The sequence below is a fragment of the Anomaloglossus baeobatrachus genome, chromosome 6, assembly GCF_048569485.1.
Source record: "Anomaloglossus baeobatrachus isolate aAnoBae1 chromosome 6, aAnoBae1.hap1, whole genome shotgun sequence".
NCBI lineage: Eukaryota > Metazoa > Chordata > Amphibia > Anura > Aromobatidae > Anomaloglossus > Anomaloglossus baeobatrachus.
In genome coordinates, this window is record NC_134358.1 from 448,247,954 (window position 1) to 448,320,042 (window position 72,089).

Here is a 72,089-nt window from a genome sequence, read left to right on the forward strand (position 1 = left end):
GATTTCTTCTTTCATTAGTTTTTTGACTATTTGTTACTTCTTTCATTAGTTTTTTGACTGTTTGTTACTAAAGACTTTTCCAATCTGGGCATTATATCAGACTTTGCCCTGAGCGATTCTTGTCGTTCTTTATAATACCTAGACATTTTATGTAATGGCTAACTTTTCCAATCTGGGCACCTAGACATTTTATGCAATGGCTACTTTTCCAATCTGGGCATTATATCAGACTTTGTCCTGAGCAATTCTTGTCATTCTTTATAATACCTAGACATTTTATGTAATGCCTAGGGAAAGTATAGAACAACGCAGAAATTTCATACCTTGCCTGAAAACGACAGGGATTGTATACATTGCTTAGGTATTGTATAGAATGCCAGGTTTTCATACATTGCCTGTAACATATATATTTCTTACGTTACTATTGACATGAATTTCTCAACATATGTCGGTAACAACTCATCCAACCCACACAGGCCAAGAAATTAAACCATAGTTGTGCACAAAGTAAGTTATATGTAATAATTAGAAATGATACATTGAAAAAGTATTGAACAGCTGAAGAAAAAGAACTGCAAAAAGCCATGGAAAGTCAATACACCAGCTGAAATCTATCTGTAATTGGAAAACAATCTTGCCACTTAGTGAAAAATAATATCAGGTGGTTCAACTGATGACTTATAAAAAGGTGTCTCATTATCAAGGTGCTACATAATAAATATCGCATGATGGGTAAAACCAATGAGCTGTCCCAAGACCTTCACAACCATATTATTGCAAAACTTACTGAAAACTTTGGTTACAGAAGTCACTTTACTGAAGCTTCCAATGAGCAATGTTGGGGACATAATGCATAAGTGGAAAGAACATTACTTCTTTAGAAACCGGTCTTGACCAGATTCTTCGAGCAAGAATTCAGACAAAAAAGTGAAAAGAATTATAATAAAAATTGTACAAGAGCCATTAGTCATATGTGCAAAGCTACAGAAAGACATGGAATCAGCAGGGACAATTTTTTTAAAAAAATAAGTAATGCAGTTTAGTTGTATGTCCTGTATGCACACGCATCATGCAAGACTCCATTGCTGAACAAAATAATGTTGAAGCACATTTAAAGTCTGAATTAAGCAGAAAATGTCCAGCACCAGAATCCACACATGCAGATCCGCTATACACGCCACAATATGCAGCACAGCAGGGAAGCCAATAAGGAGACAAATCAAACACAGCGGTGCAACACCTCCAGGAAAATATGAATGAACGACCTAGAGCAGCAAAGAAGAAATAAAAGGTGGCACTCACCAAATGGTAATCTTTGTTTATTTAGACAAAAGGAACATCAAAAATAGTAAAGGGATGTGGGAGCGTCAGAGACGACGGAGGCCATTTTGCGCTCATGGGTGCTTTGTCGGATGTAGACTCACTAAGCAACACCGCCTCACTTCCTTTTCAGGTGAGACAAGGTATATGTGATAATGACATTGTATAAAAACTGTGTAGAAGGGTAAAATATAGTGGAAAAACATGCAATACAAAAATACATGCATAAATCAATATAAGTATATCAGAATTAACATTACAAGCAAACAAATACATATTGAAAATTATAAAAAGACCGAAAGGTCATTTCTATCAATTGAGACCCAGCACACCAACTGCTCTGGTCTCAACGATCCACATGGCCCGTCCTCAAAAGATCTTTCCGTGATCACCACCCTGTATGGGGTAAGTAACACTTTTAATAACTGCAAATCTAAAAATCTCAGGGTTACCACTGTGACAGTCTCTGACATGCTTGATCACACGTGGGACACCTTTTCAAGAGATTATACTATTGAAGTGCTCCCTGAATTTCACAAATAAGGGTCTATTATCTTGCCAATATAAAAATAGCTGCAAGGACAAAAGATTATGTATACAACATAATTGGTCTTACAAGAAATACATTTTTTTACTTGATGAATTTTATTTTCTATTTTTAAGGGGTTAATTGTTGAATGAAATTAACAAAATGGACAATTAACGCATTTTAAGCATTTGAAGCTTGAGGTAGTAGTTTGCAATTCCAAAGATGAGACAGAGGTCATGGGTAATAAATCCCTTGAATACAAAATTAATTCTCTGGCTGAGAATGAAATGAAACTATTCTGGACTGAGCAATCCCTGAGGTCTTACTTGGAATATAACAGAGAGAGGACTGAGAATCATCAAAAATATAGCATTTTCTCAAGATGATCCCATATTCATGGCTGAATGGGAGAAAATTCAAATGGAGTGTTCTTTGAGTTTACTAAAATTGGTCTTAAAACAAAATGAAAATGATCATGAGTTACTAGACGCTAATCTGGATAAAGTTAAATATGAATTGAAATCTCGGTTACCTGCTGAACAATGGACTCTATTCAACGAGAAATTGGAAAGAAAATTAATATCTGTGCAGGCGGAAATTAAGCAAATAAAAAAAAGTTTATCAGGGATAAAAAAGATTATGAATCTGGGCAAGTTTTTTCTTGGAGTAAGAACAGGGTCCCTTTTTCTGGTGGGTTTGGTAAAATATAAATCAGAGACTATTGGACCATGGATTCGGATTTGAGTGAATCTGAAGAACATGCTCAGAAACAAACAGATGTTAATTCCCGTAATAATGTAATAATGGTTGTCAGTCATTCCCTTTAGAAGGCACATCAGGAGGGGGAGGGGGAGCAGAAAGAACAGGTAGACAACCAAGCTTCAAGCACAAACAGTTGTCTTGGAGATAGATAATGTGAATGATAATAATAAAGTGATCAATCTGTCTCCCCATGTATTGGATATTCACATGTATTCCATGTTAGCCAAGGGGTTAAATTTTTGCTTGCCAGAAAAATTCGATTCGGTCAATTTTAAGGTCAATTTGTATAAAGCTACTCGAAAATTACATCTGTGTAAATACAAGGTAACCATAAAATAACCTAAGGTGTTTGGAGCTGTGTGAAGAATAACCGAGTGGACAGAATTGGCTGAAAATTGGTATGTATGCTATTCAAGGCATGGGGAAACAGAAGGAATCTTAAAAAAATGTTATACCAAAACTCCCACCAGGTGAAAAAGTGTCACTGTACAGTGAGCCCGCCTTGCAACTTTTATGAGAATGCCAGGAATGCTACAGCTGTGGCGACAATGAATGTCAAGTGCCACAGGGTACTACATCTAACCCCAGATTCCTGGAAGACCAGTGCCAGTAAATAACAAACACACACATACACACCATTTTCCCCAGACTTGGTAACAGGCTAGAGATGGAACTGATGGATGGCCACCTATTGGTAAGGACTCATCCAATCCATTAGTCTGAAACCTGGGAGGAGGAGGGGCTAGTCAGTGGAGTGATGGTAGACGGACATCTTGTCAAACAGAAGTCAGTTAGACATCAAGTCAGCAAAACGTGAAGTCAGACATCAGTACACAGATGGAAAATGTAAAGTGACTGAATGAGTAAAAGGGAGTACTATTGCCAGGAAGAGTACGGCGTGAGTACTCACTGGACCAAGCACCAACGGGGTACAGAGCCCTAGTTCAGGAAGATGCTTCAAGCTCACCTGCTAACAATCTGCCCGGTGAGGGGACCATCAAGGACCTTACCAACGTTAGTGTCCAGGGCACAGAAGCAAAGGGGGAACCTGGAAACGGGGACAGAGGTCCGACTCAAGAGAGGTTCAAGCTGCCTGCTATACAGGCCAGGACAGTGACAACAGGAGGGGACCCCCAAACACACTCCAGGCCACGGGGACCCACCAACTACAGATGGGCGCAAGGAAGTAAGGCTCACCAGGTCACTACACCGGCACTGGGACCAAAGGAATACCGGATTGGTAGAAACCAGCACTAGCCGGGTTGCAGCAACTCCAAATCAGTGATTAAAGCACAAGTTAAACCGCAGCTCCTGTATTGTCTGAATTCTTCCTACACATCTGCATCCATATCCTACAGCCACCATCATCCACCCCTGGGGCCTAACTCTGAGGAGAGCCATAACATCTAAGCTGCCTAATACCACCAGCTCCAGCAGTGAGAGACTTTTCAGCGTCGGCTTTCCCTATATAGCAGCATACCGCAAGTGGAGTCATGAAAAACACTTTACTTTTATTTTTCCCTTGTACAAAATCTCCTTTTTAAGTGACCCCCAGAGTCACGGAACCGGGCAACGGCCACCTGTGATATGTCCCAGTGAATACAAGGCCCGGACTAAGTACCTTAAAGCCCTGGCGTGCGTGACAGCTGCACTGAGAGCCTTTCATTGTTTAAAAGAGCTTCACACATAGCGGTCCAATGGCTGTCAATTCACTGAGACAGATAATGACACATACTGGGTGTTCAGTCAGGGCGTGGGTGACGACCAGTAAGCAGAGAAGTTGTGGATGACATTGCCACTACCGTCGTGGAACAGGGCATGAACAACCCTGCCGGGAACAGCAATGTAGACAGTGTTTCTAGGCAATTGGGGCTCCCATGAAGCACAGTGTGGAATGTTCTCCAAAAGGTCTGGCTGGCATACCCATAGAAAATTAGCCATCTTCAACAACTTTTTCCTCGTGACAATGATACCTGCATGACATTTGCATTCATATTTCTGGTGAGAGTGGAAGTGGATAGCAATTGGCCATGGAATATTCTATGGTAGGACGAAGCACATTTTTACCTGAATGGAATGGTGAACACACAAAACTGTCGCATATGGGCTACTGAAAATCCGCATGCGGTCAAGGGGGTTCCGCTGGATTCACCGAAGGTAATCGTTTAGTGTGGCGTCACCTCATCATTCATCCTTTGACCATTATTTTACAAAGAAATGAGGCCAACTGGGATTGCTACCTGTTCTGTGACAACAGTGAGATACCAGACAAATTTGAAACAGTGGTCATTTTGCAACTCCAACAGTGGCAGTGTCTTCAGATGATCACCTTCATGCATGATGGAGCACCTGCTCACATCGCAAATCATGTGAAGAACATTCTGCGTGCACATTTTCTTGATGACAGTTTTGAGCCGTTCCTTCCTTAATGCATGGCCACCGCATTTTCCTGACCTCACTTCTTGTGATTTTTGGTTGTGGGGACACTTGAAAGAGCGTGTTTATCGGGGAAATGTCGACACCCTGGCTGACCTCAAAGACCGCATCATTTTGGAAGTGCGCAGCATACCACCAGACATGTTCTGCATAGGATGAACATGATCACCATGCAGGATGGTGGCCATATTGAACAGTTATGCTAGTTTGTGGAACAATTGTGACATCTCCAATTATCAGCACATGGTTTTTGGGCTGCTCGTTCACTGTACAGCACCACTTTTTTCACCTGGTGTGGATTTTTGGTATAATTTTTTTTTTAAGATGCCTTCCATTTCCCTATGCCTTGAATAGCATACATACCAATTTTCAGCCAATTTTATCCACTGGGTCAGTCTGCACACATCTCCAAACACCATAGGTTATTTTATGGCCACCTTGTACTATGGTAAAAGTGAAACGAAAAATAGTGACCCTATTCCACTCGGAGAAGTTCCCTGTACCATTGGCCTGCTTGTTTTTTTAGGAATAGCCTCTGCTATTGAGCCTGTGAAAAATGATGCCATGTTTCTGTGCAGTTTGACATCTTATCTTGCCCCGGAGCCTGTTTCCGTGAGAGATCCTAATGTAATTGCAAGTAAACCCTTCATGGGCGATTTAAAATTTTCCTTTTTTTTCCCCTGTTAGTCCAGGGAATGTAATAGATCTCTTTCATGAGCAGGTGGCCAGGGAGATAGAGGTGGTGTTTTATTTTGAATTTCCTAATAATTTAACATCAGAAGAAATGTCCGCCATTAGAAGATTGAAGGAAATAGATGATGTTATTATTCGGAAAGCTAATAAAGGAGGCAACATAGTGTTACTATCTAGAGATTACTATGTAGCTGAGGCAGAATGTCAACTGAAAGACATCACCACCTATGTATCCCTGATTTTTGACCACACTAATAAAATTTTAAATAAATTACGCACCTTTTTAAATAAAAGTGTAGTTGAGGGCATTCTATCTAAAAAATCAAGCAGAAAGGCTGACTTTCCCAATAAACCACACTGGTATTTCTTGCCAAAAATTCACAAATGTCTGGAGCGACCACCCGGACGCCCCATAGTGTCTGGGGTAGGTTCAGTGATCGAACCTTTATCTAAATATGTGCATTGGTTGCTGTGTCCCATTCTTCGATTAATCCCTTCGTATGTAAAAAACACTAAGAATTTTTTGTCTTCTCTCAACACTATTGACTGGCAGGATGGTTGTCATCTAATGTCAATAGATGTAGAAAAACTATATATACGTATTCCCCATTATTTGGGGATTAAAGCCATCAGGGAAAACTTAATGCTGAAACGCTTCTTTCTTTGATTACATTCATTTGCGAAGCCTTGGATCTCATTCTCAGAAATAACGCATTCAAATTCCTTGATAAATGGTATAGGCAAAGCCACGGAACAGCGATGGGGACTCCCGTAGCTGGCTCATTAGCTAATATTTTTTTTAAATGTTTTTGAGAACAAATATGTTTTAATTTACAAAATCCTTTTTTGAAAAATATAAGATATTATATCAGGTATGTAGATGATATTTTTATCATCTGGGATGGTTCTGAGGCTCAGTTCCAAGTCTTTGTTGATTTTCTTAATAATCATAATTCCATGAACATAAAATGTACTTTGGTTTTCTGCGAACAGCAAATTGAATTTTCTTGATGTGAGATTGACTGTGAGGGAGGGCCGGATTAATAGAGAGGTGTACAGAAAACCTACTTCCACTAATATGTTATTGCACTATGACAGAGCTCATCCCGCACATGTTAAGAAGTCCCTCCCTTTCAGTCAATTTTTACGCTTGGAATGTTTGTTGCTAGGTTTTACCCAGGACTTGTCATACACCAGGCTTTTAAAAAAGCCTATTCCATTCCACGGGATAAGTTACTTGGTAACAAAAGAAAAAATCCGGTCCCTAATGATTAGAGATGAGCGAACCGGTCGCGGTTCGGCTCGAGGTTGGTTCGCCGAACGGACCTCCCGTTCGAGTTCGGTTCGTCGAACGTTCGACGAACCGAACTCGAACTGCATAGGAAACAATGGCAGGCAATCACAAACACAGAAAAACACCTAGAAAACACCCTCAAAGGTGTCCTAAAGGTGACAAACAACTCAAACACATTGGAAAGTGACAAGGACATATACTCATGCGAAAACAAAACAGCTGGACAAGGAAAAAGAGGAGGACACACAGATATAGGCATGGCACGCCCTTCTAAAATCATGTAAAACACCGCAAGGTGACTCCAAGCGGAGTCTCCCTTTTTTCCAAAAATTGGGCCACACACACACCCACCCCTTCAGTGGTAGCACTTGTGCCCCAGTTGCACACTTCACAGCTAGATTTGCATCAAGCACATTCAAAAATACGCCATAATTAACCGTCCCCAGGATGACACCAGGGTAGGTAGCTAAGTCTTTCCTGATCCCAGCTCTGTGCAGCTTGGATCATTTATAAAAAACACAGCAATCAAGGGTTACTCCAAGCGGAGTCTCCCTTTTTTCCAAAAATTGGGCCCCACACACACCCACCCCTTCAGTGGCAGCAGTTGTGCCCTAGTTGTACACTTCACAGCTACATTTGCATCAAGCACATTCAAAAATACGCCATTCTTATCCGTCCCCAGGATGACACCGGGGTAGGTAGCAAAGTCTTTCCTGATCCCAGCTCTGTTCATCTTGGCTTCTTTTAAAAACAATGTAACCAAGGGTTACTCCAAGCGGAGTCTCCCTTTTTTCCAAAAATTGGGCCCCACACACACCCACCCCTTCAGTGGCAGCAGTTGTGCCCTAGTTGTACACTTCACAGCTAGATTTGCATCAAGCACATTCAAAAATACGTCATTCTTATCCGTCCCCAGGATGACACCGGGGTAGGTAGCAAAGTCTTTCCTGATCCCAGCTCTGTTCATCTTGGCTTCTTTTAAAAACACATCAAGCAAGGGTTACTCCAAGCGGAGTCTCCCTTTTTTCCAAAAATTGGGCCCCACACACACCCACCCCTTCAGTGGCAGCAGTTGTGCCCTAGTTGTACACTTCACAGCTACATTTGCATCAAGCACATTCAAAAATACGCCATTCTTATCCGTCCCCAGGATGACACCGGGGTAGGTAGCAAAGTCTTTCCTGATCCCAGCTCTGTTCATCTTGGCTTCTTTTAAAAACACATCAAGCAAGGGTTACTCCAAGCGGAGTCTCCCTTTTTTTCCAAAAATTGGGCCCCACACACCCACCCATTCAGTGGCAGCAGTTGTGCCCCAGTTGTACACTTCACAGCTAGATTTGCATCAAGCACATTCAAAAATACGTCATTCTTATCCGTCCCCAGGATGACACCGGGGTAGGTAGCAAAGTCTTTCCTGATCCCAGCTCTGTTCATCTTGGCTTCTTTTAAAAACACATCAAGCAAGGGTTACTCCAAGCGGAGTCTCCCTTTTTTCCAAAAATTGGGCCCCACACACACCCACCCCTTCAGTGGCAGCAGTTGTGCCCTAGTTGTACACTTCACAGCTACATTTGCATCAAGCACATTCAAAAATACGCCATTCTTATCCATCCCCAGGATGACACCGGGGTAGGTAGCAAAGTCTTTGCTGACCCATGACTTGTTCATCTTGGCTTCTTTTAAAAACAATGTAAGCAAGGGTTACTCCAAGCGGAGTCTCCCTTTTTTCCAAAAATTGGGCCCCACACACACCCACCCCTTCAGTGGCAGCAGTTGTGCCCTAGTTGTACACTTCACAGCTACATTTGCATCAAGCACATTCAAAAATACGCCATTCTTATCCGTCCCCAGGATGACACCGGGGTAGGTAGCAAAGTCTTTCCTGATCCCAGCTCTGTTCATCTTGGCTTCTTTTAAAAACAATGTAAGCAAGGGTTACTCCAAGCGGAGTCTCCCTTTTTTTCCAAAAATTGGGCCCCACACACCCACCCATTCAGTGGCAGCACTTGTGCCCTAGTTGCAAACAGGATGTTTTGATTTGCATCAAGCACATTCCAAATCAACAAGCATTTACTCTCCCCAGGATGACACAGGGGTAGTAAATTCCTTCTGGATCCATGACTTGTTCATTTTGATGAACGTCAGTCTGTCCACATTGTCACTGGACAGACGCGTGCGCTTATCTGTCAGCACACACCCAGCAGCACTGAATACACGTTCAGAGACAACGCTGGCAGCTGGACACGACAAAATCTCCAAGGCGTAAGTTGCGAGCTCTGGCCATTTTTCTAGGTTTGAAGCCCAAAAGGAGCAAGGCTCCAGTTGCACAGTCATGGCATCGATGTTCATTTGGAGATACTCCTGTATCATCCTCTCCAGCCGTTGACTATGTGTCAGACTTGTTGTCTCTGGTGGCCTTGCAAAAGAGGGTCTAAAAAAATTATGAAAAGATTCCATAAAATTGCTGTTACCGGCACCAGATACGGTCCTACTGGTACGGGTAGACTGTTGAAGATGACGAGACCGTCCCATGTTTGTCAAGTTACAACTGGGAGATTCACTCCCTGCACCTGCACGGTTGTTTGGTGGAAAAGCCGAGCTAAGATCTAGTAACAGCTTCTGCTGATACTCCTGCATACGTGCGTCCCTTTCTATGGCTGGAATTATGTCACAAAATTTGGACTTGTACCGGGGATCTAATAGTGTGGCAATCCAGTAGTCATCATCACTTCTAATTTTGACAATACGACTGTCATGTTGGAGGTAGTGCAACAAAAAGGCACTCATGTGTCTTGCGCAGCCATGCGGACCAAGTCCACGCTGTGTTTGTGGCATAGAGGTGCTACCCGTTCTTTCTTCCTCTGACATCTGACCCCAACCTCTTTCAACTGAAATTTGACCAAGGTCTCCCTCATCCGCTGAGTCTTCCATGTCCATGGACAGTTCGTCCTCCATTTCTTCATGTTCTCCTGCACCTTGCTCAACATTTCGCCTGCTACTATGCGCCCTTGTTGATCCCTGTCCCCCTTGGTCCCATGCCTGCTGCGTTGGTGATGATGAACGTCTGGACCTTGGTGATGTTGTTGTCCCTTGCGCATATGAATCCTCCTGTAGTTCCTCCCCTTCCTGTTGTCCCACCCCCTGACTCCGAATAGTGTTTAGCGTGTGCTCCAGCATGTAAATGACTGGAATCGTCATGCTGATAATGGCATTGTCAGCGCTAAACATATTCGTCGCCATGTCGAAACTGTGCAGAAGGGTGCATAGGTCCTTGATCTGAGACCACTCCATCAGGGTGATCTGCCCCACCTCTGCATCTCGTTGGCCCAGGCTATACGTCATGACGTATTGCACCAGGGCTCTGCGGTGCTGCCACAGTCGCTGTAACATGTGGAGAGTTGAATTCCAGCGTGTCGCCACATCGCATTTCAGGCGATGAACCGGCAGGCCGAAAGACTTCTGGAGCGATGCAAGTCGCTCAGCTGCGGCGCTTGAACGGCGGAAGTGAGCAGACAGTTTTCGTGCCCTGTTCAGAAGGCCATCTAGGCCGGGATAGTGTGTTAAAAATTGCTGCACGACAAGGTTCAACACGTGAGCCATACAAGGTACATGTGTCACCTTGCCCAGGCGAAGGGCCGCACCCAGGTTTGCAGCATTGTCGCACACGGCCTTACCAGGCTGCAGGTTGAGTGGAGACAACCATTTATTAAACTCGGACCGCAGAGCTGACCACAACTCCTCAGCTGTGTGACTCTTATTACCAAGACATGTCAAGCTAAAGACCGCCTGATGCCGTTGCGCTCTGCTGCCAGCATAGTAATGAGGGGTGCGTGATTCCTTCTGCGCAGTGAGAACGCTGGTGACCTGACCAGGCAGGCTTGGGGCGGAGGACCCAGATGAGGTGGAGGATGCAGAAGCAGTGGCGGAACTTGGACAGACAGAGGATTGACACACAAGTCGTGGGGACGGCAAGACTTGTGCAGCAGACCCTTCACCATCTATCACCATAGTTACCCAGTGCCCAGTCAGCGACATGTAACGTCCCTGTCCATGCTTACTGGTCCAAGTATCGGTGGTGAAATGCACCCGTTCACACACAGAGTTTCTCAAGGAAGCGGTGATGTTGTGTGCGACATGCTGGTGTAGCGCGGGCACACCTTTCTTAGAGAAGTAGTGGCGACTAGGCATCTGGTACTGGGGCACAGCGACAGACATAAGGTCTCTAAAATCCTGTGTGTCCACTAGGCGGAAAGGCAGCATTTCGGTAGCCAACAGCTTACAGAGGGATAGAGTCAACCTCTTAGCTTTGTCATGGGTCGGAGGAAGTGGCCTTTTATTTGACCACATCTGAGGGACAGAGATCTGGCTGCTGTGTGTAGACGGTGTTGAGTAGGGTGTCCCTGGAAAAATGCAGGTTTGTGAGGAAAGTGCAGGCGGAGACATGATGTTGCCTTCATCCAACGTTGGTGCTATCGATGTCTGAGAGAGCTGTACACACTCACTTGTTTCCCCTTCCAAACCAACTGACGACCTTACAAGCAAACTGCCTGTTGCGGTTACAGTGGTGGAAGTTTTGCGTGGAAAAACAGGTGTGACAGCTGTCCCCACAGTCCTAGAAGATGAAGAGCGCGCGGATGCACTGGAAGGGGCGGGCGGTGGATGGTTCGCTCCGCTAGGCCGCATTGCAGCACGGTGAGCTTCCCACCGGGACTTATGATATTTAGTCATGTGACGATTCATGGAAGAAGTTGTCAAACTGCTGAGGTTTTGACCTCTACTAACAGAATCATGACAAATGTTACATATCACATGAGTTGGGCGATCTTTTTCGATGTGAAAAAAGGACCAGGCTAGGCAAGGCTTAGAGGCCATGCGACCTGTTGATCCACCCCGAATAATGCTCATAGGCAGAGTGGTGGCTGAGGATGCAGTTGTAGACGTGCTACCAGTGCTCCGACTCTGTCCAGGAAGGCGCAAGGTAACTTCGTCGTCGGTTGCATCCTCCTCCACCGCCTCTGTTGACCTCCTCGAGTGCCTGACTGGGGGTTGACAGTAGGTGGGATCTAGAACGTCATCATCAATTGTTGTGTTTGCACTCCCCTCCCCCTCAGACCGAGCCTCTTCTTGCCCTGACCGAATATTTAAGTTGTCATCCCAATCGGGTATCTGCGTCTCATCTTCATCAGTATGTTCCTCATTGTCTATAACCACAGGTGTTACAGTTTGTGACAAAGGGTCAACATTATGCTCAGAAACTTGGTCCTCACGGCCTGAATCAGAGTCACAAAGGTTCTGGGCATCACTGCAGACCATTTCCTGTTCTGTACTCACTGTAGCTTGGGAGCAGACCTCTGATTCCCAGGCTATAGTGTGACTGAACAGCTCTGCAGACTCAGCCATCTCAGTTCCACCATACTGTGCAGGGCTGATGGAGACTTCAGAGCTGGGAGAAATCAAGTGTGATTGGGATGACAACTCAGAGGACTGGTGTTTTTTGGATGCGGTACTTGAAGTGGCTGAGAGGGCACTTGTTGGACCACTTGAGATCCATTCAAGCATTTTCCTTTTTTGCCCATCATCTACCTTTGTTCCTCTTGTTCGTGTCCGTAAAAAAGGGAGCACATCGGATTGTCCACAATAAGTAGTAGACATCTTACTTTTGCTAGTAGATGGTCTATCTGCAGCAGATGATAATGGAGCTTTGCCACCTTCCCCACTGACAAAACCTTTTTTGCCTTTTCCACCACGCCTCTTCCCCTTTCCACCAGCATCTGTCATTTTGCCACTCATGTTGATTGCGACAAGATTGGGGACTGAAAATGTGGTAGTAAAAATTGAGAGGTGGTGAAGATTGCAGTGGTGGTCTAGCTTTATTAACAGCAGAATAATAAAGAATAAATATCCCTGACAATGTAACTTAGTTATAATTAGTTGGAGTGTGCAACGCAGGCAGACGTGCTGCAAATGTCTTGGCACTAGTGGGACTAAAGCAAAGTCCAATAGCCACGTATAGGATGCCACTAGGTACACTGAGTGTTTGCTAGTATAATGGCTTAGTTATAATTAGTTGGAGTGTGCAACGCAGGCAGATGCGCTCTGCAAATGTCTTGGCACTAGTGGGACTATAGCAAAGTCCAATAGCCACGTATAGGATGCCACTAGGTACACTAAGTGTTTGCTAGTATAATGGCTTAGTTATAATTAGTTGGAGTGTGCAACGCAGGCAGATGCGCTCTGCAAATGTCTTGGCACTAGTGGGACTATAGCAAAGTCCAATAGCCACGTATAGGATGCCACTAGGTACACTGAGTGTGTGCTAGTATAATGGCTTAGTTATAATTAGTTGGAGTGTGCAACGCAGGCAGATGCGCTCTGCAAATGTCTTGGCACTAGTGGGACTATAGCAAAGTCCAATAGCCACGTATAGGATGCCACTAGGTACACTGAGTGTGTGCTAGTATAATGGCTTAGTTATAATTAGTTGGAGTGTGCAACGCAGGCAGATGTGCTCTGCAAATGTCTTGGCACTAGTGGGACTATAGCAAAGTCCAATAGCCACGTATAGGATGCCACTAGGTACACTGAGTGTGTGCTAGTATAATGGCTTAGTTATAATTAGTTGGAGTGTGCAACGCAGGCAGATGCGCTCTGCAAATGTCTTTGCACTAGTGGGACTATAGCAAAGTCCAATAGCCACGTATAGGATGCCACTAGGTACACTAAGTGTTTGCTAGTATAATGGCTTAGTTATAATTAGTTGGAGTGTGCAACGCAGGCAGATGCGCTCTGCAAATGTCTTGGCACTAGTGGGACTATAGCAAAGTCCAATAGCCACGTATAGGATGCCACTAGGTACACTGAGTGTTTGCTAGTATAATGGCTTAGTTATAATTAGTTGTAGTGTGCAATGCAGGCAGACGTGCTCTGCAAATGTCTTTGCACTAGTGGGACTATAGCAAAGTCCAATAGCCACAGATAGGATGCCACTAGGTACACTGAGTGTTTGCTAGTATAATGGCTTAGTTATGAGTTGGAGTGTGCAGAGGACAAGAGGGTACAGTGGCAGGATTGTGGTGCTCTGGGTAGAGGAATGGAAGCCTGCCTTTCTATTCCCTCCTAATGGTGAAATGCAGGGAGGAAATCCCTGACCTTGGCTGCACAGACGCTGGCGCTGTTTTCAGGACCTGTCACCTTAACTCTGACCCTGCCGGTTTGAGCCCTTAAAAGGCCTGCTATAAAGTGCTCTCCCTATGCTGTCTAACGCTGTGTATGCAGCGCATACAGCTGTATCAGCGATAGGACTCAAGACGGAGCTGCGACAGTGATGTCTGACACCAAAGACGCAGAAGGCAGATAATGGCGTCCGTGAAGAAAATGTCCGGTTTTATAATGCAGGGACATGTGACATGCAGATCCTATCACACATGCCGTTGCTTCTCTGGCTCAAAGTCCACTTAGCTGTGTGTGTGTCTGTGATTGGCTGACATGCTGGCCTGCCCCACAAGACGCGCGCGCTTAGGGAAGGAAGACAAGAAAAAAAAAAAAAAAAAATGGCGATCGCCATTATAGAAACAGCAGTGATCTGAAGGCGTTGTTCACGCACACTATACACTGAAATGTGATAATAGTTTGATTCACAGAGTGACTTACACTATTACAGCAGAAACCAAGCTATGATTTAGCTGTTTTTTGGCTGCTAGAACCGTTCTCGAACGTTTCTAGAACTATCGAGCTTTTGCAAAAAGCTCGAGTTCTAGTTCGATCTAGAACATGCCCCAAAATCACTCGAGCCTAGAACTGGAGAACCACGAACCACGAACCGCGCTCAACTCTACTAATGATAACAACATTGATAAAAAAAGATGATAAATGGTTTGTGTTTAACTTTAAATATGGTCCCCTTGGCAAAGTGATACCGTGGGCAATTAATAAGAACTGGCACATTTTCGAATCTGACACAGATTTAAAGGATTTGGTGACACAGAAACCTTTGATTTCTTATAGAAGTCACAATTTGAGAGATATCTTGATACGCAATTGTTTAACCCCTAAAAATTCATGGCTTCAGAAAACTAACCCAAAGGGCAACTTTAAATGTGGTAATTGTCCGTTTTGCTCATTTCATTTAACAATTAATCCCTTAAACATAGGAGATAAAATTCATCAAGTAAAAAAATTTATTTCTTATAAGACCAATTATGTTGTATACGTAATCTTTTGTCCTTGCGATTATTTTTATATTGGCAAGACAATAGACCCTTATTTGTGTGATTCAGGGAGCACTTCAATAGTATAATCTCCGGAAAAGGTGTCCTACGTGTGATCAGGCATGTCAGAGACTGTCACGGTGGTAACCCTGAGGTTTTATAATTTGCAGGTATTGAAAGGATTACTTACCCCATACAGGGTGGCAATCATTTTAAGATCCTTTTGAGGACAGAGGCCAGGTGGATCATTGAGACCAGAGCACTTGGTGCGCTGAGTCTCAATGATTGAAATGACCTTTCAGTCTTTTTGTAATTTTCTATATGTATTTGTTGACTTGTAATGTCAATTCTGATATATTTATATTGATTTTTGTATGTATTTTTGCATTACATGTTTTCCCCTTCTACACATTTCTTCTTTGCTGCTGAAGAGCATTTAAAGTTTGCTCAACAACATTTAAAGGGAACCTGTCAGCAGAAATTTCGACTAAAACCTAACAGATTCCCCCTCTGCAGCTCCTGGGCTGCATTCTAGAAAGGTCCCTGTTATTATAGTGCCCCCTTTCTGACCCAAAAAAAGAGTTTATATCGAGGTACCTTTTTGGCTTCTGATTCTCTAAATGTGTCACGGGGGCGGGCTGCCTGATGGCCGTTATTCTGCCCCCTGTTCCTGTATGCCGCCCCCATCGCCGATTTCTATACTTCTGGACGCCGCCCACTGCTCCAGCCATCCCCGCGCATGCCCAGTGCTCATCTCTCGTGGATGAGCACTGTGCCCAGTGTCACCGGTGGTGACGTGCGCGCAGGGTTTAGATTATGGGCGGTGCTGTGATGTTAATTACCAAGCAACCGCCCATAATCGCGGGACCGCGCAGTCCCCCTCGGCCTGCTTCTTTCTGCGCAAGCGCGCTGCAGCTGAACTCACGTCACCTCCTTCCCATCTTGCCCTGAGGCAGGAAATAGATGGGAGGAGCGCGGAGCAGTGACTACACCGATCAGGAGGAGTTCAGCTGCAGCGCGCTTGCGCAAAAAGAAGCAGGCCGAGGGGGAATGCGCGGTCCCGCGATTATGGGCGGTTGCTTGGTAATTAACATCACAGCACCGCCCATAATCTAAACCCTGCGCGCACGTCACCACCGGTGACACTGGGCACAGTGCTCATCCACGAGAGATGAGCACTGGGCATGCGCGGGGATGGCTGGAGCAGTGGGCGGCGTCCAGAAGTATAGAAATCAGCGATGGGGGCGGCATACAGGAACAGGGGGCAGAATAACGGCCATCAGGCAGCCCGCCCCCGTGACACATTTAGAGAATCAGAAGCCAAAAAGGTACCTCGATATAAACTCTTTTTTTGGGTCAGAAAGGGGGCACTATAATAACAGGGACCTTTCTAGAATGCAGCCCAGGAGCTGCAGAGGGGGAATCTGTTAGGTTTTAGTCGAAATTTCTGCTGACAGGTTCCCTTTAAGACAAGCCTCAAGCCTGAAGTACTGTGAGAACATAGTGTGGTCAGATGAGTCCAAAATTTAGCTCTTTGGATACCATAATGCATACCTTGTTTGGAGGCTAAAAGCCATTACATATCACCCCAAAAAACACATACCAACAGGGAAATGAGGAGGTGGGAACATCTTGCTGTGGGGATGTTTTTCAGCATATAGCACTGACAAACTTCATGTAATTGAAGGAAAGACAAATGGACAAATTGGGAAAAAAGCTCAGAATTCAAAAATAGAGCCCATGGAATGTTCAGGATTTGAAGATTGTTTTTAAAAATAGGACAAAATCACACCTGAGCAATGCATGAGACTATTTTCTCCATACAGGAGGCAAAGCTATTATCACTAACAAAGGCTTTTGTGTGAAGTATTAAATAAAATTCATTAAGCATGTTTAATAGCTTTTCCGTGTGTAATATCTCATTATTACACATCACTAAATTCATGAGCATGTATGATTTGATTTATTTGCCTATGTGAATTGGATGGGTTGCTGCTGACATCTGGTGAGAAATTCATGTCACCTTTAGAAATAAATTTACACTGATTAGCAAAAGAGTAATAATGTTTTGAACTTTTGACTTGCAGGCTCTGTATTTTACCATTCACTACAGGTTTGAACATGAGAATGCCATCATTTTATAGACAATCATCTTGGCTCTCTCATACATAAATTTGACTTGCACAACTATTTAGCATATGATAAGTTATGTAGATTCTTTTCACCTCATTGCATTGTTACTGTTTTTCTTCTGGTAGTGAGAAAAAGTTTTATTAAAAATTACAATCTGTTCTCAGATTTGCTAATAGCTCAGTGAGTTATTAAGTTGACTCTCAAATGAAAGGTCACTAGTTTGAATTGAGGACCAGCCATGAAGAAGATGCCCCCCAAAAAACAGAAACATCATCCAGCTCATCAATACTGGTTTCTCGGCCAAGAAAATTGCCAAACTGCATCATGTGAGTTCCATGATAGTTGAAAGAATACAAAATGAAGCCATCCATTCAAAAGCCAAGAGGTGGATTTCCAGGCAAAATATCGGCATCAACAATTTAGCTCATCACAATGTCTATCAATACAGGTGAATCATATGCTTTGTAATAATGAGAAACCATATGTCCATGTAAGCACCATAAGACACACATTACATAAATGGTAGCCCAAAAAAAAGTTGAAGAAGCTATAACTTCAATATCATAACAAGAAGCGTCTGCTTGAGTTTGCAAAAAAGTATGAAAAGTGGAGAGTGGAATAATGCAAATGGATGATTTGGAGGGACGAGATGAAAGTCAGTAGTCTAGGCGCTGAGCATACAAATGAGTCTCGAAGAAAAACAGGAAAAAGAGGCTAACGGATTGACAAATTGAAGGAGCTCTCAAGTTCAGTAGAGGAAGCCTGATGCTATGGGTTTGCTTCACAACCAAAGGCATTGATTACTTGACCAGGATATATGCTGGTTTCAATGCTGAGCTATATGTAAGTATACTACAAGGCAAGTCTTATGGTAGGGCACTCAGATTGTAGAATAGATGTGAATATAGCTCCAATTGACAGTCAGGGTCCACCGTGCAGTAGTGTAGAACTCCACCTGGAAGCATAAAGGCTAAGTAAAGACTCAGCAAAACACCTAAATAAGGAGTACAGCGTTTGTGTTAAACATCACACAATTGCTGTTCAGCTAATAGAACCTGAACCTCTGTTGCCTCACAGAGACAGGTAAGGGATATATCATATACAGTATGAATAAGACTAAAGCAAGAGTGCACAAACCGCACTCTCCTCAATAGGCGTTGTTGGGTAAAGCTTCAGTGGGTGAGCACCAAGAAGCCTAGACAGGTCCAGAACTACCTGTTTGCCTTGCCCTTAGGTCCCAACTGGTTAACCACTAGTACCCACATGACAAATGTAGTGTGGCCTCCGTGCTTAATCCTGACGCTGAGCTCTAACTCTGTATAAGTCCACAACCACCTGTTTGCTGTCCCCCTAAGTCCCAGTTGGTTAACCACTGGTCCCCACATGACAAATGTAGCCTGACCTCGACACCTGTCCCCGAGTCTGATAGACAATAAGAGAACATACAGAGACAACTTATGCCTGCACACAATAAGACGACTGCATGTCCACATGCGGGCTCCAAGGGTTCTTAAAACCTATGCTCAACCGCAAACAAGGAGAAGTCACTACACAGCCAGAGCCTTGGCCAATGAGGAGCAACCATGTGGCAGTGACATCACCCGCAACCAATCACATGGTAGTGCATCAGAGGTGACATCACCCACAAACAATCATATGGCAGTGCGTCAGTGGTGACTTCACCTGCAACCAATCTGCTACTGCCAAGTGGCACACATGCGCAGACTGCACTACTCCCCAGCACCTGTGCACTGGAGTCTTTTGGACACAAAGCCTCAGAGGAAAACACCTCAGACTGCACCTGTACAGTAGGTCTATATTGAGACTTAGGCGGGCTTTACATGCTGCAACAGTGCTAGCATTGGCTAGAGATGTAGAGCGCGATAGTACCCGCCCCTGTCGCACATGCGATATCTGGTGATCGCTGCTGTAGCGAACATTATCGCTACGGAAGCTTCACATGCACATACCTTGTCGGTGACGTTGCGGTGACCACCGAACAATCCCTCCTTCAAGGAGGAGGTGCGTTCGGCGTCACCGTGACGTCACCGCGGCGTCACTAAGCGGCCGGCCAATAGAAGCGGAGGGGCGGAGATGATCAGGACTTAACATCCCACCCACCTCCTTCCTTCTGCATTGCCAGTGGACGCAGGTAAGGAGATGTTTGTCGTTCCTGATGTGTGATGCTGCAGGAACGACAAACAACATTGTATCTGCAGCTGGAGTGACATTATGAAAATGAACGATGTGACACAGATCAGCGATATTTGACTGTTCTGCGCTCGTTCATCATCGCTCCTAGGATTTACACTTTGCGATGTCGCTACGGCGCCCGATGTGCGTCAAAACAACCGTGACCCCGACGATATATCGGTAGCGATGTCGCAACATGTAAAGTACCCCTTAGTCTCTCAATGCCAAAACGTCCTACCCACATAATGAGCAGAGGTTAGATGACTAGAGCGCCGCTGAGAGAGAACAGGAGATCAGGACGTCAGCACCAGAAGAGCAGTGGTCCTGACCGGAGGTGACCGAGGCGTGGCGGCACCTCGGCGCATAATAGCAAGTCATTTCATATACTCCTGTACTATGGATATGAAAAGGATGACATAGTGTTCCAGCAGGACAACAACCAAAGACATACAGTGAGATTGGTGAAGAAATGGTTCAATGACAATGAAGTTAAGGTGCTGGATTGGCCCCCAAAATGTCTGGACCTCAACCAAATCAAAAACTTGTGAGTAGAGTTGAAGAAAAGCTGTATAGATACCCAAGTAAGTTGACTAGTATGCACTAACATTGGGAACTTGTAGAAGAGACCTGGGATCAGATTTTAGTCTAGACATGCTTGAATCTGATCAAGAGCATGCCCAGAATGATTCAGGCAATGTTGAAGGCCCAATGTGGATTTACAAACTATTAACAAAATAATAAAAGTTAAAATTTTGATTTTTAGGAGCAAAACAGTAATAATGCAGTGACTTGACAAGAATCTAAATAATTAATCAAATACTAAATGTTCCAAGTCAAATATATGTATGACAAAACCAAGATGATTATCTATAAAATCAAGGTAGTCTCAAATTCGAAGCTGTAGTGGATAGTGAGATATGGAGCCTGAAAGACAAAAGTTCAAGATATTGTTACTTTCCTGCTCGTCAGTATACATAGAATATTGGTGATGTGTGCAATACTTATTTCACTTATGTATAATAATTTCTACTATTTATTACAGAAAATATATTTAAGCAATTTTCCAATCGACCTCTTGTTATCTCGCATATGGCTAACACTTTTGTAACAAAAAATAAAATGTAAATTGGCCTGGACAATTTTTAATGAATATAATTTGTGGATTATCTTATTTGAATAAAATTGCAAATATCTGAGAACTTAAAAGTAATTTACATATTGCAGCATATATTCAGCTAAAAGACATTCAAAATTAAAATCTTCACTTGATTAAAAAAATGTAAATATAAGAAGTGAAACATCTTAAATAACAATGATAGAATTTGTTTTCTTAAAGCTGTTCAGCTATTTAACGTTAGACGGGGACATCATCTTTAGATGAGTGCATGTAATCCCCTTCATTTCTCCAATGCGTTCCTGACAAGTGAATGTGGTCCAGTGTAAATATTGCATTAGAGCTCAAAAGCTACAACATGTTACAACTTTGTTCCATAATAACATTGCTTAGTATCTTCTCCGGAGATTTACTTACCTCTCAGGAAAGTGCATAGCGTTATGCCACATGTAGAGAAGTGACACTTGGAATTAGTTTCTAATTACTTTGTCCTTAAGGCCATGTACAAACTAGAAATTGACTTTTTCTCAAGGAAAATCCGGACCCTCTTAAAAAATCTCGCACCTGCGGTAAAAAACCGCACCAAAACCGCAAAGAAATCCGCATGTGGTTTTGTCGCGGTTTGGTGCAGATTTGCCTCGGGTTTGCCTCGGTTTTTCTATAGCAAAACTGCAGGTACCTGCGGAAAAGAAGTGACATGCACATTAATTCCGCAGTGGAAATTCCGTGGGTAAATCCACAGGTATAAAAAAACGCAGTGTGCGCACAGCATTTTTATATACCCATAGGTTTTTCTGGAGAATGACTGCAGAAATGTTAGATACATTTTCTGCAGCAAATCCGTGGTAAAATCTGTGGTAAATATTTAGCATGCGCACTTAGCCTTACACAGTGGAAGTCTACTAAGACACTATTTTGAGACAATGCTGACTTCACTGAAAATCTAGTAGTTGACTCTTTTCTTGGTTTTATCTACCAAATTGTTTTTTTAACAGAGAACAGTGGTAGAAAAAGGGTTTTCATAAGCCGCGCCAAATGATCACTGGTTCAAGTAGTCCGATTAATGAATCTTTATTTAGCACAGGTCTACGCGTTTCTGGAGGCTCAGCTCCCTTCCTCAGGACCGTCAGGCATAAGAAAACATCAAATATTTTGCAACAGGAATGGACAAAGTTGCAATAGATTTGATATTTTCTTATGCCTGACGGTCCTGAGGAAGGGAGCTGAGCCTCCAGAAACGCGTAGACCTGTGCTAAATAAAGATTCATTAATCGGACTACTTGAACCAGTGATCATTTGACGCGGCTTATGAAAACCCTTTTTCTACCACTGTTCTCTGTTATCTGCCACTCGGGTTGCTGCTGCCGTGATCCAATTTATCCATGCCTTTACAGTAGTTGTGACTTTCACAACTACATCTGGTGAGCCTAGTGCACTTGTTTTTCCACAGCTCTTCCTAAATTGTTTTTTTAGAAAGATGTTGTCCTGGGTTGTATTTGAATCCACTACCCTAGCGCTTCAAGACAAGAGAACTAGAATTCTGAAGAAGCATATAGGCTCAACAGCTCGTTTTATTAAAAAAAAAAAAATTTGGTATCGTGTTAAATCAAAATATAAAGTTATTTAATAAATACTATAGGGAAAAAAATCATTTTTTAATCATACCTTCCAAAAAATGCACTTAAAAGAGATGAAAACATTGTATGTAACAAGTGGTAAAAAAAACTAGAAACTAGGGCATGGTATCCAAAAAAGAAGCCCTGATATCACTCCATCGACAGAATAATAGAAAGGTATGAGTCTCAGATAATGGCTGCACAAACCAACTGGGTTTTTAAAACTAGCAAAATATTATAAAAGTGTATGTTTCATACACAGAATCACAGTACGTTGCCAGGTCATCTTTACTGTAAACCTGAACATTTGATAATGAAACCCAAAACAAATGGTAGAATTTTTTTCAGCATGCCATGCCATGGTGATTTTTTTTCTTGCTTTTCAGTGCATGTTTATTTATTACATTTCTGAGTTGAATATGAATTATGTAAGAAAATTAAAGAAAATAAGAAACTGGTATCTAATTTGTGTGAGCTATGGTTTCATTATCATAGAGGAATGCAATTATGGCATGCAGCTCTTCTACTCCTATATTAAATACATTGAAACAATAGTGTCCTTGGTTGAATGAACATCAAGTGTTTTATAGTTTTGTTAGACACAATAAAAGGAATCTGTCAGCAGGTTTTTGTTGTGTAATCTGAAAGCACCATAATATAGCAGCAGAATCCTTGCTTACAGGGATGTGTCAGTTACTGGTCTGTATTTTGCATTTCAATATAATCAGCATTTTATTTACAGGATATTATCATTACAGGGCAACTTGGCATGTGCAGGGTAGTCTAATTACGCCCACAGCACTGATTAGCAGCTCTCTCACTATACAATGTACACAGAGAGCTGTGGTGTTTGTGGGGATATACAAAACTCAGCATTCCGAGCTCTGTTAGATCTGCAGCAGAGAAAACTGTGATTCTGTAATAACTGAAGCACTCAGTAAACAAAGAGACAGATCACTAGAATTTGGAGTCTTTTCCTGCCTTATTGTGCTATCAGAATATACAGCAGAAACCTGCTGACAGAATCACTTTAAAGACCATCAGTAACCAGTTTTCTTGGACCCATAATAGTTCATATTTTCATGTTACATTGTTTGAGATTATTATTATTAGTGATGAGCGAGCACTAAAATGCTCAAATGCTCAATCCTTGATTCCAGCTGGTCAGATGCTCGGACCAGCTCAACGGGAGTAACTAGCATTATGGAAAGTCAATGATTGGCCTTTTCTGGTCTCCACCCACATACAGCCAGCCATAAACATAGCATTTCAGGAGGGAGGGAGGGCAGATTTTTTTTTTTTTCATATTATGTCGGAGAACATTGTTTTGTCCCCCGAGAAAGCCATTCAGAGACTGCAACTGGCTCTCTCTGAGGTGGTTGCACACATCATACAGTGAAGCAAGCCTGTGCGTTGTGGTGGTTATTTCATGGATGAAATATTCAAGCACTCATGATACTTAACCGAACATGTCGAGTACCCGAGCACCCTGATACTCGATTGATCACGTTCGCTTCTCACTAATTATTATGTCCAATATTTGAAAAAAAACATAACTACAAGAAATGTATGCCAGCGTTAGATTAGAATTCTTCAAATGTTTGATAAAGGAGGTTCACTCACATCATGGAAGAAATTCCAATTCTATCAAATAATTCTAAATTTTATTGGCCGAGAAGGGGTTAAAAAAAGACACTCACCTTATCCCAGCCCTACTCATACCTGTCGCTGTTGGTCCGACGACTCTTCCATATTCTGACTTATTCCTTCCATCTTCGTCATCACAGGGGTCTGATGCATACCATTGACATGCTCAGTACCACATCGGTGTTTATCTGTGTTGATGAAAGGTGTTCAAACACAAAAGAAAGCTTTTGGATAAACATATATGTCTCCTGACCTGTACACAAGAGCTTTCTGCTCAGCCAAGAGTTCATGTGTATGCAAAGGTGTAAATGGAGAAAGCCCCCTTATCAACAACTTTTTTTCTCCTAAAAAAGAAAAAAGGTTGGGTGTTGAGCTTACAATTTATCAATCCATCACTCCAGATATCATCTCTTAGGGAAAAGTCAAGAGTCCCCACCACACATCAGATGGTTGATCCATCTTGCTGACTTTAACCTAATGTGAATGGAGCCCTAAAGAGTAATTTTAATGTTTTTTTTAATGACTTCAATTGCGAAGTGCTTCTATAAAAAGCAGCTCTGCAATTTACTTGTTAAAATCCTGGAAGGATTTTTAATTTTATTGATTGCTCACCACTTGTTACCAAGGTTAGTGGAATCCTTTTCAGTGTCCCAGTAAAGAACTGTAACAGCCACTTGTGAAAACGCTCCTGTCACACTGGCTAGGGCCACTAAGCAGCATGTTTTTTTGGCCAGAGGTGCAGTTGGTCAGCATAAATGTTGCTCAGCTAAAACCTAGACCGGCCAGACTTGTGTCCTTCATTTCTGTAGGTAGCTCAGGAGTTAAGTATTAAGGCCACTTTACACACAATGAAATCGCTAGCGATCTCGTTAGCAATGTGACATGCCCAGATCATTGCTACGATTTGCCGAAATCGCTCATAGGTCGTTTTGTAGTGGTCACACGTACCCATCTTACAAACGATGCTACATCGTACAGCGATATATTGTTTGACCAAGGTGGTCGTCTGGACACCGTCACACAGCAATCCTCCCAATGATTCCGGCAACGACAGAGGCGTATAATTGTCTATAGCATACACCCTGGCATGTGATTGCCTCGCCCTCTCCACGCCCCAACTTCCATACTGTCAGAATCTCCTCCTATCTTCTGTTACGTGATTGTTTGTCTGTGAAATAAAAGGCCGCATTTGCGGCTGCCCCGTGTGACGCAACCACCGATGCTGCACGCGTGATCTTTTTTGTGTGTGTGTGGCATCCTTTAAGCCTTTCTGTCTTCCCCAAGGTATGTTATTTTTTGGTTCTCTTTAAGGTTTGTTTTTTTTAATCTTATTGTATTTTAGTAAGTTTAAAGTCTTATTAATTTCAGGGCCGTCATATGCACCATCTGTCTTGCTATACTACCCCATTTTCCTGTGTGGTTTTTTTTACGTTTATGTTTACTGCATGCTTTTGTCTCTTATTTTTTGGGGGTTTTTTTGTTTTACCTTTTACAGATGTCTGGGCCCCAAAATGATTCATTCATAAGGGAGTTTATCGAAAAGCACTGGACACTACCTTGTTTGTGGAGGATAAAATCAGGCGAATACAGCAAAAAGCTGCAAAAAAAAGACGTATATTTGCAGCTTGTTGCTGTATTTAAAAAGCATTACCCATCATAACCTGCTGACAAATATGTTGTTAAAAAAAATACAAGTCCTCTGCACTGTATTTAAAAAAGAGATGAATAAGGTTGAAGATTTCCAGAGGTCCGGGGAAGGCACAAAGGACGTCAATGAAACTTTGTTTTCCGCCTTATCAACCATGGCTGCCAAATCAGAACGCAGTTGGGACCACCAATCAGAGTGGAAGAGGCATGGAGTATTGCTCGTAACAACACGCCCGCGTCGCTGATGACGGACGCACTAACGATGTTGTTTGTCGTTGGCAGGGTGTCAAACGTAGCAATATGTCTGCTGCGTTCGAAACGACGAACAATATTTTGAAACTGAATGATGTGTCAATGATCAACGCTTTTCACTATTTTTAAGATCATTCGGAGTCGCTCGAAGGTGTCACATGCAGTGACGTCGCTAACGACGACGGAAGTGTGTCACGAAAACCGTGACCTCGATGACATAGCCTTTAGTTTCTCCTGGAGCCATTGGTGGGTTTTTGCTATTTAAATATTCAACTTCCTGAAAAAAGCTGCCAGATAAAGCTTTGCTTTTGCTTTGCTACTGGTTGCTTTATTCTCTTAGGCGGGCTTTACACGTTGCAACATCGCTACCGATATATCATCGGGGTCACGTCGTTAGTGGCGCACATCTGGCGCCGGTAGTGACATCGCAATGTGTAAATCCTAGGTGCGACGATAAACGAGCACAAAAGCGTAAAAAATCGCGGATCTGTGTCACGTTGTTCATTTCCATAATGTCGTTACTGCTGCAGATAAGATGTTGTTTGTCGTTCCTGCAGCAACACACATCGCTGTGTGTGAAACCGGAGGAACGACAAACATCTCCTTACCTGCATCCACTTGCTATGCGGAAGGAAGAAGGTGGGCGGGATGTTTATGTCCCACTCATCTCCGCCCCTCCGCTTCTATTGGCCGGCCGCTTAGTGACGTCGTGGTGATGTCGCTGTGAAGCCGAACGCATCTCCCCCTTGAAGGAGGGATTGTTCGGCGGTCACAGCGACGTCGCTGACCAGGTATGTGCATGATAAGCTGCCGTAGCGATTATGTTCGCTATGGCAGCAAGCACCAGATATCGCATGTACAACGGGGCGGGTGCTAGCGATGTCGCAACGTGTAAAGCCCGCCTAATTCTGCTTTGTTTTAGATCATCATTTTGCCTGAAGATTTTGCCTACATCCATATTTCCTGGCTTGACATGGCTTTCCTGATCTTCCTTGGCCTACTAATATTGTATGCCAGCTGCGGCCGGAGTCACATTAGCGTATGGCATCCGATGCGAGAGCATTGGATGCAATATGCTAATGACCCCTGGCTCAGGCTCTGCTGCGAGTGAGAGGCGAGTGTCATGCGACTGACCAGATCTTGCGATCAGGTAACAGCTGTGAAGCTGAGGGCAGGTGCTGAGGAGGAGAGGGAGGGGTTAATTTCACCATCATCTCCATTGTCAGACTGTGTATATATTGCACTGCACTGGGATAACATCCGAATGCAGTCTGATGTTTCTCTCGCACCCGTTCACTTGAATGAGTGTGAGGGATATGGCACTTGCAGAAAATCGCAGAATGCTGCAACTTTTCTCACATCCAGAATCTGGATGCAAGGCAAGCTGACCAACTGCTCTCCCTCATTGACTAATATTGGTCAGAGTGCAATTGCACTTGTCCGTTTTTAATGTTCAAACATTGTAGTATGGTAGTATGGCCCCATAACAGGAGCTCAACACTTATTAAATCTATAGCAAAGAGCTTTTAAGTACTGAACCTAACCTGGTCAGATTTTTGAGACCATCGAGGTTCATTGCGTCCCATACTCTTCCAATGCTGCAGAGGCAAAACTGTCTGCAGGGTTAGCACCTCCACTATACTGCTGGTCTACACTTTCAATCATTCAGGATTGTACAGCCCGTCGGAAAACCGGAAGAGTGAGGTTAGAAGTTGCACACTCCTCAAAACAAAACATGAAAAAACTTTTTAAGAGGAGGTCAACAGAGGGTGGCAGAGTTAATGACATAAAGTATTAATGTAATGCTGGAGACCTCGAAAATGTATAAAAACAACACCATGCACACTGTGTACATATCTAATGTTCGCTCCTTGGTCGCTTTGGTTGGGAGCTGTGCACTATCCATTACTGAAGAATGAATTTGCATTGACCATTGCCCTTGATTCATTATAACTTCAGTAAAACACACCCTGCTAAACTGTTTATGTTGGAAATACAGAGAAGTGTCCTGAGAAAAGTATTTAAAACAATGTAAAAAATAGCTAGAACATATCAATACAAAATTTCTCTTTTTTAAACTAAAGTATAGTGACAAAGCTATAGTTAAATACATCTCTTTAGCCACCTTTGTTTTATGAAGCTGTATGAAGTATTTTTTGAACCAATTGCAAAACATTTAAAGCAATGTTCATTTTTGAAGAATAGAACAGAGAGAAAAACAATATCAGTTTATTTTATAGATTTTTTACATGTCTTTGTCTACAGTTAATAGCACATATTGTTATTGTTATGAGAATAACAAATATGTTTATTTCCTGTGTTTTATGGTCTTTATTTAATAAAAACTCTTATTTTTATTATTTTCTTTTTATTTTGAGAGTTTTTTTATGTACCATTACAATGAATACTATCTGTGATTTCAAACCTTGGTGCATAGCTACATATATATTACTTTATTGTTTAAAATAATAAGATCTTTGAAATACAAACTGTTAGAAAACTATAAAGTCATTTTATAGAATGTGTTTCCAGAAAATGTCATAGTCTTATTTCAGAATAACACATCAAGCCACTATATGCAAGCTCTATAATAATGCTGCATCAAAAATAAAAGAGGATAAGACCGACAAATGTTCGTATTCAATGATACTTTATATACTTTATGATAAAATACTTTATTTGAAAAACAGGAATATAAAATTAGGGGGAAGATACCACCTACAATGGATTAGGATGACAGTCCAAACAAAGGGGGTGAGAAATATTTACATAGGTAAGTATACAAACAATAGCAGGTAAGACGCTCCTAATATATAAATAATAATACGGAGTACCTCAAGCAAATGATCAATTTGTGTGCCGAAATGAAAAATATGTTCCATAGTAAAACAATTAGTAAAAAAAGTTTCATACTAAACAATTAGCAAAACAATGATAACCTGTTAGTGTTTATAAGTTCATGTGCGCACTAGAAAGTGACTTTTTCTCAAGGAAAAACCGGACCCTCTGAAAGAATCCTGCACCTGCAATAAAAAAAAAACACACCAAAACCGCAACGAAATCCGTATGTGGTTTTACAGCGGTTTAGTGCGTTTTTGCCGTGGATTTGCTGCGGATTTACCGTGGATTTTCCACAGGTTGGTCCATGCAGATTTTTACCATTATCTATGGCAAAAACCGCAGGTATCTGTGGAAAATAAGTGACATGCTCATTATTCCGCAGCGGAAATTCCGCGGGTAAATCCGCAGGTATAAAAAAAATGCAATGTGCGCACAGCATTTTTTTAAAACCCATAGATTTTGCTGGGGAATGACTGCAGCAATGTTAGACACATTTTCTGCAGCAAATCCGCGGCAAATCCACTGTAAAATACGCAGTAAATCCACAGCGTGTGCATATAACTTTAGGTCTAATGGAACAGCTAGATCAGTAATGGCACTGATGAAGTAAATAGCAGCAATGATGGTAACAATTCCACACAAATGTTAGCAGCAGGAGTAGTAAAGTGCAAGTATAGTAAAGTAACCAAGCTAATGTGCTGTTAATGCTTATAAGGGGCGATGTAGACAAAAATACTAATAGGGCTCGTGCGCACATTGCTTTTTTTTTGCGTTTCCGCAGCGTTTTAAGCTGCAGCGTCACATTGTCAAAATGCGTTCTGCTTCCCCAGCAAAGTCTATGAGAATCATGCAAAATCCATGCACTCGATGCTTTTTTGAACGCAGCTTTTTGAAAGTCAAAAATTTGACAAAATCTCTGCATTTAAAAAAGCAGCATGTCATTTCTTTTGTCCGATTTGGCAGCGTTCTACACCCATTGAATTCAATGAGTTGTTGAAAAACGCTAACGCCAAATGCCAAAATGCTAAGCAGTGCATTTGCACTGCATTTTTGTTGCGATCTGCATGTTTATTTGACATAAAAAATGCAGGTCTTTCGGTCGCTCTCTCGCTCTGTCGATGTCAGTCTCTCCCTCTCACCCCCTCTCTTATACTCACCGATCCCCGGCACGGCGATGCACGGTGTTCACATTGTGGCGGCTTCTCCTCTTTTGAAAATGCCGACAGTTCATTATTGCATCTCGTAGTCCCTGCTTCCCCCGCCCACCGGTGCCTATGATTGGTTGCAGTCTGACATGCCCCCACGCTGAGTGACAGCTGTCTCACTGCAACCAATCACAGCCGCCGGTGGGCGTGTCTATATCGTGCAGTAAAATAAATAAATAAATAATTGAAAAAAAATAACGTGAGGTCCCCCCCAATTTTGATACCAGCCAGGGTAAAGCCACATGGTTGAAGGTTGGTATTCTCAGGATGGGGAGTTCTATGGTTTGAGGAACCCCCCAGCCTAACAATATCAGCCAGCAGCTGCCCGGAATTGCCGCATCCATTAGATACAACAGTCCCGGGACTCTACCCGACTCATCCCGAATTGCCCTGGTGCGGTGGCAATCGGGGTAATAAGGAGTTAATGGCAGCAGCCCATAGCTGCCACTTAAAAGCCACGTCTCACTAAGCGACATCGCTAGTGACATCGATGCTGAGTTACGGTTTTTGTGACGCAACAGCGATCTTGCTAGCGATGTCGTTGTGTGTGACATCCAGCAATGACCTGGCCCCTGCTGTGAGGTCGCCGGTGGTTGCTGAATGTCCTGGACCATTTTTTGGTCGTTGCTCTCCCGCTGTGAAGCACACATCGCTGTGTTTGACAGCGAGAGAGCAACGATCTGAATGTGCAGGGAGCAGGCTTCTGCGGACGCTGGTAACCAAGGTACACATCGGGTAACCAAGCAAAGCATTGACAGCTCACCAGCGACCATGTAGCGACACTCCAGCGATCCCTGCCAGGTCAGATCACTGGTGGGATAGCTGGAGCGTCGCTAAGTGTGACGATACCTTAAAGCCTGCTTTACACGAGTCAATCCATCGTGCGATTTATTTGGCAAAGTCTTTTTTTTTTTTTTTTTTTGTATCGCTGACAGGTATTTGTCCATGTGTCACACGTTGAGTGTTGTCAAACGACCACAAAGCGCTCATCGATATATTGATTGGCCATGGCGGACGTCCAAAAGGCTTCACACATGTTTTCCTTTGGTCAATCTGTCTTTTGCATGGGCGTAATTAGGCAAACTATACAGCCCTCCGTGACGTTGTCTGGATTGTTGCACGCCCTGAATTTTTCTGACCTGCTCAATCCAGTTCTGCTAATGTGGTTGATTGGTTACATACCATATATATAGTTTCGCTTCTGCGCCTGTCTTTGTTGCCTCGTGTGTCCTTAGCATCAATCTTGTTTGTGGTCTGGTTTTTGACGAATTCAGAGTATCTATCCTCCAAAGGTGGGTAACATTTGGTTTTGTATGGTTTCTTTATTGTGTCATTTAGCCGTTCACATTTTTTTTTTATTTTCATGTTTATTTATTATTGTTATTTGTGTATGTTTTATCGTGTATTATGTTTTTTGAAACATAATAATGTTTTTTATTATTTTTTCTCATTTTTGTTATTTTAAAAATATAAAAAATTACATGTTTATTATAACAGTGTCAAATAAAATGTTCTCATATAATCTTTCACAGATGACGGCTCATCAAAACGAATTATTTTTGCGTGATTTCATTGAAAAATATCGCACATTAACCTGTCTTTGGAAAATTAAATCGCCTGAATATAGTAACAAACGCATCAAACAAGCAGCTTATGCGGATCTGATTACTATCTTTAAAAACCATTTTCCAAATGAGCCTGTGGATGTAAATCTGATCAAGAAAAAAATACAAGGAATACGCACTGTATATAAAAAGGAACTAAATAAAGTCGAGGAGTCACGACGTTCAGGGGCTGCGACTGGCGATCTTTATGTCCCACGGCTGTGGTATTTTGATCTACTTGACTTCACAAGAGATCAAGAGATTCCAAGTTCATCAACAAGTATGCTTTCCATTCAGGAGTCAGAAAATGGGGCAATTGGCAGCGAGTCAGCGACACAATTGGTATATTTACCTTTATTCATAAATGTTTCTTTACACACTATTTTTTTTATTTTATAAGCAATTTTTAAGGTGTTGTATGATCTGCTTTGGTTGTTTTGGAAATTTTGGTTTATGTACCAACATAAATAACCAACAGAAAATTTTTTAAACACAAAAGGGTTACATTTTTTTTTTTTCCATTATTGTAGTTCCAAAATATGTTGTATCATCTCTCTAATGTGTTCACACATCTTTCTAATTTTTTTTTTTTTTTCTTGTTACAAATGTAGGATTATGCTACTGAAAGCACTTCTCAAGAGCAGGAAACTACAAATAGCTCACAGAATCCATCTTTAACATCGTGTGAACAAACACCTGCCACATCAAGACCTTTGTTAGGCTATGTTCGCACGTTGCGTCGGTGTACCTGCAGTTTATTCTGCACGTTTTCCTTCCCTTGGTTTTTGACCAAATGGCTTCTGACCATTTTTTAGCGCTAAAAACGCATGCGTTTTTTTCGTGTTTTTATTGCGTTTTTAGCGCTTTTTACATGCGTTTTTCTACTTAAAAACGCATATGCGTTTGTCATGTCATTGAACTCAAAAATAAAGTTAAATGATTCAAATACAAAAATGTCTGCCTTTCCTGTCTTGTTTATGTTAATTTGTTATGATGTCATTTCCTGAAGCAATGATAACTCTAAAATCATCAAGATTGAACATGAAAACACTTCATATGTTGCAAAATTAAAGTATACAAACACAGATTTTGATGTCACAAATTAATTTATTTCTTTACAAAGCTTTATTTACGTCATAAAGCAATTTTTATGCACATTACAACATATGTGCAACATATAATTTATATGTATGAAGAATACATAAATTTTTATAAACAGCACACAGAAACATAAGATTAGATCATTATGAAATTAAGGTTCGGAAAATAATTGCCTGCTGAAATATCCATGAGGTTGTTGTTGGGAATGCAAATTTACATTTAACGGGGTTTGTATATTCATTTGGCTAGATTGGGGTTTTTGAGTTTGTATGCCTGGATGCAAATATTGTTGGTGCACATTTTGATTATAGGTATTTGTATTTAGAGAATAAGGTTTTGGTATGTAGATTGGGTTTGGGGCAATAGTAGCTGTATTCTTTTGGGCTGGTGGGTTTTTGACTTCGTCAAAAATTTGTTCAATTTTCGAAATAATTGCGCCAGAGGAAGGGAAACTACCCTCTTCCTCATAGCAAGTCAGCATCCCACATATGGCTGTCATGCATGTATTTTTTTTCTTCTCATCTTTAATTTTTCGAATTCTACCTGCAATACTAATGCCAAAATGATCAATGTCATCTTCTTTGGCACTAGTATTCAATAATTTTAAGGTTTCGTTACAAATATCTTCCTCCTCTAATTGGATATTTTTGGTGTTTTTTTTTTGTTTTTTTGGCTTGATATATTTTGTGGGACCTGAGGTAATTATTGTAGGTCTAGGTGGTGATTTATCTTGAACACTACCAATTTCTATCTCCCCTTCATGTTCAGATGAAAATTGATCTATATTGCCTGATGGCCCTTCCTGGTGTGGTTGATGAAGGCTCTCTTGCCCTTCTTCATCATCAACAGGTGTTTCTGCTGCTACATTTCCTGAAGTTCTGTTGAGGAGAAAGAAAACATAAAAAACAATTAAATACAATGTAATTTATTGTGATGATAACATTATTTTCAGAAAACAATGTTAACATACTGTTACATGAATACTTACTCTCTAGTTTTCCGACTTGTGCATAGAAATGACAGCTCATCATAATAGATGAAATTTGGTTTTTTAGGGGAACTGCCACTTTTCATGCCCTCATTCCTTATCTTGTGAAATCTGTCCTTAACTGAACGCCACCTTTTCCGCACATCAAGCTCTATTTTAATTGTGCAAGGAAAAAATAAAACACAAATCTTAAATTAATTATAAAAAGTATAGTAACAGTATAAAAACAACTAATTTAAACAACAAATATACCAATTTTATGTTGTAAGGCTGCATCAGCCTCATGCCATTGTGGGAACAGTTCAGCACAGATTGTTCCCCAACAGTCCATCCTCTTGTTTTTTTGCATGTATTCAGGGCATGTGGGATCCCAAAGGCATGGCATGGATTCAACCTGTTACATAATTTTACAAAATTGTAATGAAGTGATTACTAAATTTATAATATTATAAAGCTTGACATTATCATTATAACATTTTTTAAGCAAAATAATGAAAAATAAATCAGGTACTTACCATAGCAATTAATTTTGCTACATCGATCTTCATTCGCTGGAACCAAGCCATTTTAAATTTCAGTAGATCAAAGTATTTATATTATGAGAAATCACAATAGTAGCAGGCACTGAAACATACTCAGCTCTGTATTTATAGTAAAAAGGAAGTGATGTAGGTAATGACGTTTGTGCCTGGTTTATTTGCCTACTGCACCTGCGTTTTTGTTTTGGAAAACGCTGGTAAAAAGCATGTAAAACGCACATTAAACGCAGAATATTCACTTCAACATGCGTTTTGCCATTTCTCATTGACTCCAATGTTAAGGAAACGCTGCAGAAATGGCAAAAACAACTGACATGCTGCTTCTTTTTCAGCATGGTTTTTGACCACAAATATGCAAATTAAACGCTGCTGAACAAAAAGCAAAGTGCAGACAAGATTTCTGCTTTTCCCATAGACTTTGCTGGAAATCAAAAACGCATGCGTTTTAGCGCAAAAACGCTGCAGCCAAAAACGCTGCAGAAACGCGGAAAAAAACGCAACGTGCGAACATAGCCTTAAGGCAATTACCAAGGAGAATGAGAAGACCAACTTTATTGTCACGTGGAAACGAGTTGGCGTCTATTTGTCGGTCAATACTTGAGAAACATGACCGTCCACCTGTATCTGGATTTGCGCATTATGTTGATGATGTTTGCAAAATACTTGAAAAGAATCAAAAATGACATGCCGAAAGAATCATCGCCCAAGTCCTACATGCGGCACAAGAAAATCGCCTTACATCGGCTACAGTATTAAAAGAAGATTTTTTGCCTGAAAATACTCACAAAATTTTCGCTGTATATATTTCACAATAAATGTTAGGTTTAGAACAAAATAATTGTCATGTTGTTTTCTTTAAAAAAAAAAACCAAAAAAAAATCTTTTTGGTACAAATTTTTTTATTATATAGAGTTTTAAATACCCATTCTCTAAATATTTTTAGGCCTTATGTACAAAAAAATAACATGGTCAAAACATCATTACATGTTGTGACTGCAAACGGTTTAAAATTAAAATAGCCAAACAAAATTATGCATTATCATCCATGTATGTTTTTAACAATTGTACATGATCTTGTGCTGTCTGGTATAATCTGCATGCTGACTGATACACTTCTTCAAGCTTTGGTCGATCTGTTAAAAAAAAAAAAAAAATATTTAAAACAAAAACATACATTTTCTCAACAAAAATTATAAAAAATAAACAAAAACCTGATCTAACTTGCACAGACGCAGAATCTGAATCAGAGCTGAGTGTCCAACCAACAGCATGAACACGTGTTGCAGCAATAGGAGGATGTTCTTCAATGTTATCTAGGGAGTGACATAATAGTTCACTATTTGGTTTTTTCCTTTTTTTTAAAAACAAAAAAAAAAGGCAAGTTAAAATAAAAACAAACCTTGCTCTGAAACCTCATTTTGATCCAAAACAGGAATTGGTTCTGATTAAGTCCCAGGATTATTGTTTATTGCGCTCCCTTGGTCCGCTACATGTGATGATCCTTTCAAAAAATAGAAAATCAAAATTTTTTTTAGAAAAAGCAAAAAAAAACAACATGGCATATTATGTAAACACATGTATGATTGATATTATACACATGTTTTTTTGCAAAAAAGGGCCAAATAAAAAAAAAAAACATTTATTGTTAAAATATACCTCGAGTAGTGTTATTTTTGGCTCTAATTTCTGCTAGACATTGCTTGTCACGATATTTCAGATCAGCCATTTTCTTCCTGATCTGCGTTTTTGAGCGGTGGAGGCCAAATTTCTTCCGAAGAGATTTCTTTATCTTGCGTAGAACTTTTTTTTTATGCTCCCTTGGACGTTCAGATATAAGTAGACAATCATAGTCTCTTTCATCCATTTCGGTGACAAGAAGATGGATTTCTGCATCTCCCCAGACAGTTGCTCGTAAGTTTGCAGACATGTTTGTTTATGCGATTTTTAAACCGGAAGTGAAAATTCCAGCCTGCCTTGTAGTGAAAGGAAGTGATGGCAGTATTTATTTGTGAAACATAGAATAAAGTTGTAATGCTTTGAAATCATGTAATGTATGTATTTTATAAATATATTTGTATTCATATATTTATAACAAAGTGAATTTGTTTGTTGATAGTTATTTCTTACTTTACTTCAAGTTTTAATGTAATTATGTTTGTTTCATTGTTTAAAATAAAAAATATAGTTTACACAAAAGGTAATGTTCTCCGACTTTGTTAACACACTCTAATGTTCAGAAATGCCTTTTCTATTATAAAAATGAAAAAGAAAAAAAAAAAAAATGTCAAATAATGAAAAAAAAAAAAAAATTATGACGCATTCAAATAATCACAAAAACGATCCCGATTGATTATGGCATCATGCCGGACACGACCAAAAGATTGAGGTGTCGGCAGGGATGGCAACTGTGGATCACTACAACGCCAAACTCCTGGGACAACATCCGAATCATCACTGCCAATGTTGTCTACATACCCCGGGGGCATGTAGGCTGCTGCATCCTTTTTGCGTAAAAAATTATGTAGAACACAGCTGGCAAGAACTACACTATCAATGGATTCGAGTTTGAGATTTATTGGTGTTGAGAATAGACGAAACCGACTTGCCATAATTCCAAACGTATTCTCAACAACCAAACGTGCCCTTGAGAGACGGTAATTGAAATATTGACGCTCGGGACTCAAAGTAGTCTGGGGATAAGGACGCAGGAGATGGCTTTGAAGAGGAAATGCCTCATCCCCTAAAAAAACAAAATTTAAATTATTTTCATTTCCTGAATTTGGAGGCAAAGGTAATTGTGAACTAAATAAACGCTTTCCAAAATCAGTTTGTTCTAAAACGCCACCATCGGAAACACGGCCATTTATTCCTACATCCACTGTTAAATATTCATAATTTGCATTAACAACTGCAAATAAAATTATACTAAAGAAACCTTTATAGTTATAAAAAAAAGAACCACTATTTGGGGGTTTAATTATTCTTATGTGCTTGCCATCAATCGCACCACCACAGCAGGGAAATTGCCACCTCGTCGCAAAATTATGAGCTATATCAGACCATTCTGAAGTTGTCTTGGGGAAAGGCATGAAATCTGCTAACGCATGTATTATTGCCTGACAAGTCTCCGGAATTAATGAACTTAATAGGGATCTCGAAATACCGGCAGAATATTGTAAATCAGTGAGGCTACGGCCTGTGGCAAGATAGCGCAAAGTCACCAGCAACCTTTCTTCCGCAGGAACAGCCTTACGCATTAAAGTATCTCTGCGCTTTATGTATGGGCTGATACGCGTCTGGGCTAATGAGAAAGATTCTTCCGACATACGTAGATAGTTGCGGTAATCATGCGGATTGCGTTCCTGTAAATCATGCACTAGACGCACGTGGGATATCTCATCCCTTCGAAGCAGCCATTGACGTGACCATAATCTTTTGGGCCGAGGATTCATACGTGTATTTTGGTCCATTTCCTCCTCCTCCTGCAATATCTCGGTCATAAGGAGACCCACAGATAAAATGTCAGTTTCGACATTGCTGAACATCCTGTTACCTTAAATTATATAAAACACACACATTATAATGATGCCAAATGTCGATTTTGATCCAAAAAGGAAAGATTGGCATATAACAACTTACCACAAAAAAGGTATACAAGGAGTGAGGTCGGAAAATCCAGCGAACAAACTAACGTCAGAAAAATTAGGAGTAATGCACTATAAAACACTGTGCATGACGCCAAGGATGAATGTTCACACATCATGAATACAGCGCCGTCTTTTATAACAGTAATAAGCTATCACAACGCATCTGCTACAACCAATCCGATTAGATTAGGCGTGATTATTTAAAACCACAAATACGCCCTGAACGTTTACTGACGTCACAAACAACTACGAGGATGGCCGATTACACGGTGTCACACTTTGCAATGTGTCGTTCATTAAGACTAAACTGACCGATTTTATGGAATTAAACGATGAGTACACGATGGCCGAATTTCAAACGATTAGGCATCGGTTGAACTCGCAAGGAGCTGTCACATGAGGAGATGTCGTTACGAATGACGGAAGTGCGTCACAAAATCCGTGACCCCAACGATGCATCGCACAATAGATCGACTCGTGTAAAGCAGCCTTAAGTCCTAGGTTAATTATGGCAGGCGTCTCCCCAGCATACCTTCCATGATTAACCTGTAAGTTCAAGAAAATAAACACACACATCCAAAGAATCCTTTATTTGGAATAAAAGACAAAAACACACCCTCTTTCACCACTTTATTAATCCCCAAATACGCCTCCAGGTCCGACGTAATCCACATGAGGTCCCACGACACTTTCAGCTCTGCTACATGAAGCTGACAGCGAGCGGCCACAGACCATTACTGCTGTCTGTCAGCTCCATGCAGCAACTGAAGTGAGCCGCGCGTTCATCGATGACGTCAGTCAGGTTACCTGTGGCCACCGCTCTCAGATGGAGGACTCCAGGTGTGGCCGCGAGTCATCTGAGTGACAGCACCACTGATCGCGCTGCTCACTTCAGTCACTCAGGGCATTTGCGGTCACCGGTGAGTCCTTCACAAGTGACCGCTAATCAGGATGCAACACACAGACAGAGCCGCAGGATGGCAATGAATTCAGATGAAGTTCATCCGAGTTCATTCTCATCGTCTGGCTCTGTCTGTGTCTGCTGTCAGTGGGCATGTAGCAGAGCTGAATTGCCAGGGGACCGCACTGACAGAAATACATCGAAAACGCAAGTAAAATGCATGCAAAATGCATCCAAAATACATGTGTATAGTAAATATCCAAGCAGACTCTCTATTAAGTAGTTTCCGTTTTCTATTGCCCCCTCTGGTGGATCGTGTTACTAATTTAATTGCTTTAAACCTGAAGCTGTCAAAATTGGCAGAATGGTATTGTGAGAAATGCCTGGAGACCGCTGATGGGTTGAAAGTGGAAGGGTTAATAGCATTAGAAATGTGCCTTCTGATTCTTTTTCTCTATATTCCAATATTGAGCCAGGATCCAAAACTAAAAAAAATTATTACAGAAAATCAAATTTCTTATGTGGCAAAAAAGACACCTACATTGCAGGATAAATTATCGTCAAGCCTGTATCTGAATTCTTCCCTGGAGACCAGCGATACTTGGATGAAATTGAAAGGGTTTTTTAAATGGAAACAAAAGATGTACTTGTTGTCAATATGTGCATAAAACCAATAAATTCTCCTCATTTCATAATAACAAGGAATATTCTATTAATTTTTTGAACTGTAATTCCACTTACGTTGTTTATCTAACTGACTGTACATCATGCTGTAAACAGTACATAGGTTGTACAACGCGAAAATTGAGAAAAAGAATCAGAAGGCACATTTCTGATGCTATTAACCCTTCCACTTTTAACCCATCAGCGGTCTCCAGGCATTTCTCACAATACCATTCTGGCAATTTTGACAGCTTCAGGTTTAAAGCAATTGAATTAGTAACACGATCTACCAGAGGGGGTGATAGAAAATGGAAACTACTTAATAGAGAGTCCGCGTGGATATTTACTCTGGAAACCAGGATGCCAATAGGATTAAATAATAGACAAGATCTAATCAGAATTTATTAATAATCTAAATATAATGATCCCAATGTTAATAACTTGTCATGATTGACTCCTGGCTCAGCTGGAGCTGAGCCTTTTTTTTAGTTTCACTTCTGATGCAGGTCACGTTAGGGGTTAATCCTTTCTGCCTCGTTCTGGAGGTCAGGCTGCTTTATTAGGGCACTGTTTCTTTTGGACTTCGCCAGTGAAACTTCTGGCTCTGCTGTGTTCTGCTCTTGAGTGACCTGTTGTCTGCCCTGCCACCTCCTGACCTCCATGTTCACCTGACCTGTCAACCCAGTGGCTTTTCGTCTGCGGTTACCGCAGTCCTTTCGCATTTCTAATGTGCTTCACAAATCTCTACTCAAGCCTTTTGTTCCTTCTGTTTCCGAGTGTCCTCATTAGAGTTGAGCGCGGTTCGTGGTTCAAGATTCTCCAGTTCGCGGCTCGAGTGATTTTAGGGGCTGTTCTAGATCGAACTAGAACTCGAGCTTTTTGCTAAAGCTCGATAGTTCTAGATACATTCGAGAACGGTTCTAGCAGCAAAAAGACAAGCTAATTACTAGCTGGCTTTCCGCTGTAATAGTGTAAGTCACTCTGTGACTCACACTATTATGACATTTCAGTGTATAGTGTGCGTGAACAGCGCCTTCAGATCACTCCTGTTTGTATAATGGCGATCGCCATTTTTTTTTTTTTTTCCTTGTCTTCCTTTCCTAAGCGCGCGCGTCTTGTGGGGCGGGCCAGCATGTCAGCCAATCCCAGACACACACACAGCTAAGTGGACTTTTAGCCAGAGAAGCAACGGCATGTGTGATAGGATGTCCATGTCACATGTCCCTGCATTATAAAACCGGACATTTTCCTCCAGCACGCCATTATCTCCCTTCTGCGTCTTTGGTGTCAGTCACCGCTGGCGTAGCTCCTTTCTCCGATACTGCTGTGTACGCTCTATACACAGCGCTATACAGAATAGGGATAGAAGTTTCTTTCAGCCCTTGTAAGGGCTAATACCGGCAGGGTCAGAGCCATAGGTGACAGTCAGGTCCGTGAAAACTGATTTTAGCAGCTACACAAGATGACAGCCTCTGTGTAGCTAAGGTCAGGGATTTCCTCGCTGCATTTCCCCATTAGGAGGGATAGAAAGGGAGGTTTCCTTTCCTCTACCCAGACCCACAACCCTGCCACTGTACCCTCCTGCCCTTTGCACACTCAAACTCATTGTTACTAAGCCATTATACTAGCAAACACTGAGGAAACTTAGTGGCATCCTAAAAGTGGCTGTTGGACTTCATTATTGTCCCACTAGTGCAAAGATATTTGCAGCACGTCTGCCTGCATTGCACACTTAAACTCATTGTTACTAAGCCATTATACTAGCAAACACTGAGAAAACTTAGTGGCATCCTAAAAGTGGCTGTTGGACTTCATTATTGTCCCACTACTGCAAAGATATTTGCAGCACATCTGCCTGCATTGCACACTCAAACTCATTGTTACTAAGCCATTATACTAGCAAACACTGAGGAAACTTAGTGGCATCCTAAAAGTGGCTGTTGGACTTCATTATTGTCCCACTGGTGCAAAGCTATTTCTAGCACCTCTGCATGACACCCTCCTGCTCTGTTTTTAATAAGCTATAATAATAGCAAAAAATGCTGCCATTTAGTGGCATACAAGAAGTGGCTGTTGTACTCCATTAGTGTCCAACTGGTGCCAAGCTATTTCTAGCTCCTCTGCATGACACCCTCCTGCTCTGTTTTTAATAAGCTATAATAGTAGCAAAAAATGCTGCCATTTAGTGGCATACAAGAAGTGGCTGTTGTACTCCATTAGTGTTCCACTGGTGCCAAGCTATTTCTAGCACCTCTGCATGACACCCTCCTGCTCTGTTTTTAATAAGCTATAATAATACCAAAAAATGCTGCCATTTAGTGGCATACAAGAAGTGACTGTTGGACTTCCATTAGTGTCCCACTGGTGCAAATCTATTTGCAGCACCTCTGCATGACACCCTCATGCACATTTTGCTACGCTAATTTTATAGCAAACTCAAGGAATTCCTTGCTGCATTTGATCATTCGGAGGGATAGAAAGTGAGGCTTCCTTTACTGTCCTGGTACCAACAGAACACGGCCACTGCACCCACCTGTCCACTTTTGCCACGCTATTTAATTTGCCCAAAGAGTTGACTCTTTTTCTGCCTTCCTAAAATTGTCTGTAATACTAAGTTAGTGTTCCTTTGCTGCCAAGCAAGGTACAACACATGTGCATTCTACACTCCTTTCCATTTCTGGAATGCAATTATTAAATGAAGGTAGTCCAGCCAATCTGTGATGAAGGTGCAGGTATGGATATAATGTAGCCTGCATCCAATGTTTCTTTTCTCGATGTCTGACAGCTCAACAATACCATCTGTTTCCACTTCCAAAACAAGTGATGACCTGCCAATCACAGTCCCTGTTGCGTGTAAAGCGGTGGATGTTCAGTGTGAAAAACCATGTGAGACTGCTGTCCCCACAGTCACAGAGGAGGAAGAGCACGCAGATGCACTTGATGGGGCAGGCAGTTGTTGCACAAGCACGCTAGGCCGCATTGTAGCACAGGGAAATTCACATTGCGACTTATGCTTCATTTTAAGTCGTGTACAGGGTGGGCTCCCCAGTATGCAGCAAAACCAGGCAACAGGAAAAGGACTCTAGTCAGTTGGGTTGATAAATGATTGTTTAACTTTACCAAAACAAACAATAAGAACCATGCATACAATTTAAATAATTGAACAATCTATTCTGTTGCCTACTACCTGCTAATCCCTCTGCGTAGCAGTAATTGTGTGTTTGTGCGTGTGTGTGTGTGTGTGTGTGTGTGTGCGAACACGACTTACCAGTGGAGCATCACAAGAGCTTCCCAGTTTTCTACGCAAACATAGACAAAACACATTACCCCCCCTTAATACCCTTGTTAGCTGAAGCCTCACAGATAAGGCAGATGATAACAGTGTGAATGCAAACCCCACAGCTCTGCAACACAGTCATGGAAATCTTGAAAATCAACAGTCAATGCAAACATGTGTCGCTGTCCCTCTATGATTTAAACTGTACGTGACAATTTGACAGTGCAGAGGCAGCAAGTCTTATTGTCTATAAATAGTCGGCCTACCCAGAACAGATATGTGTTTTGCTAATAAAACAAAGTGTTGCGTGCCCGCATTATTGTCTGGGCACAGCCTACCGTACCCGGGTACTGTGATGTCCAGTTGCCAGAAATACAGACTTTACGCTCCTCTCACGGTAAGCAGTATAGACAGCACCGTAAGAATATTGGTCTGTGGCACAGGATGCTGCTCACTGGCGTTACGGTACTCCTCACCAAACTCCAAAATGACTGCCCTCACAATTGAACGAAGTGTTTCCGCAGTGGCTCCTTGCTGTAACACACACCTTTAGCTTTTCCTTCTGTTCATAGACAGCATCTCCAAGTCCACACCCGAAGAGCAATTTCTCCTCCACGTCTAAGTGTGGATAGGCAGCTAGTGCGCATGCGTGTGCCGATTTACCCCAGCCGTAGCCTAACTACAGTGTTTTGCCTAGTGAGTATGCTCAGCCTAACTGTGCCATTCCTGAGGCTAAGTCTTAATTTCGGGATACAGCGCATGCTCCCACACTTAATGCGAAAAGCCTCTTTGCACAGGTACTTGCATTCCGTGCCGGGTCTAAGTACTGTTTTGTGCCTAGACACCATGCTAAAACTGATAGTCTTTTTTCAGAGACTGTATTTCATACTACTGAGCATGCTCAGGCACTTACTGCATCAGAGACTAGGTCCGGTAATGAACTCTTTGGCCCTGCCCCTGATGTGGGCGGCCCATATAGACCACAGGGCATCAGGTGTCCTGACGATGTGGCCAGGCCACTCCCAAATGGCTTGCAGCGGCCCGCCCCTATGACTTGTCACCTCATTATTGATGGTCAGACGATGACTGGTGAGGTGTTTGTGTCGTGGCAGCCATGAGGTCATTATTGAAGTTGCGGTTCCAAATAGGACGTTAGTTATGCAACTCATGACGTGTCACTCTGCTTTTGTCTCCAGGAGGTGCATTGTGGTCCACCCTGGTTTGGGGCGGACCCAGGTTATAAAAGGGGCTGGAGCCAACAAGGAGGTGTGCAGTCTTCTATTATGCTTCGAAAGAGCACACTTCCATGTGTTGAACCCATTGTGGCTTTAGGCCAGAGGTAGGCAGGGATAGGGCGTCGATGCAGGCTGCCACCATAGTTGGTAACGCAGAACGGTTAAGACCAGCTCCTGTCCTACAAGTCGTGCTTTTGCAGCCCAGTGGCATTAACAGGCCTGCTGCTGCTGATGCGCCTGCTGTCCACAGGTGTTGCCCCAATGCACATGGTCAGCATACTCAATGGCCCCTGTGATGTTAACAGGGAGTTCCTGAGCTGGGTGGGCGTGTGGACCCTGTGACGCTAACAGGGCTCCCAGTCTCCAGATCCGAGTGGCGTCTAACTCGGTTCAGGCTACTATTAGTTTCATAGCCACACAGCTCTGTATCCTCCACCTAACCTTCCAGTTGCCAACCTCTCCTTTTCCATCTGGGAGCACGGTGGACATTGACTGCTGATGGGGATATATACCTTTCTCTTTCTTTTCTTATTAATTTTCATTATATAGCGGTAACATAGTATATACCACCTTATCCAAATCTGCCAGTTCCACCGTAACAGATGGTGTTTCTTCAGCAAATGTTACTTTTGCTTAACCACCAAACCCACGGACAAAAACTTTTTTCCCCTTTCCAACACACTTGTTCCCCTTTCCACCAGCATCTGTCCTTTTTCAACTCATTTTGTATATGACCAAAAGTGCAACTCTGCAGGGACACCGTCCTCAATGCCATCTCAGCACAGCAGCCAGCCCTCGGTCCCTCAGATGTGGACAAGTAAAAGACCATTTCCTCCTATCCATGACAAAGCATTGAGATTCACTCTGTGCAGCACTCGTGTTTAGTGGAAAAGCAGATCTAAGATTGCGTACCACCTTCTGCAGATACTCCTGTGTACGTGCATCCCTTTCTATGGCAGGAATTATTTTGCCAAATTTTGTCTTGTACCGGGGATCTAACAGTGTGGCAACCCAGTAGTTAGCCTTACTTCGAATTCGTACAAACCGAGGGTCATGTTGTAGGTAGTGCAGCAAGAAGCCGCTCATGTGTCTTGTGCATCCAGGAGGACCAAGTCCTATGTGTGTTGGTGGCAGAGAGGTGAGAATCGTGCCTCCTTCCTCTGCCTTCTCCCCCCAACCTCGCACAACCGAAATGTGAGCAAGCTCTCACTCATCTGCTGAGTCTTCCATGCCCATCGCCAGTTCGTCCTCCATTTCTTCATGGGCTCCTGCACCTTCCTCAACACTTTTTGCTGATACTATGCGCCCTTGTTAATCCCTCTCCCCCACCATGACTGCCGCCTAGGTGCCGCTGACCATCTGGACCTCGTAGATCTTGTTATCCCTTCCGCATATGACTCCTCCTGTACTTCCTCCCCTTTCTCTTGTAACAACACCTGACTCCGAATAATGCTTACAGTGTGCTCCATCATGTAGATGACCAGAATTGTCACGCTGAGAATGGCATTGCCAGTACTAAACATCTTCGTCGACATTTGTAAACTGTGTAGAAGGGTGCATAGGTCCTTGATCTGACACCACTCCAGCAATGTGATCTGCACCACCTCTGGATCAAGTTAGGCCAGGCTATATGTCATAACGTATTGCAGCAGGGTTCGGCGGTGCTGCCACAAACACTGCAATATGTGAAGATTCAAATTCCTGCGTGTCGGCACATCGCATTTCAGGCGTTTAACCACCAGACCTAAAGACTTCTGGAGCGACGAAAGTTGTTGAGCTGCTGTGTGCGAACGATGGAAGTGAGCACATAGCGAGCGTACCCGCTGCACAAGGCCATGTAGGCCGGGATGGTGTTTTAAAAATTGCTGGAGAATTAGATTCAACACGTGAGCCACACAAGCCACGTGTGTCACATTGTCACGGCGAAGGGCCGCACCCATGTTTGCATCATTGTCACACCCGGCCTTCCCTGGCTGCTGGTTGAGTGGAGACAACCATTGATGAAACTTGGTCTCCAGAGCTAACCGTCCACAACTTCTCAGCGGTGTGACTCACATTTCCCATACATTTCAAAGTAAACATTTGACCGCATGATGGCATTGAGCTTTGCTGCCAGCATAGTAAGGAGGAGGTGTGTGGTTTTCCTTGTGCGCAGTTACAAGGAAGGGTGCCCTGACCACACAGGGTTTGGGCCAAGGTGAAGGACCCACACGAGGTTGAGGAGGCAGAAGCAGTGTATTAACTTCTACATACAGAGGAAAGATTGATACAACTCGTGGGGACAGCAAGACTTGTACAGCAGACCCTTCTCCATCTCTCCCCATAGTAACCCATTGCCCAGTCAGCGACATGTAACGCCCCTGTCCATGCTTACTGGGCCAAGTATCTGTGGTGAAATGCACCCTGTCACACAGTTTCTCAAAGAAGCAGTGATGTTTGGTGCGACATGCTGGTGTAGCGCGTGCACGCCTTTGTTGGAGAAGGAGTGGCGCCTGGGCATCGGCTCTTGGGGCACTGCGATGGGCATAAGGTCTCGAAAATCCTCGGTTAAAAAGGTTGGAAAGGAAACATTTTGGTAGCCAACAGTTTGCAGATGCTGAAAGTCAAGCTCTAAGCCATGTCATGCCCTTCTAAAAGCATGTGAAACACAGCAAGGGGACTCCAACCACAGTCTCCTTCGTTTCCACTAATTGGGCCACACACCCCCCACTTGACTGGCATCAGTTGACCCCCATTTTCAAGATGAAAAAGATGCTTTGCATGAAGCACTCTCAAAAATACGCGTGCCTCTCACCTAGCCAGGATGACCCAGGGGAAGAAAAGTCCTCTGAGAGCCATGACTTGTTCATCTTGGTTCTTTTTTCAAAAGCGAGGGGATTCCAATCACAGTCTCCCTCGTTTCCACTAATTGGGCCACACAGACCCCACTTGACTGGCATCAGTTGACCCCATTTTCAAGATGAAAAAGATGCTTTGCATGAAGCACTCTCAAAAATACGCGTGCCTTTCATCTCCCCTGGATGACCCAGGGGAAGAAAAGTCCTCTGAGAGCCATGACTTGTTCATCTTGGTTCTTTTTTCAAAAGCGAGGGGACTCCAACCACAGTCTCCCTCGTTTTCACTAATTGGGCCACACACACCCCACTTGACTGGCATCAGTTGACCCCCATTTTCAAGATGAAAAAGATGCTTTGCATGAAGCACTCTCAAAAATACGCGTGCCTTTCACCTCCCCAGGATGACCCAGGGGAAGAAAAGTCCTCTGAGAGCCATGACTTGTTCATCTTGGTTCTTTTTTCAAAAGCGAGGGGACTCCAACCACAGTCTCCCTCGTTTCCACTAATTGGGCCACACACCCCCCACTTGACTGGCATCAGTTGACCCCCTTTTTCAAGATAAAAAAGATGCTTTGCATGAAGCACTCTCAAAAATACGCATGCCTTTCACCTCCCCTGGATGACCCAGGGGAAGAAAAGTCCTCTGAGAGCCATGACTTGTTCATCTTGGTTCTTTTTTCAAAAGCGAGGGGACTCCAACCACAGTCTCCCTCGTTTTCACTAATTGGGCCACACACACCCCACTTGACTGGCATCAGTTGACCCCCATTTTCAAGATGAAAAAGATGCTTTGCATGAAGCACTCTCAAAAATACGTGTGCCTTTCGCCTCCCCTGGCTGAGCCAGGGGAAGAAAAGTCCTCTGAGAGCCATGACTTGTTCATCTTGGTGAACGTTAGTCTGTCCACAGTGTCAGTGGACAGATGCATGTGCTTAGCTGTCAGCACACCCCCAGCAGCACTGAGGACACGTTCCGAGAAAACGCTGGCTGCGGGACACAACAAGATCCCCAAGGCGTACGTGGTGAGCTCAGGCAATATATCCAGATTGGAAGCCTAAAATGAGCAAGGCTCACGTTGCACAGTAATGGCATGGACGTTCCCTTGCATATACCCATATCTGTGTCTCCTCCTCTTTTTTCTTGTCCAGCTCCTTTGTTTTCGCATGAGTATATGTCCTTCTCACTTTCCCATGTGTTTGTGTTGTGTTGTGAGTTGTTTGTCACCTTTTGGACACCTTTGAGGGTGTTTTCTAGGTGTTTTTATGTGTTTGTGATTGCCTGCCATTGTTTCCTATGCGGTTCGAGTTCGGTTCGTCGAACGTTCGCCGAACCGAACTCGAACGGGACCCCCGTTCGACGAACCGATTTCGAGCCGAACCACGGCCGGTTCGCTCATCTCTAGTCCTCTTCCCCCTCCTCCCGTTTCAGTGGATGGTCAGATGGAACACGAGATTGAGCGCATCATCGATTTTCGGCGGGTCCGTAGTTCACTTCAGTACTTGGTACATTGGAGGGGTTACGGACCGGAGGAGCGATCCTGGGTTTTGGCACGGTCTGTCCATGCTGACCGACTTACTCGTGCCTTTCATAGATGGTTTCCTGGGAAACCTGGGGTCTGGTGGCCCCCCCTTGAGCATGGGGTACTGTCATGATTGACTCCTGGCTCAGCTGGAGCTGAGCCTTTTTTTTAGTTTCACTTCTGATGCAGGTCACGTTAGGGGTTAATCCTTTCTGCCTCGTTTTGGAGGTCAGGCTGCTTTATTAGGGCACTGTTTCTCTTGGACTTTGCCAGTGATACTTCTGGCTCTGCTGTGTTCTGCTCTTGAGTGACCTGTTGTCTGCCCTGCCCCCTCCTGACCTCCGAGTTCACCTGACCTGTTAACCTCCTCTGTTGTCTGTTTCCATCAGTGTCTCTCCTGCTGTCTCCCTGTTCGTTCCTTATCTGTTTACCTTAATTCTGTCTTGTCTTCCCACTCCCCCTCGCTTCTAGGCTCTTTTTTCCCGGCTACTGACTATTTGCTTCCCTCTGACTACGTTTAGACTTTGCCCTTGTGTATTTACAAGACCTCATGTTGTGACACGGCTTTCTGACGATTCTACTGCCATCTGGTGGACTTGACTAGTATTACCTCTGCTAGGGAATTCCCTGCCTATACGTTTCCTCCACTTTTACGCCCCCTAGTGGTTTACCAGCTAACTACCTTCTCAGATAGTTTCAGGAATCCTCTCAGTCCCACATTACTGCGCTGTACTGCTATTGTACATCTTAGAGTACAGCGTGACATAACTATAGCCCGCTCTGTTCTAAGTTCATAAATATAATCCTGTGCTAAAATCATATTAAGGGTCCATTTTTTTTTTCTCTTTGCATATGTTAATATGGTGAAAGTAATTTCTGTATACATAATCTGTTATATCATGTATTGTAAATTATTTAGAAAAATTACTGCTAGCATATCAGCCTTTTTTAGGGTTAATACTTGCTTTTAAATAGTCAATGTTATAGGTGTAAGCTCACAAGTGTGATCAATTACGAATTAATTAATTATAGCACCACCTACCTTAGGAGTTTTCCTTCTTATATCCCAGTAAAATAGCAATGTGTATTATGGCAATGATAATGGTTTAGCCGAAACGCGTCTTGCCGTGCGCTCTACAGCAGTAATTTTTCATCTCTGCCTGTATTTGTACTATGCTGCTATTGAAAAGATTTTTTAATCTACATTTGAAATAAAGAAAAAGATTTTTTATTCATCACAAATTTGGCTCGCTGGATCTATCCTTCTTCTATATCAATTGTTGGCAAGAGCGCCTGCCATTTATCCGTTGCTGAGCGTCTATATGGAATAGCAGCCTATTCATTGAATCTACTTGGTAAGCTGTCATTTTTTCTTCTTTTTCCTTATTTGGTTTTGGTGTAGATGTGAAAACTCAATTTTAAGTGTTTTTATAGTACAGAAAAACTTTGATTCTGCACTTAGAAAAGTAACTACAGTTTTTTACATCCATTTTTTTTGAGAATCCACATAGAAACCGCTAGAAAAAAGCACTAAAATCGCAAAGTTCAGCAGCGTATTTAGAAACACAATAGGATAAGTTTATATAAAATCACATCCATTTTGCTTGGTTAGCTAAACACATCAGCATTTCTGTGCAAAAAGCAGCAGAAAAAAGCAGCATTTACGCTAAATTTGAACACAGGCAAACACAAGCAAAGTGGATATGATTTCATGAAGACACTGATTTTGGTTTTGGCACTTTTTTTCACTATTGGCTTCTATGTGGAACCTGAAAAAAACACAATTTTTGAGCACAGATTTAATTAGTATTAAGAAACATTATAAAAGGGGATTCAAATATGCATCAAAAATTCATCAAAAAAGGGGGAAAACACAAAAAATAAACTAAGCAAAGATGCAATAATCATAGAAAATTGTCATTGCATTGCATGGTGTGTGCACATACAGAAAATGTGCAGAAAGAAAACAGTAGCAAAATTAGCATTTACGCTACGTATGAACATGGTCTTATCGTTACATTTCTATTACATTTTTATGGGTCAAAAAAGTCATTATTGTTCTTTATTATTTTTTAATAATTTTTTAGGGAAGAAAAAATGTTTTATGCTCCCACTAGAGGGATATAGAAATACACTGGTATATAGAGATCCAATGGATCTCTATAAACCAGTATAATCTGCCTGTGGCATCAGATCCTGCGCTGCTGCTTCAAGATTACAAAATTATCCCAGTGATATCAATAGAATTTGTGTCTCAGATGTTTATTTCCTCCCTGTAACTATAGAAGTTGTTGGTTCAAGTCTTGAGGAAATTCACAATACCCCTCAGAAAATTACATTTTTGCAATTAGAAAAAAATTTAAATTTTAGGAACAAAATGTAACTTTAAGGAATATAACACTCTGATTATTTTTTTCACCTCTAGAATACAGGTACATAGAGATACACTTCTATGTACAGATGTACCACTCAAGTTTACCAAATCCTCCTATTTCACTCAGTGTGGGCTGTGGTTTATTAGTTGAACTGCTCTCTATGGCTAAGGCTGTGTCCGCACTTTGCGTCGTCCAAAACGCATGTCTAAACGCATCCTCTTGCAGTAATTGATTTTGCCAAAGTTGCTTTTGACCACAAAATAGCGCTAAAAACACATGTGTATTTACCGCGTTTTTGCTGCATTTTTATCGCTTTTTACCTGCTTTTCCATTGCCAAAACTCAGATGCGTTTTGAACACAAAAACACACCTAAATAAAGTTTTAACATACAAACACTAAGAAAAAAGGGGGAAAAAAAAGAAAACAAATATAATTTATAAAATCATAACGAAAATAGTTGTTTTTAATAAAATTATAGCGGTTTTATACTATTTTTGGCTAAAATATCAATAATCAAAAAATATCCTTTAATTTAATTTTCGGACTATGTGTGTATGTAAAGGGACATATTATTCCATTATTTTGAAGTCAAAAAAGCATGTGTTTATGTAGTCCAAAATGCATTATTTCTGCAGGTAAAAAAGCAGGTAAAACGCGGAAATTTGGATTTTGCTTGCTTTTTACAACTTCTCATTGACTTCAATGTTATCAAAACGCAGCCCAAATGGCAAAAACAATTGACATGCTGCTTCTTTGAACGCATGGTTTTTGCCATTTATGCAAATTAAACGCTGCATTTGAAAATGCTAAGTGCGGACTAGAAATCCCCATTTTCCATTGACTTTGCTGGAAAATCAAAACGCATGCCTTTTGGCATGAAAACGCTGCAGTTCAAAAAGGACCTAAAAAGCAGCTGAAACGCAGATGGAAACGCAAAGTGCGGACACAGCCAAAAGAATTTGTAAGACTAAGTCCCAGGAAGACCAGAGAAGAAAATTGTTTAGTTAAATTATGTGCAAAGAGCAGTGCACCCACCCCCTTGGAAGAGAAGCTATACGGAGCTGGCAAACAGAGTGAGAGGAAGTTGAGACAAAATCCCTAATTTTTAAGAACACAAGACTGACAATTCAACTTCCGTTGAAACCGAGACGGTTGGGATGTATGTATTGTCAATTTCAATACTGTGATCTTTGCAGAAAATGTAGGTATTTTCTGATATTTTTTTATCCTTTAATAGCAAGCTTAATATTGGTTTTGTGAAAAAAGTGACATGCCTCATGCAATGTCTACGTGTAGTCTAACAAAAGATTAGTTTTTAGTACAGTATCTATTGATCCATTAAGCACCTTTTGTGTCTTTAGCATTTTTTGAATTTTTGAATTTCAAAAACAAACTTATATCAACATGTGAAGATGGACAAGGCAACCCTCAGCAGACCAGAAGAATATCCCATGGCAGTAACTACCGAAAACCTCAAAGATAGATTTTAAAAAGTTCATCAGTATGCCATTAATGCCCATGGACATATCCCTTTAAAAATATCCCCTACCTAAAATATAATGACAAATTTATGATTTTAATATAAATATCAATAGCAATAAACATACATTGGCATGCAAAACTTTGGGAATCCCTGGTCAAAATTTTTCTTATTGTGAACAGTTAAACAAGTTTAAGATGAATGATCTATATTTCCTTTGAATTTTAGGAAAACAAAAAAATCTAAATTTTTAAAGAGAACATGGGCCTATGCAAACGTTTTGGCTCCCTTGGAGATTTGTGTGCTCAGATATCTATGACCAAGGTTTCAGATCTTAATTAGCCTGTTAGGGTTATGTCTTGTTCACTATCATTGTTAGGCAAGGCCAGGCAATGCAAAGTTCACAGCTTTATAAAAACTTAGCCCCCTCTAATCTTGTACCAAAAAACAGCAGCCATGGGTTCTTCTAAGTAGCTGCTTAGTACTCTAAAAATGGCAATAGTGGAAGCCCACAAAACCAGGAGAACACTATAAGAAGAAGGCAAAACGTTTTCAGGTTGCCCTTTTCTCAGTTCAAAATGTAAGTATGAAATAGCAGTTAACAGGAACAGTGGAGGTCAAAATAAGGTCTGGAAGACCAAGCAAAATTTTTGTGAGAGCTGCTTGTAGTGTTGCTAGAGAGGCAAATCAGAGCCCCCTCTTGACTGCAAAAGACCTTCATGAAAATTTAGCATACTCTGGAGTTGTGGTACGTTGCTCTACTGTTCAGGGACACCTGCATAAATATGGCCATCATGAAAGAGTCATCAGAAGAAAACCTCTCCTTCATCCTCACCATAAAATTCAGAGTCAATAGTATGTAAAAGAACATCTAAAAAAGCCTGATGCTTTTTGGAAACAAGTTATGTGGACCAATGAGGTTAACAAAATAATTCTTTGATAACGGTGATCAAAGGTATGTGTGGAGACAAAAGGGCACAGATATTCAGGATAATAATATTTTGCTAACCATTAGGCATGGAGGTGGATCATTCATGCTTTGAAGTTGGGTTGCATTCATGATAACCATTTCATGGGTAGAGGTGAAGAATGGATTCAATGAAATTTCAACAAATTCTTAATGCGAACATAACATATCTGTAAAAAAGCTGGAGTTGATAAGAGGATGGCTTCTACAAATGGATGATCCAAAACACATAACAAAATCCACAATAGACTAGATCAAAAGGCATAAGCTGAAGGTTTTACAATGCCCCTCACAGTCCCCTGAACTGAACATCATTGAAAATTTGTGGCTAGACCTCAAAAGAGCAGTGCATGCAAGACGAGCCAGGCATCTCACTGAAAGGGAAGACTTTTCCTAGGAAGAATGGATGAAAGTCCCTCAAACAAGGATTGAAAGACACTTGACTGGCTGCAAAAATCTTTTCCAAGTTGTGATGCTTGCCAAAGGCGGTGTTACTTGGTACTAACCATGCAGAGTGCCTAAACATTCAAACTTTGGCATCAGCCCATTTTCCTTTTCTGTTAATTTTAAAATTTAAAAGATTACTTCTGTTTTTTGCCTAAAATACAATGGAAATGTGTCATCTTTAACTTTATGCCTTCTAGAGATTATTTTAGCTTCAACTTGCATAACTGTTCACAGTAACAGTAATTTTGTCCTGGGGTGCCCAAACTTTTGCATGTAACATCGCAACATAAATTATTGTGACATGCATTGCTTAGAAAACTAAGGAAGGTTGGGCCATACTATTTATCATGTTCAGAGTCCTTAGTTGACACGGCTATCTCTATGCTTTCATCACTATCTATGAGCACATACCATCATCCAGTTGTTTACACCTTCAACTGCTAAGGAAAGTCAATTTTAACTTTACACCTTGATGCATGAATCACCTTTTTTATTTCTAAATTATTCTTGTCTCATTTTTGATGATTAAACAGAAGGATGTGTTTACTCACAATACGCCTGCCAAGTGCATTAAAATTCACTGCATCAGCTTTTCGGAAGAAACAATGATAAAGTGGCCGCATTTGAAAGAATAACTTAAGTGTCATTTCTGACTCTTAATAACAAAATAATTACTTTTGAAGGAAGAATTTCAAGAGCAGGAACAGAAAGCATCTATGAATAAGATACAGTAAGTATTGTATATTTTATCTCTCCTTTCCCTTCCTGCTGGTAACAAACTCTTCTGCACAGGATTCTCTATAAGTAGAAAAGACACAGGGCTTTTTACATTAAAATTCAATGATTTAAACATACCCCCGGGGCACACTCAGTAAGCAGTTTATTACAATGTGGTATTCTAGAACAGAAGACATATATCATCTTCCTACAAATTCATAGAAATGTCATTTTAAATATGAAACACATTATTCATGTTTAATAAAATGTGCATGTGGACATACATCTTGATGATGATTGAGTCACTTAAATAACGAACACCTTAAAACATGAATTTGAGAAAACATGAATTTGAGCATAGTAGGTGTATGATATTTACCAAAATATCATCAAACACTTCTAGAACTTTTGAGACGGTTCGACACATGGAATGAATATTTTCTTATAAAAAGAATAATGGATAGATAAAGATTATTTATTTAGCTTATATAGGGCCATCATAGTCCGCATCCTCATTAGGGCTCACATTCTAAATTCCTTATAATATATCTTTGATGTGTGGGAGGAAACCAGAGGAAACCGACATAAACATTGAGAGAATGTAGAATCTCTGTGCAAATGTTGTCCTTGGTGGAATTTGATCCCAGGACCCCATACTGATTGTGAAATAGTTTGTATTAAATGTGCAAATATAGATAAATTGATAAATATTTAACTTCTACAATTTATGGAACTACCTAAAGATTTTGATATCTTTATGAATTCTGCAGACCGGAAAGGGGTTAAATTAAATCTTATACTCATCTACCGATACTTCTTTAACCACCACCAGCTACCAGACCTCTGATCATGTCCTCTTCTTTCTTCTATCTCTTACCTTCTTCTCTGTATGGGCATCCATTGCTAAAATTTTTCACTAGGTCCCATACTATCACATAAGGTGCAATAATCATTAATGCGCACCAATCACCATGATTTTCCTATATAACCTTAATGGCCCCATCACACACAGAGATAAATCTTTGGCAGATCTGTGGTTGCAGTGAAATCATGGACATATTGTTCCATTTGTACACAGTCACAAACCTGGCACTGATTGTCCACAATTTCACAGCAACCACAGATCTGCCGCAGATTTATTTCTGTGTGTGACAGGGCCTTAAGCCCGTGCTATACTGGCACTATCATGCTGATTCTATACATACCTTTAGTTGTCAGCTAGGATGTATAGGTTTTGAAACACAAGCAAGTAAAGATTGTAAAATGAGCAGCTTTTTGATTGACAGCTGCTGCCGATCCGTAAAAAATTGATACTGCTAGGATGGTCCGTGTGGCATTGTTTGTTTCCGTACCCATAGACTCGTACGATTTACATGTCCACCTGCAGCATGCTGTCATTTTTTCCTCAGGCTGATTAAAGCTGAGAGAAGAATAGCATTCTCATTGAATAACATTGGTCCAAGTGCAATCCCCTTTTTTCTCGCATTGAAGTCTTTTGAGTAATACTCCAGCATTAACATACCATTATGCAGACAGAAAACACTATACATAGAAGATAGGGACAGCACGCCTTCTGCACAAATCCCAGAACATGCCCAAAAAACTATTACATAGTCATAGGATACAGTCTTTCTTACTCAACAGTACTGGTCTACTACAAGATGTACATGCAAATGAAATTAGTAACTTCAAGGCCCAGATCACTTGAGACAAAGACTTAAGAAATGTGCCACATGGCTCATTGGCCTAATGGTTCTGTTGTGGTCATGCGGTAGCAACATAATTTTTTTCCATTTCTACTAAAAGATTGAAATTAATGAACACATTTTCAATAGATGCTGTAAACTCTCTTATTTCATTTTTTTTCAAAAAAAAAATATTTTTTCTCTCCTAATAAAAAGTTATTGATATTGATGTTGATATTGATATTGAGATCTTGACTTTCTTAACTCCTAGATATAGAACTATAAATCGTCTTCCTGCTGGAAGACACCCAAGCAGAAAATAATTTATATTTATATTAAACAGAGACTTTAGCTAAGAGAGAATACTTGATAAGCAATGCAAAGAAAAGATTTATGAGCTATTATGAGAGAATTATGATTTTTAAGTGTTTCACATGATGCTATTGATTATAAGAGAAAGAATTATATTGCTGCTAACCCATTGGTGTCATGTGCCATAAATGTATTGTGCTAGGTGTTGTATTTAAAAGTGGGAAAACTAGAGTCCTATGGGCCTCCAATGCAAAATTTGAACCTGGGCCCTTATGAGAGTGTTGGTCAGATGTTCAGCCCTTGTAGCACTTTAGATCATAAAAAAACGTGTGTGTAATATTTAACCCCTAAACCCCCGGCCGATTTTCCGTTTCTTGTTATTTTTTTGCTCCCCTTCTTCCGAGAGCCGTAATTTTTTAAGTTTTCCGTCAATCTTGCCATATGAGGGTTCATTTTTTGTAGGACAAGTTGTAATTTTAAATTAAATCATAAGTTTTGCCATATATTGTACTGAAAAACTGTAAAAAAATTCCAAGTGCGTAAAAATTGCAAAAAAAATCCGATTGCATGATTGTTTTTGGGATATTTTAACTACCATGTACACTACATGGTAAAACTGATGTGTCAGTATGATGCCTCAGGCTGATACGAGTTTGTAGATACCAAACATGTATAGGTTTACTTTTATCTAAGGGGATAAAAAAATTGCAGATTAATGGGTTAACAGGCGTGAGTGGATCGCAGATCCACCCGTGCCTTTGAGGCACACATATCAGCTGTTCAAATCAGCTAACATGCGCACGGACCGCCGGCAGCTGCCTGCAGCAGCCACTGGTGATTACACTATGACCTCTTAGGACGTACCGTTATGGCCCGTGGCATTAAGGGTAATTAATCCTTTCTAAATAGAAGTCATATAGTTGCCAAATTAGAAGTATCGCATTGTTGATATTTAACAAGTCTGCTATAAATGTAATCTACAAAAGAAGAAGAAATGGCTCCACTCCAAGGTCCATCATGGACCCGTAGAAGCGCATGATTAGCGTGAAACAGCCGTAGTCCTGGGGGAGCTCACACCCAGCTCTGCCACTGCCTTTTCTATGCACACTTTTTTGTACCAATAAATTATTTTTATGGACCTTGGAGTGGAGCTACTTTTTCTCCTTTTGTGGATAACTTGCTGGATATCTGCCTCTTTTGAAGTGTGCGCCTCTGAGGATGTTTCATTTTCGGATCTGGAGCAGATTTCCTCTGGCCACCCAACTATGAAAGGTAAACCCTGGTAGTGCAGGATTATTATTATTATTTATTATTATGATAGCGCCATCAATTCCATGGCGCTTTACATGTGAAAGGGGTGTACATAATAGGGACAAGTACAATAATCATAAACAATACAAGAAACAGACAGGTACAGGAGGATAGAGGTCCCTGCCCACAAGGGCTCACAGTCTACAAGGGATAGGTGAGGATACAGTAGGTGAGGGTAGAGCTGATTGTGCAGCGCTGTATCAGACTGAGGGTTACGGCAGGTTGTAGGCTTGTCGGAAGAGGTGGGTCTTCAGGTTCCTTTTGAAGCCTGTCAAAGTAGGCGAGAGTCTGATGTGTTGAGGCAGAGCATTCCAGAGTATGGGGGAGGCATGGGAGAAATCTTGGATGCGATGGTGGGAAGAGGAGATGAGAGGGGAGTAGAGAAGGAGATCTTGTGAGGATCGAAGGTTACGTGCAGGTAAGTACCGGGAGACTAGGTCAGAGATGTAGGGAGGAGACAGGTTATGGATGGCTTTGTATGTCATGGTTAGTGTTTTGAACTGGAGTTGTTGGGCAATGGGAAGCCAGTGAAGGGATTGGCAGAGAGGAGAGGTCGGCGAGTAGCGGGGGGACAGTTGGATGAGCTGGGTAGCATAGTTTAGAATAGATTGTGAGTGAGACTGTTAGAAGGGAGGCCACAGAGCAGGAGGTTGCAAAAATCCAGGCGGGAGATAATAAGGGCATGTACTAGGGTTTTTGCAGCTTCATGGGAAAGGAATGTACGGATCCGGGAAATATTTTTGAGTTGGAGGCGGCAGGAGGTGAAGAGGGCTTGGATGTGTGGCTTGAAAGAGAGATCAAAGTCTAGGATTACTCCCAGGCAGCGAGCACGAGGCACTGGGGAAAGTGAGCAGCCATTGACATTGATGGATATGTCAGGTGGGGGGGTTGAATGAGGAGGAGGAAAGACAATGAATTCTGTTTTGTCCATGTTCAGTTTTAGGGATCGAGCAGAGAAAAGGATGAAATAGCAGACAGACATTGTGGGATTCTGGTTAGTAGGGAGGTGATGTCTGGTCCAGAGAGGTAGATCTGTGTATCATCAGCGTAGAGATGATACTGAAAGCCGTGGGACTCTATGAGCTGCCCCAGGCCAAAGGTGTAAATGGAGAACACCAGGGGTCCAAGAACTGAACCTTAGGGGACACTGACAGATAGGGGGCAAGATATCCCCTTAACTAAACCACCCGGTGAGAAAAATTTGCAATCCAAGTCATACAAAATACAAGATCATAAAAGCAAACAATTAAAGAGCAAATCGCTGACAAGCTCATCAGAAACCACAGAAGGACTTCAAATCCACTCACCCCATTGTTTATCAAACTTAGGAGTGGTGCTTCTTTTGATATACTGTATATTCTTTTCTCCATTAAAATGGTATTATTTAAGCTGGCAATTATCTCAGACATCCTAGGTGGGCTAGTGGCCAACCAGTATTGCTTCTCATATTCCTTAAAAGGAACCTGTCAGGTGCCCTATGCCCTCCAACCTAGCAAAATTCATACCTGTACGTCCAAATTCCCTCCCTAACTAACCCTGTATAATGCTAGTCACTAATAGGAATGTTTAAAAATCTAATGAGGCTTGTGACTAGTCAAAGGGGCATTAGTTCCCCAGACTAGTTGGCCCTTTTTCCATACTATCACGCCCCTGATAACATGATTTCCACAAGCCAGCATCACCTTCAGCTCATAGAATGCGCATGCGCTGGCTTGTGGAAATCATGTTATCAGGGGCATGATAGTATGGAAAAAGGGCCAACTAGTCTGGGGAACTAATGCCCTGCTTCTGAGACGCAACCGATGACGCTTCTGGCTTTATTAGCCGTATTGCACAGAACCGGAAGTTCTGAATATGTGTAATTGGATATTTTACCTAATTTTTCAGTACATTGTATGGAAGAAAATAAAACTTGATTCTGTCATTAAAGAATGAAAGTACTAAGAAAATGATGCTCCAAAAATAAATCTAACTAAAAAGACTGTAAACAACATACTATGCACCAAAAATGTAAAAAAACCAAAACTTTAAAATTAGGTGAAGCAAAATTGGTTATGAAACGCAATTATTGTTTTAAAATTAATCTGACAGCAGGATTTCACACCCGATCTATTTATATGTGCATATATCTACTTCAAAGACAAGTCCAGAAATACCTTTGTATGGACAGTCTGTTCTTTTGTTACTGAGAAATGAGCATTTGAATTCATATGCAAATGAGGCTATAAATCTGACACCTCTGTCACTACAGCTCTAGCACCTCCTTCTACTTGACTGACAGCTTTTTTGCTTGATGTCACACAGCATATTGGCTGTCAGTCAAGCAGAAAGAGGCTGCACTGGGTTAGCAATAGAGCTGGAGTGACAGAGGCTTTAGATCTACAATAGCTCTTCAGACATTTGCATATTAATTTAAATGTTGATTTCTCAGTAGGGAGGAGAGACCATCCATTTAAAGGTATTGCTTGGTTTGGCTTTGAAAGAGCTACATGCACATATAAATAGTTTGGGGGGTTGAAATCCTGCTGACATATTCAAAGTTCCTGCAGGCTCTTAAGGCACCAGAGACCAGATACTACCACTATCACAGCACCCCATAAAGCTACATCTCGGATTTTTACTATAAAGTTTTTGGTCTTCTTCAAAATATTATCAAGGCTGAAGGAACTACTTAAATAACAACATTGGTATGCAAAGCAAACCCCTTCTGCACAGACATCAACCATTAATAATGTCAATATATTAGTGTTATGAGAACTACCCGTGCTATGATGAATCTTAATTCAAGACAAGTCTAGATTCATATGTACAATTTTATACTTGTTGACTTGCAAATATGATTAATATCAAGTAGATAACATCATACTGAGATAATTAATAATGCACTTAGCATGGCAAATGTAACAAACAAAAGCTGCTAACATGCTTTATTACAATTACCCCAGTTAACTTTAACTTCTACAGTTACCGTATGTGAATTTGCTACAGATTCCCCCCCCCAATAAACAGCCTAATTATGTTGATAGCTTTCCATCAGTTATAGAATTTTTTTGACTAGGGCTAAAAGATGACCTTAGCCACGGGACAGGTCAGATGGCTAAAATTCACCATATGCCACGGTCACATCATAAAGTTATTCAGGCGACGAATTGTGATCCCTAAGGTAGTACAAGTAAGTTACAAAAAGTCATAACCAGTTGTAATTTTGCAACTGGCTTGACGCGGTCACCCGAACCATAGGTGTCACAATTAGAATTAGAGACTCCAGATAACTGGGACCGGTGGGTGCAGTGTGTTTCCACCTATCTGTGCCAGATGAGCAATATGCTAGCGTAAATAGATTGTGAAGGTATACCCTTCATGTTTAATTATATATTGTGACTACAAGTAAAGACAACATTGATGATGCTTTGACAGAGGGACCGGGGAGCGATTACTGTTGAGAAGTTTTGTTTATGATAACATTCAGTGATTTGTATGTCCTTGTGTAACTATAAAACATGCCAACTGTCATTTTATTTGTTTGTTCTATCATTTGTATTCCTTTCCACTCAACCATTCTTCTTCCATTCTTTTTCTCCCATGTAATAAAAATCTGTTGTCTTTACTGCATCACAGGCCTGAAGTTTACACTTTCTCAATGGAAGTCTATGGAGTGCCACAACAAGGCTCCATGGCCTTACATTGAAAAAGTTAATTCAGGCTCACATACAAAATACAGCATGAGTCGGCAAGTTGTTTAAGAAGTTACGTGATACAGAAAAAGACCATAACACCTCTGGAAACCATAAAAGATGGATATCGGTGAGTATTTTAGCACACGTACTTTACATTGTATATAAATTTACACAGGTTTAGGCAATACAATTTTTGTGGGATTGCGTCTTTAAATTTTAGCATAGTAATTCAGTGAATACCGCTTTTATACTAACAGCCTGAGTAAGGCCGGTTTCACACATCCGGCTTTTTGCCGTTTTGCCGGATGCGGCGCTCTCCCGTACAGTTAATACAGTACAATGACAGTGCTGTAACTTCCGGGTCACATGCGCCGGTCACATGACAGCATGTGACCGGCGCTTGTTGCGCTGTCATTGTACTGAATTAACTGTACGGGAGAGCGCCGCATCCGGCAAAACGGCAAAAAGCCGGATGTGTGAAACCGGCCTAAGGTTCAAGAATTATCCTGTATTGTTGTCTGTGAAATGTAAAGGGAAAGGAAGACAAAAGAAAAGAAGAAAGAAATATTGGTCAGTTCTCCGGGACTCTCTACACTGAGTAATAGCTGAAATCCTAAGTGATGCAATAAGATATTTCAGATGGGTTTTCTAAACTACTGTTGATTTGTTCTTTGTATATATATAGAAAAAATGTGTCTTTCTATTATTCAAGCATTGTTCAATGCATTACTGCATTATTGGTACTGTTATACAAGTATGTAATACTTTCTTTAGTAGTTAAATATACAAAGATAGGAGGGCGTAAGATGTCCTTCCCTTGCAATGCTCTCTGTATTACATTATGCTATGTATTGTTTGTTTACACTGAACAAGACTTGTTCTCCGTACTGTCAGTCAGCAAAGACCTTGCAGCATATGTCTGGGTAATTCATGCTGACTGGTACAAGTCAGCAGACTGTCTGCTGCATTGTGCAATAGCTGCAGTCTTCGGATGAAGATGAATGAATGAACGTGTGTGACTTTGGCTATGATAATAAGAGAGAAGAAACTTATTTACTGAAAACTCGTATATATTTTACCCAGTTTTATAAATATTGTTTTTTGATATTTCAATTTAACCGATTCACGGCCGGACGATTTTGCGCTTTCCGTTTTCTTTTTTGTCGCCATTCTTTGTCCAAGAGACGTAACTTTTTTATTTTTCAGTCAATTTGGTCTTGTGAGGGCTTGTTTTTTGCATAATGAGCTGTACTTTTAAATGAAACCATGAGTTTTACCATATAGTGTACTGGAAAATGACAAAAAAAATCCAAATGCGGAAAAATTGCAAAAAAAAAGTGCGATTTCACTGTATGGTAAAACTGATGTGTTGTTGTGATGCCTCAGGTTGGTGCGAGTTCGTAGACAACAAACATGTATTTGTTTACTCTAATCTAAGAGGTTAAAGAAAAGTTAGACATTTGTCCGAAAAAAGTACTGTACGTTTTGTGCCATTTTTCACAACCCATAGCGTTTTCATTTGTCGGCATCTATGGCTCAGTGATGGCCTATTTTTTTCGTCTTGGGCTGATGTTTATAACAGTACCATTTTTGCGCCGATCCTACATTTTGATCGCCTGCTATTGCATTTTGTGCAAAATTTTTGGTGACTAAAAAACATAATTTGGGCATTTGGAATTACTCTGTTTACCGATCAGATTAATTGATTTTATACTTTGCTAGATCAGGCAGTTATGAACATGGTGATACCAAATGTGTGTATATTTTTTTTTTTAACCCTTTAGTTTTCAATGGGGCAAAAAGGGGGGGTGATTTGAACTTTTAGGTTTTTTCTTTTTTTTAAACTTTTTTTTTTTTTTTTCACTGGTACCCCTAGGGGACTATATGGATTAGCAGTCTGATCGCTCATTCATTTCTCCCAATCAGAGCAGCACCACTCAGACCGGCAGAAATGATCATCTCCTGTAAGCTGCAGTACTCAGCTGCTTCTTACAGGACCTTAGTCATGTGAGCAAAAGGAGTCATCACATGACCCTGTACCATGGCAACTACCAGATCCACGTGATCACGTCACATGACTTCTGGTATCAGCTTGTCAGAACAGATCTACAGCGATCGCCGTTAAATGGGTTTACAGGTGCGGGTGGATAGCATTTCCACTCATACCTTCTAGGCACACATGTCAGCTGTATAAATCAGCTGACATGTGCGCGGATCCCCGCCTGCAGCCCACAGCAGCAGGTGAGGATTAACACTATCACCGCTAGGATGCAAGTTTACAGTCCGCAGTCATTAGGGGCTTACGCAATCATGTCTGCATTTCTATGAATTTATGGTGAGTTAATATGGTATCATTTCTTCTACCATTCATTCACTAATTTTGCACAGAGGTGTGTGTGTGTGTGTGTGTGTGTGTGTGTGTGTGTGTTTTACACTCCTACTGAGCAATTGATTATGATAAAAAAATAATTTCAAAGATATGAAAGAAAAAAGATGATTAAGATATTTTTTATAAATAAATCACTGCATTAGTACTCCTCTTATTCTTCAAAGTACCTTTCTTGTGTTTATGATCCACTTCTGGTCTTGGTAAAAGCTATACAAAATTGTATGATCTCAGCCCTGTTTACATTCCTTTCTTCATTCACGACTACTACTTTTATGTTTCAAATTACAAAAATGGTAATTGTTTGTCATTTATTGCAACAATAATACAATTTCTAATAATAGCTGATCACCGTCATCTGTGTGTTCACTTTATTATACTCATAATATCTTTCTTTAGAACTTGACATTACAGAAAAAGTGAAACATTTGTGCAATAACAGGGTTTTATAGGATTTTTGTTGGTGGTCTTTGAGCTTCAGAGAAGTCCAAATGTGATGTCACCTCCTTAAGTAGAAAATAAAATTGTGGGGTTTTTTTACAATCACAGATGTGCTGACTGATGACTAATTTGTAAATAAAATTTTTGCACTTACAGTTGAAACCGGAAGTTTACATATACATCTAAAAAGACACATATTCATGTTTTTCCCACAATGTGACATGCAATCAGAATAAACCTTTCCATTTTAGGTTAATTAGTATTACCAAAATTATTTATATTTGCCAAATACCTGAATAATGAGACAGAGAATGTTTTAAGGCATTTTCATTAATTTCTGCAAAGTCAAAGGTTTACATACATTTCATTAGTATTTGGTACCTTTGTCCTTAAACTGTATGACTTGTGTCAAAGTTTTGGATCTCCTTCCACAAGCTTCTCACAATAGTTGGTAGGAATTTGGGCCTATGCCTTCTGACAGATCTGGTGTAACTGAGTCCTGTTTATAGGTCGCCTTGCTCACATCTGCCCTTTTAGCTTTGCCTATAAATTTTCAATAGGATTGAGATCAGGTCTTTGTGATGGCCACTCCAAACCATTGACTTTGTTATCCTTAAGCCACTTTCTAACCAGTTTGGCAGTAGGCTTTGGGTCATTGTTCATTTGGAAAACCCATTTCCACTCAAGCTTTAAGTTCCTGGCTGATGTCTTGAGATGTTGTTTCAGTATTGCCTCATTCGTCTTTCCTCGTGATGCCATCTATTTTGTCAAGTGCACCAGTCCCTCCTGCAGCAAAACAACCCGACAATATTATGCTGCCACCCCTGTGTTTCACAGTTGGGATGGTGTTCTTTGGCTTCAAAGCTTCTCCCTTTCCTCCGAACGAAATGATGGTCATTATGGCAAAACAGTTCATATTAGTTTCTTGTCCACAGGACATGTCTCCAAAAATTAAAGTCTTTGTTCCTGTGTGCATTTGCAAATAATTATCTCGCTTTTTTTATAGTTTCTTATGACACAATCTTACCAGCATCTTCAGAAAGTCTTTTGCTTTCGTTGTTGGGTTGATGTGCACATGTCTGACCAAAACATGTTCATCTCTGGTACACAGAACCCATCTCCTTCCTGAGCGGTATGATGGCTGGACATTCCCATCTTGTTTGTGCTTGTGTATAATTGTTTGTAGAGATAAAAAAGACACCTTCAGGTATCTGGAAATTGCATCCAAGGATAAACCATACTTGTCCAAGTCCACAATTCTCTTCCTGAGATCTTGGCTGATTTCTTTTGACTTTCCAATCATGCTACACAAAGAAGCAGTGTGTTTCAGTTGTGCATTAAAAAACATCCACAGGTGTGTCTCTACAGGTGTGTCTCTAAAGGTGTGTCTCAGAAGCTTTCAAAGACATGACATCATCATATGGACTGTCCCATATTGTTTAAAGGAAAAGAACTCTTAATATATGCAAGCTTTTGACTTTTCAGAAAGTAATAAAAATGCTTTAAAAGATTTTCTCTCATTATTCTGGCATTTGGAAAATATAAATAATTTTGGTTCCTAATTGACCTAAAACGGGAAAAGTTTATTCTGATTTCATGTCAGATAGTGAGAAACACATGCATGTGTCTTTTTAGATAGTGGATGTAAACTTCTATTTTCAACTGCAGCTACTGTTAACATTCTAATTATTTTGTGTGTCTTTTGTATTACTTTACCTGGCATGACATAGCCTAAACCTTCTCCTGTTAGGCTACGCACACATGTTGCATTTTTGCAGCATTGTTTTTCCTGTATTGTTTAGTCAAATAAAAAACTGCTTTTTACAGTACCAGCAAAAGCTATGTGAGATGTCATAAATATTATGCACGTGATTGCTTTTTTTTCTGAATGAATTGGATAAGTGATGTGTTTTTGAAATCTGTAGCAAGTCAATTCTTTTGGTATTTTTATTGCAGTTTTGCAAGATTTTTTCACTTTAGAAAACAATGAGGAAAAGCAAAAGCGCTGCAAAAAATGGAAGCATAATTTTTTTCTGCATTATATTATTATATTAATATTAGTGATGAGCGAGTACTAAAAAGCTCGGGTGCTCGAAGCTCGGGCCGAGCATCCCAAGATACTCGTGTACTCGGGCCGAGCAACGAGCCCAATGTTATCCTATGGGAGACCCGAGTATTTTTGTGAAATGACCACCGGCAGCATGTAGAAACCCTAAAAATGGCACAAAAGTCTCCGAAGAGTGCTCAAATGACATGGCAACAGCATGGGGAAGACCCCTTGAAGCATTTATCACTGAAAAGTCACAGCTGTGAACAATTTTGTCCGCGTTTTACGCCATTTTTACGGACTCACCAGAAAACCTTCCAAAATGACCCCAAAATGATTTTTCATGGCGGAAATGTTAAGGGCACATACCCAATAGTGAGATAGAGCTGGTGTATGTTACTTTTTGAGATTAATACATGAAAGATTTTACGTGAAAACATTGTGTGGCACTCCGATGTCCCTGAGAAGAGACGTACATGAAGGCCTCTTGAGTCTAATGTGCCCATTTTGAGGAAGTGAGTCTTTGTAGTATTTTCCTTTGCCAGGGCAGTCCAAAATTGTGAGGTTCACCAATGCCCCTGCATACAGACGTGCATGAGGGCCTGTAAACCTGAAGTGCCCATTGGAAGGAAGTGGGTCTATTGTAGTATAGCCCTTAGGCAGGGCAGCCAAAAATTGGGAGGCTCCACGTTGTCCCTGGGTAGAGACGTGCATGAAGGCCTTTAAACCTGAAGTGCCCATTGTAAGGAAGTGGGTGTATTATAGTATAGCCCTTAGGCAGGGCAGCCAAAAATTGGGAGGCTCCACGTTGTCCCTGGGTAGAGACGTGCATGAGGGCCTCAAAACATAAAGTGTCCATTTTAAGGAAGTGGGTGTATTATAGTATAGCCCTTAGGCAGGGCAGCCAAAAATTGGGAGGCTCCACATTGTCCCTGGGTAGAGACGTGCATGAGGGCCTCAAAACATTAAGTGTCCATTTTAAGGAAGTGGGTGTATTATAGTATAGGCCTTAGGCAGGGCAGCCAAAAATTGGGAGGCTCCACATTGTCCCTGGGTAGAGACGTGCATGAGGGCCTCAAAACATTAAGTGTCCATTTTAAGGAAGTGGGTGTATTATAGTATAGCCCTTAGGCAGGGCAGCCAAAAATTGGGAGGCTCCACGTTGTCCCTGGGTAGAGACGTGCATGAGGGCCTCAAAACATTAAGTGTCCATTTTAAGGAAGTGGGTGTATTATAGTATAGCCCTTAGGCAGGGCAGCCAAAAATTGGGAGGCTCCATGTTGTCCCTGGGTAGAGACGTGCATGAGGGCCTCAAAACATTAAGTGTCCATTTTAAGGAAGTGGGTGTATTATAGTATAGCCCTTAGGCAGGGCAGCCAAAAATTGGGAGGCTCCACGTTGTCCCTGGGTAGAGACGTGCATGAGGGCCTCAAAACATTGTTCCCATTGCAAAGGAGCGGGTCTCCTGTCGTTGTAATGTCCATTCTGCAAAGAATGGGCGAAAAAATTTACCACTGGGGGTATACCTGAAACAAAGGCCTAAGTATTGCAATTTGTAACGGTCATCATCATGGTGGCGCATGAGGAGAAGGAGGAGGAGTCCAGCGATTATCCAAAGTCCAGAAGTGTGTACCCATGGGTGAGTGGAGGTACATGGCAAACTTTAAATTCCGCTCTCATTTGCTGGTGGTGTGGTGAAGTCTGGCCCAATCCAACCCTTGTTCATCTTGATCAGAGTCAGCCTGTCAGCATTTTCAGTTGACAGGCGGGTGCGTTTATCTGTAATGATTCCACCTGCGGCACTAAAAACACGCTCTGACAAAACGCTAGCAGCAGGGCAGGCCAGGACTTCCAAGGCGTAGAGAGCCAATTCATGCCACGTGTCCAGCTTGGATACCCAATAATTGTAAGGCACAGAGGAATGTCGGAGTACTGTTGTTCGATCTGCAAGGTACTCCTTCAGCATCTGGGCAAACTTAGGATTTCTTGTGGCACTACCCCGCACCTCAGGGGCTGTGGTACGTGAGGGGCTGAGAAAACTGTCCCACATCTTAAAGACTGTTCCCCTACCTCTGGCGGATTGGACTTGTGCCTCTCTCGGCTGTACGCCTCGGTTGTCCACTGATTCATGACCTATGCCGCTAGCGTTTTGTGAGGGGAATGCTTTGCCTACTTCCGTGAGTATGGCCTTCCGAAACTGCTGCATTTTGGTTGACCTCTCCTCCACGGGAATAAGAGACAAAAAGTTCTCCTTGTAGCGTGGGTCTAACAGTGTTACCAACCAGTAATGATTGTCGGCCAAGATGTTCTTAACGCGAGGGTCACGAGACAGGCAGCTTACCATAAAGTCAGCCATGTGCGCCAGACTCTTAACAGCCAGGACTTCAGTAGCCTGACCAACAAGATGACTGAACATGCTGTCCTCCTCCTCCTCCTCCTCCTCCTCCTCCTCATCTACCCTGTCCTCTGGCCAGCCACGCTGAACCGAGGATATGACTGGTGTGCATGTCATATCCTCAATTTGGCCAGAGAGTTGCTCCATGTCTTCATCCTCCTCCTCGTCATAGTCCTCCACTGCACGTTGTGATGAGACGAGGCTGGGCTGTGTGTTATCACCCACACCCACTACTGTTTCTTGCTGCAACTCATCGCGCTCCGCCTGCAATGCATCATGTTTGTTTTTCAGCAGAGACCGTTTTAGAAGGCAGAGTAGCGGTATGGTGACGCTAATAATGGCGTCATCACCACTCACCATCTTGGTGGAGTCCTCAAAGTTTTGGAGGATGGTACATAGGTCTGACATCCATCTCCACTCCTCAGGTGTTATGTGTGGAGTTTGACCCATTTCCCGACGGCTTAGGTGATGCAGGTACTCAACAACTGCCCTCTTCTGCTCACATATCCTGACCAACATGTGCAGAGTTGAATTCCAACGCGTGGGGACATCACACACCAGTCTGTGAGCCGGAAGATGCAAACGGCGCTGAAAGCCGGCAAGGCCGGCTGAAGCAGTAGGTGACTTTCGAAAATGTGCAGACAGGCGGCGAACTTTTACCAGTAGATCAGACAGCTCTGGGTATGACTTTATAAACCGCTGAACCACGAGGTTGAGCACATGGGCCACGCATGGAACATGTGTCAGCTGGCCTCGCCTCAAAGCCGCCACCAGGTTCCGGCCATTGTCACACACGACCTTTCCTGGCTTTAGGTTCAGAGGTGTGAGCCAGTGATCTGCCTGCTGTTTCAGAGCTGTCCACAGCTCTTCTGCATTGTGGGGTTTGTCACCTATGCAGATTAGCTTCAGCACAGCCTGTTGCCGCTTCACCGAGGCAGTGCTGCAGTGCTTCCAGCTTGTGACTGGTGTGGAGGGCACAGTGGATGAGGATGCGCAGGAGGAGGAGGAGGCTGAAGAGCATGACATTCCGGAGCTGTAGAGTGTGGGTGAAACACTGACTGAGGTAGGGCCTGCAAACCTTGGTGTGGGAAGGACGTGTTCCGTCCCTCGCTCAGACTGGGTCCCAGCTTCCACAATATTAACCCAGTGTGCCGTCAATGAGATGTAGCGGCCTTGCCCACAAGCACTTGTCCACGTGTCTGTGGTTAGGTGGACCTTGGGTGAAACAGCGTTGTTCAGGGCACGTGTGATGTTTTGTGACACGTGGTTATGCAACGCGGGGACGGCACACCGGGAGAAATAGTGGCGGCTGGGGACCGAGTAACGTGGGACAGCTGCCGCCATCAAGTCACGGAATGCTTCAGTCTCCACCAGCCTAAAAGGCAACATTTCCAGCGCAAGCAGTCGCGAAATGTTAGCATTTAGAACTGTGGCATGTGGGGTGTTGGCAGTGTATTTGCGCCTGCGTTCAAAGGTTTGCTGAATGGATAACTGAACGCTGCGCTGGGACAAGGACGTGCTTGATGATGGTGTTCTTTCTGCGTAGGCAACTGCAGGTGCAGGAGTGGAGGAGGCTTGTTCGCAGGCAGCATGGACAGAGGATTGGCTCGCATGCACAACCAGCGAAGACGTAGCAGTGACATCAGCAAGCACTGCTCCTCGACTCTGTTGTACTTCCCACAAAGTCGGGTGCTTGGCTGACATGTGCCTGATCATGCTGGTGGTGGTCAGGCTGCTAGTTTTGGTACCCCTGCTGATGCTGGCACGGCAGGTGTTGCAAATGACCTTTTTTGAATCATCTGGATCCAACTTAAAAAACTGCCAGACTCGGGAAGACCTAACATTTGTACAGGCACCTTGTGTCGTCGTGTTGTTCCGGGGAACGGTTGCCTGACTTCTGCCTGGGGCCACCACCCTGCTTCTTACTGCCTGTTGTGATGCTACGCCTCCCTCCCCCTGTGCACTGCTGTCCTCGCTCTGCATATCCTCCTGCCAGGTTGGGTCAGTTACTGGATCATCCACCACGTCGTCTTCCTCTTCCGCACCCTGCTCCTCCTCCTGACTTGCTGACAATTGTGTCTCATCATCGTCCACCACTTGTTGAGACACGTTGCCAACTTCGTGAGAACGTGGCTGCTCAAATATTTGGCCATCTGTACAGACGATCTCCTCATGACCCACTTCAATATGAGCTGGCGAGAGGCCAGAATGTGTGAATGGAAACGTGAACAGCTCTTCCGAGTGTCCAAGTGTGGGATCATTAATGTCCGAGGAGGACGTGTACTCAGCCTGGTGGTAGGAAGGAGGATCAGGTTCAGAAATGTGCGGTGCAGTATCACGGCTACTGACACTTGACCGTGTGGAAGACAGAGTGTTTGTGGTGGTGCCAATCTGACTGGAAGCATTATCTGCTATCCAACTAACAACCTGTTGACACTGGTCTTGGTTCAAGAGCGGTGTACTGCTGCGGTCCCCAAGAATTTGGGACAGGACGTGCGAGCGACTAGATGTGGCCCTTTGTTGTGGCGAAATTAGAGCTTGCCCACGACCTCGGCCTCTGCCTGCACCACCATCACGTCCACTTCCTTGTTCCTTGCCAATGCCCTTGCGCATTTTGCAATGCTGTGCACTGCTGACGTGTATATTCACTACTTGTGCGTTATATCAAAGTGTGTGGAAATTGCACACAAGTGCACCTGTACGCTGCCACCAACAGGCACACACGTGCGGTTTTAAAAACCAAGCACGGACGCAATAATAACCTAACAGGTTTTTTTGGGGAGCGACAATTACAGACAAGTCAGACACTATCTGGACTGTTTTACACTGTGTACACCAGCCCCAGATATGATGAAGGCTGGTATACAGTCACCACTACCCTGCCTGCCTGCCTGTATACTGGTACAATAGTCCTGACAAGGACTCTTTTGGTCACTAGCCTGTATTCAGACCTGGCTATACCCTGCCTGTATATAGCAACAGTAGTCCTGAGAAGGACTCTGCTACTGTACTCCGACCTGGCTATACCCTGCCTGCCTGTATACAACTAGAATAGTCCTGAGAAGGACTTTTGGTCACACTGTTTGCAGCCCTGCAACTGAAAAAGCTATAAAGGGCCGCAAAGCTTTCCCTGAATCAGCGACACTCTCCCTACACTGACTGTCTGAATAGCTGTGAGCAGAGCACAGCGCGCCGGCCGATATAAAGGCTCGGTCACGCTGTGCAGGCCGGCCAATCACTGCAATTCCACAACTAACAGGGCTGTGGCATTGCAGTGGTCTGCCAGCCAATCCCTGCATGAGGGCTGGCTCTCAAAAGAGCGCCAACATGCAGAAATGAAGACCACGAGTACAGCACGAGTATCGCGAGATTACTCGGTCCCCGCCGAGCAGCCCGAGTACAGCGATACTCGTGCGAGTACCGAGTAGTGACAAGCATGCTCGCTCATCACTAATTAATATTAAACATTTAAAAGGAATGGTTGAACAGGGGGATGGAAAAGCTGGATGGAGAGGGGACATGTGATCTGCTGTGGCACAGCAAGAATATATATAAACCACAGGGACTACAGCAGGAAGTTTGTCTTCATCCAGATATGGAACAGAACCTGCGGCTACAGCCAAATCCTAGGAAAGCGTGTGAGGAAAT

General features: G+C 42.0%; 1 long non-coding RNA gene across 1 annotated transcript; it reads right to left on the reverse strand.

Moving 5' to 3' along the window:
* Positions 1–35,048: 35,048 nt before the first annotated feature.
* Positions 35,049–35,566, reverse strand: LOC142244428 (uncharacterized). The gene is made up of 3 exons (XR_012724542.1): positions 35,521–35,566; positions 35,333–35,434; positions 35,049–35,254 (listed from the first exon to the last, which is right to left on the reverse strand). It is a non-coding gene; the product is annotated as an uncharacterized LOC142244428 (long non-coding RNA).
* Positions 35,567–72,089: the final 36,523 nt, after the last annotated feature.